Raw genomic sequence first — 72,089 nt, forward strand, 5'->3', positions numbered from 1 at the left:
AGGGAGCAGCCTTTGTTTTCTCCTGCCCCGACCCATTAGGAGCTGCTATTTTCCCTCCACCGCCCTCTATTGCCCCAGAGCTTGAGGCGGGCCTAGAACCTCCAGCCCATCAGGCACCCTGTCGGGGATCCTCACCCTGCTTGTCCATTTTAGTGGACCACAGGGCTGCACCAAGGGCCACGCTGGGGAACAACTGGGAAACCATAACCCCACCCCCCCATGAGCTGCGAGGAGAGCTGCGGAAGTTTTTAGAGGATGTCCATGGCTCCCGCAACAAGGTACAACTTGATCTCCATCAACGGGGGGACTTATCTCAAATCCTCCAGGACACCAGGTCCCTCATGGGGGAAGGTAAAGAGACAGGGAAGCAGGATGCTGCGGCCTACTGGCGGGTCTGCATCTTCAGTGAACAATTACTCACCTATGGGATGGGTCACGGACTGCTGTGCGGCCCGCTGGGGGATGCAAGCGTCCCTGCCAGTGAGGACCCCCCCGACTCTCCCCATGACACCTCTCACCATTGCAACGTTGAACACCCAGGGTTGTAGGATGGCTTTCCACAGGTCCCAGGTGCTGTACTTCCTTCTGGAGGGAGGGTACTCTGTGGTTTTCCTGCAAGAGACCCATATGGACCCAACCACCGAAAACAGTTGACAGCTGGAGTGGGGGGACAGGGTCTACTTTAGCCATGCCACGGTTCGACTGGCTGGAGTGGCGATCCTGTTCTCCCCCGACCTACGGCCCAAGGTGCTAGGGGTCGCCGAGGCTGTGCCGGGTCGCCTGCTGCATCTCTGAGTCTGTAAGGAGGGGCTCATGGTTAACCTCGTTAACGTCTATGCCCAGACATCGGGCCCGGAGTGGCTGCAATTCTACCAGTGGGTGTCCACCTTCCTTGGCACCTTAGATTCTCATGAGTGCCTGGTCCTGGGAGGGGACTGTAATACCACCCTCGAGGAACAGGGCCGCTCAGGGACAGAGCAGAGCCCGGCTGCAGTGGACACCCTCTGGGAGATAGTTGAACATCACTCCCTAGTGGACATCTGGCGCGACCACCATCCGGATGACACTTCCACCTTCACCTTTGTCCAGCTGGAAGCCCATCAGTCGAGCCACTCCCGGTTGGACCATATTTATTTATCACGCTTCCATCTCTCACGAGCTCACTCCTCCAGCATTCGGCTGGCCCCATTTTCTGACCATCATCTAGCCACCGTGACAGCCTCCCTCTGTGCAGAGAGGCCGGGACCCAGCCTGTTGGCATTTTAACAACAGCCTGTTGGAGGATGAGGGCTTCGTGACATCCTTCTGGGAATTCTGGCTGGCCTGGTGAGGGCAGCGGCGTGCCTTTCCCTCGGCGCGGCGATGGTGGGACCTGGGGAAGGTGCGCGCCCAGCTTTTCTGCCGCGACTACACCCGGGGCACCAGCCGATGGAGAAATGCGGCGATAGAGCAGTTGGAATGGGAGGTCTTAGAGCTGGAGAAGCGTCTGGCTGCCAGCCCCGAGGACCAGCTCCTCTTCGGACCGTGCCAGGAGAAGCAGGAGGAACTCCGGGCCCTCGAGAACCATCGGGCCCGGGGCGCCTTTGTTCAATCCCACATCCGCCTCCTTCGGGAGATGGATCGTGGCTCCCGCTTCTTCTATGCCCTGGAGAAAATGAGAGGGGGGCAAGAAACACGTCACCTGCCTCCTGGCAGAAGACAGCAGCCCCCTCACGGAACCGGTGGAGATGTGCGGAAGGGCACGAGCCTTCTACGCAAGTCTTTTCTCCCCGGATCCGACTGACCCTGGCGCTTGCAGAGTGCTCTGGGAGGAGCTCCCTACGGTCAGCGCAAGCAACCGAGACTGGCTAGAGTTGCCTCTCACTCTGGCCGAGTTGTTGGAAGCCCTCCATTATATGCCCACTAATAAGTCTCCAGGCATGGACGGGCTGACTGTGGAGTTCTACCTCATGTTTTGGGACATCCTCGGCCCAGACCTAGTCACCGTCTGGGCCAAGTCTCTGCAGAGCGGGGTCCTCTCTCTTTCGTGCAGGCGAGCTGTGCTTGCCTTACTGCCGAAGAAGGGGGACCTCCGCGATTTATGAAATTGGTGTCCCGTCTCGCTCCTCAGCACGGACTACAAAATCGTAGCGAAAGCAATCTTGCTGCGGCTAGGGTCTGTGCTGGAGGACGTGATCCACCCAGACCAGACCTAAACCATCCCGGACCGCAGTATTTTTGATAACCTATTTCTGGTTCGGGACCTTTTGGAACTCGGACATACAGATGGTCTGTCGTTCACCCTCCTGTCCCTAGATCAGGAGGAGTCTTTTGATAGGGTGGACCACGGGTACCTCCTGAGCACTCTGCGGGCGTTTGGCTTCAGATCCGAGTTTGTGGGTTTTCTCCGGGTGCTGTACACTTCCACAGAGTGTCTGGTTAAGCTCAACTGGACCCTGACCAAACCGGTCAACTTCGGGTGAGGAGTACAGCAGGGGTGCCCCCTCTCGGGCCAGCTGTATGCTCTGGCGATTGAGCCCTTCCTCTGTCTCCTCCGCAGGAGGTTGACAGGGTTGGTGCTGTGGGAGCCAGAGCTGCGGCTTGTCCTGTCGGCGTACGCCGATGACGTTCTCCTCGTGGTCCAGGACCCAGGCGACTTGGTGCGGGTGGAGGCTTGCCAGGCCATCTATTCGGCAGCCTCCTCTGCCCAGGTCAACTGGGTCAAGAGCTCTGGCTTGGCGATAGGAGACTGGAGGCAGGCGAGCTCCCTCCCACCCGCGCTTCAGACGGTCTGGTGGAGCGCAGGTCCACTGCTCTACCTCGGCGTTTACCTTTCTGCCACGCATCCGTCTCCTCTGGAGAACTGGGAAAACTTAGAGGGTGGGATGATACAGCGGCTCCAGAAATGGACGGGACTACTCCGATGTCTCTCCCTCCGAGGGAGAGCGCTGGTGCTTAACCAACTAGTCCTGTCCATGCTCTGGTACCGGCTCAACACCCTGGTCCCAGCCCTGGGTTTCCTGACCAACCTCCGGACATCAATTCTGGGGTTCTTTTGGTCAGGAATGCACTGGGCCCCTGTAGGAGTTCTTCATCTACCCCTAAAAGAAGGACAGGGCCTGAAGTGTCTGCACACTCAGGTCCGCGTCTTCCGCCTCCAGGCCCTACAGAGGCTCCTTTATGGTGCAGGCAGTTCGGCGTGGAGCATACTGGCGCATGCCATCCTGCATCGCATCCGAGGGCTCTGATATGACCGACAGCTCTTTTATCTCTGTCCAGGCGGTCTTCCGCGAGACCTTTCCGGGCTGCCGGTCTTCTACCAGGACCTCCTCCGGACTTGGACATTGTTTTTAACGACCAGGTCCATGGCGGCCACCGAGGGGACAGATCTCCTCGTGGAGCCCCTGCTACACAACCCCCAGCTCTGTGTGCAGGTGGCGGAGTCCCGCTCGGTGTGCCAGAGCTTGTTCCTGGAAGAAGTCACGAGAGTCGGAGACCTCCTGGACTATGACCGGGGAGGCTGGCTGGATCCCCTGATGCTCGCTCGGCGCATGGGGCTCTCCAGACCTCGTACCCCCCAACGCGTACTTCAGGAGGTGAAGGCCACTTTGCTGCCCGCTGCTCGAGCTTACCTTGATCGGGTCCTGCTTGAGGGCACGCCCCGCCCACCCTCTACCCCAGGCCCGCCGGACCTTTTAATTGGACCCCTGCCCCGTAGACCCAATTGACCCTCTCATCCCTTTACGGCAAGCCGGCTGCATGAACATGCTTCCAAACCGCACCAAGGAAACATCTATACACACTCGTGTTCCACACCCTTCACCCCCTCACCCTAGTGTCCTGGCCCGACACAAAATAACGAGACTTTCTGCCACCTTTGGAGGGTGAGCAGCCCCAGTGGACCAGCCTATATTCCACCTTGGTTCCGAGGCCCGTTGGGGACATTAGTTGGTGACTCCTTCACAGAGCTGTGAGCACAGGCATGTACTTGGTGCGGTTCACCCCCATCTTAGATACTTGTCCCTTTTGCAATGTGAGGGAAACCCTGGTGTACGTATATTTGGAGTGCGCCAGACTGCAGCCCCTATTCCGGCTCCTCACAAATCTTTTATTACGTTTTTGATTGCATTTTTCCCCTCACCTTTTTATTTATGCACTCCCCATCCGTGGCCTCACAAAGTCGCAGGATCTCCTAGTTAACCTCCTCCTGGCCCTGGCTAAAATGGCCATCTATAAAACCAGAGAGAAGAGGTTGGCTGATGGAGTTTCCTGTGACTGTGGGGCCGTTTTCCGATCCTCGGTCCGTTTACGTATCTGGGCGGAGTTCCTCTGGGCGGCGTCCACTGACTCCCTTGATGCTTTTGAGGAGTGGTGGGCACTGTCCGAGGTTCTCTGCTTGGTGTCCCCGTCCAGCTCCCTTTGTTTCAACCCTTTGATTGGGGGAGAGAGTAAGGGACCCCAGCTCCAGCCATTGCTGCTGCAGACACCACCACCTTAAAGGAGTCCTTTCACACATGGGTGCACGTGCTCCCCCCTCCGGGTTATCCACCCCACAGCCTGCCCCTTTGTTGCGTGCTTTCAGAGGAAGGAATTGTTGGTGACACTCGGGCGTGGTGCCAGGTAGCTCGAGGGGGTGGCAGACCTTGAGAGTCGATGAAGCCCCCTCGCTCTGGGCTACCAGGTAACTCAGAAGGGTGGAAGACCACGAGAGTCGAAGAAGCCCCCCACTCTGGGTCCAGGCAAGCTTGAACACTTCTCTCCCCTGAAGCTAATGAGAAAACAATTGTGATTGGTTGCTGTGTTACACATTGCATATGCTGTTGTTTTGTTTTGTAAGTGTGTTATGCAAATAAAAATACCTTTTTTGCTTAAAAAAAAATTACTCTCCTATAGCCATCTGGCCTGACCCTGTCACATCATGTTAAAACACAGCTTTAAATATTTTGTTAAATGTATAGCAATAAAAGTAATGGTCATCTGCTGCCCAGGAGTTAGTGTTTTCCATTCGGACCTTCTGTCTTCAGTCAATGTTTTCTGAAAATTTCATCTTCTAGTCATGACACTTTCCATGTGTGGTCCCTGTATGAAGGTGAATATTTGTTTGTCTGTTGAAATTGTGAGCAAAAACAGTATGGAGTATGAAAAGGCTTGAGAAATATATATTTCTCATCTATAAAAGGTACTGTGCTCTATCTTTGAACAGAGGCTCAAAACAGCTAGGTGTAGGAAACTCTTAACCATGGATGATTAATATTTTCTCAACAGGTTTTTAAAATATACATTTTTAACATTAGTCTAAATCTTGTCCTATTGAAAACTATTCATACTAGTTGACACATTTGGTGTTTTGCTCCATAAATTTGTTACGCTATTATAGGGGATGGGGAACAGACCCAACCCCCCCTCCCCCCTCAAAAAAAACCCAAACAAAAACAAAAAACAAAGAAAAAAAAACCCTCTGAGATCTTGCAATGCACACGAAACTTAAGAATGGCAAATATGCCATGTCAAAAACGTAACTGAAAAATGAAACACTAGTGAAATCAATGTATTGCTTCTAAGTCACTGAAAGCTTTTCTGGTGACAGCAATAACAAAACCAGACCTTTGTAATAGATCTTGTAATGATAGAAATAGAGATGAAAAAAAAATTCAGACAAGCTAGCAGAGCTTCAAAGATCCCTGGTTCATCATAGGATTGCTAGTACATTGCCACTGTTAGTCTTCATTACTGATCCATCATTTATACTGCTAGAGTAATCGCACCCTCAGAGCACATTGATGGCTGTATCTCAGATACGACATGAGAAATGTTACAAAAGCTGTAATTTAAAGTAAAAAGGATACAGAAGGGTAGGATGCTTTCTGGAGCACTGTCAGTCCCGCAGAACACAATACATTCAAGCACAGGAAGGAGCGGGGGACACCATCTTGGTAAATAGTGTGTGGCATTTGTAGTTGATTCACCAGTGCATTGACCCAGAGTTATATTGGTGTAAGTCGACTGAAAATGTTACACTGATGTAAAAGTGGAGGAAGACTGGTGAATCAGGACACACGTATTATACAGAAAAATGCATAAAAAGAAATTTGATCAGCTAATTAAAGCAAACAAGCTGTAATACTTATGCTACATGTGGTGGTGTATTATGAATATTATAACATGTCCCAGATCACAGAAACAATATCAAATATGAGTTCTTGTTTATTATGACAGAGGAGTAATCAGCTTGTAATCAAAACTAAATATAAAGTGGTGTGAGGTCTGACAGATTAGACTAAAGCTATTATAAATAATTTGGCACATTAACTTTTTGTGTGTTGTTACAAAAGATTTCAGCATTCTTGGCACTAGGGATGATGCTGGTGTAATTCAATTGACCTCAGTAGACTTATGGAGTTATATGTGTGTAAAAGTGTAACAGAGGGGAGAATCAGGAGCGAGTAATGTAAACTCAAAGTGCTAGATTCTGCTCTCAATTATACCAATGTAAACTTGGAGTAGTTGCACTAAAATAAATTCTTACTCCAGATTAACACTTGTGTTACTGAAAGCAAACCTGACTGAAAAACTCTTCTGTATAGCTGATGAGCAAAAGGTTGTGATTTTAGTTTCTGAAATTCAAAATGAAAATCAGTGTTTATTTTGGTCTGGGCTCATATTATCCAAACCCCACTGCCCAGCATTAATTCTGGGTAATTCAGCTTTCCAGTGACATGATACTGATCTTTTTAGCTACACTACTACACTGAACACAATAACTGCTGATCAGTCACCCCACAACAACCAGTTTCAACATGTTGCTGCCATTCATTTTTCTGGTTAGAAACTGATGCATTATTGTAATGCCTGTAGTTTGTAGTAGTGTTTTCTGGAATCTTACAGCAGTTATTGGGAGAACAGAGTGTGTTTAGACACTTTCTGGAGGAAATGGAACTGCTCACGATAAATGTGAATACTCACAAGCTGCAAAGGTGCTCTCTCCTCCTTGATGCCTTCTTAAAGGCTGTTTCAAAACTGTTGTCTCATTTTTCAAATCAAAGCATCTGAAACAATACCACTTAGTCTGCTTTGTTTGAGTCAAACAGCTTAGTCTGCTTTGTTGAGTTAGATGCTTTGGAAGTTCTTAAAGCCTGAACCCAAGTACTCTTTGGATGTGGTGGGGTGTTTGTTTGTTCCCCCCCCCCCCCCCCCGCTTTACCCATATAAAACAGGCAGCATCTATTCTACTAAAAGAAAAATCTGGACCTCTTTTGCACTGCTGCCTGTGGAGGAAGACATAGGAAGTCTTTCTTCTCAGCATCAGATTAACACCAGAGCAGAATTGCAGTTCAGCATTCAAGAGAGACAGATGGGAGACTATCTACTTACATAACAAAGCTGCTATTAAAATGCCAGTTTTTATCTACACTTACCAGGCAGTGACATCTGAGAAACTAGAATTGCACAGAAAGGGAGTGACTTCTCAGGTCACATTGGGTAGCTATGCAACTACTGATTAGTAAGAGTGACTACTATGTTTTTCATCCACAGTATAAGCATGTGTACTATGTGTGGATTACAAAATGCAATAGATCTTTCCAGAGGGAGACAGTCAGTTCTCTGTTCTTTTCTTTGGTTTTGCAACTGGCTTCAAACTTTGAGCATGCTGCCAGGATTTTCTATTGCTCCAGTTATTTGGGGAATGTTTTAGTGAAGTGAAGTCTTTCCCAGAATGTGTAGTGAGTGTTAGATTCATCCTTGTGTAGTCCCTTCCCAGAGGTGTGGTTTCCTTGCTGGTGCTTGCTGTTTGGAGTGGCTTCTCCCTTCTCCTCACATGGGTTCGGTCCTGGGTTCTTTTTTGTGACACCTCATACCTCTATCCTCACTGTGTCTGAGACTCAAGGGGTGATGTCCCTTGGGAAAATGAATAATGTTACTACTGCTGGAAAGGAGCATACAACCCAGTACGCACAAGAAACAAGTAAGTACATCAATACAAATCCCAGAAGAGAAATGACACCCACCCAAAATAACAATAAAACCAGGGAAATTATTGAAAGAAGGAAAACAGGTTGTGGGGAAGGAAAGGGTTAAGGTTAACTAATAGAAAATGTCCAACACATTTCCCACTTCCCACAACTCTTCCCAATCCCTCTCCCTTCCCAGGCAGATGGTAAGTAGAGGGCAAGTCCCTAGATGAGTGCTGCAGTGTTGTCCTCTTATAGTGTCTTCACTCCTGGGTGAGTAAGGGTGCCTCAGTTCTCTCTGGTCTGGAGTCCTGTGAAGGTCTCAGCTGGCTCTCAGCAGGCAGCACTGGGTTGAACCTCTACCACTACGGATGCTGGTCTCTGCAGGGCTGGAACTGCCTGACCGATCCTCTAGATCTCACAGTAGTTTAAAGACTCCTTTTATCAGAAAGTCCCTGACTGATCTGATTCTCTCTCATCTTCCAAACACAAAGCTCAAAAGTAAAATTAAAACTAGACTCTTCTCAATCTTCCCCAGGACTGAGAGGTTGGAGATGATCAAATGATAGTGAGCTGTAAAAGAAGTTGTCCAGCATTGAGCATTGATTTTAAAAGAGACTGGGTTATAGCTTATTTTAAGGTATTTGATGAAACCCTCTTTGTGAGGGAGGCAGTGGCTTCTTCCATTTTTTGGGGATGTAATCAGGATGGCACCCTGCATGTGTGTATGCGTGTATGCTGCTCTCAACAGCAGGACAACTTACTTTCATGTCCTCTGCCATGCCTTCCTCAAGTCCACCCAGGCCTCTTGGAGCCAGCCTCTTGTACAGTAGCAGAGGGGAGATAATGTCACCTACGCTGTCCACACCCTTCGCTATTCACCCAACCTTACTCAGCTACTAGTGGGGGAGGAAGCATTTTTCCCAAATTGTTTCGTGTAATCTTTCAGGCTAGCTAAAGAGGAGTATGTGGATGACTGTATAATGATTTGTAGTGTATTTTAATGTGTTACAAATCTTTTACTTCCATATCATGTCATTGTTCATCAGAAACTTCAGCAAGAATATAGGCATTACTTCTACTGCATGAGTAATTTTATCTCTCACCTTTACATACATTGAGCAGCATTCGTGTAAGTCACTCAATCTATAATGATACTTTGAACATCTCCAACCCCTATGATTTGTTATTTTTAACTTCTAATCAGTTTTACTTAGTGCATATAAAAATGCTTTGATTACTTGATCACATACACTGAGATTTTTCTAAGGATCAAAATTTGATCAAATCAAAGCCTTACTTCACTAGCATACAAAGAAATACTTCTCAGTGAGCAGTATATTTACCCTCCAAAAATCAGGAAATAAAGTTAAGGTCCAAATACAATTATAATTCTGTCCCTTTGTGCATATGCATTCTTTAATTACATGATCAGGTACAATTTGTGAAATGCAATATAAAATTATATTTTTTCTACTACCTTAGATAATGTGTAGGTTCTTATATTTATTTGATTCTTGTATACTGACCCTAGATTTAGTGTCATAATGGTTAAATATTACTTGATTGGATTAGACTCTTTTCATAAATTCTTTTCTCTCTAAGCTGTGTATTTTAATAGGGCTCTGTGACAGTCTATACCAAGCATTTGATGCCCCCTTGCTGGAGCTCCTCCTCACCCCTGACAGGTTGGCACACCCATCCATACGAAGGTGCCCTGCTGGAAGGGAAGAATGGGTGTTGCCTAGAGATGCCTCCCATGATCAGTGCAGGCAGAATTGACAAGAGTTGGTCTTCTGGGACCTAGAACAGCCTGGAGCATGCAAAGGCCAATCAGACCTAGGTAAAAAGCGCTGGCTACTTCTATTGGGGGCCAGTTCTGAGTGAAGTCTGAGCAGGTAGGGAAGGTTCTCCTTGTCCTAACCCAAGTCAGGGGTCTCACCTAGCCAATACTTGCCTTGAAGATATATGAAGGACCAGTGTTTATATTCTGGACTTCAAATCTGAATTTAAAATAGCCTCCTAAATATTATTTTTTCTGTTAACCCTGGAAAACAATTGGGACCGAGAGCTGACATGGCCATAGGACTAAGCCACGGAGGCAGCAGATTATTGTTTAACCAGGACACAAGGGGGTGCTAGAGAGGAATAGTCATTTCACCAGATCTCAACAGAAGGGGTGCTCTGGTAGTGAGTGCATACTCTCACAGCTTCAATTCAGAAGAGCTTCCCTGTTCAGAAAAGCACTTAAACATAAGTACTCTTCTTAATAGGCTGGGGATGCATGTGTGCTTAAATAGTTTTCTGAATTGGGGTCTTACTCAGCAGCCATGTACTACCAATTTTAAATTCAGCAGTTGCATGTGCAACCATAATTTAGTTATTTTGTGACTTAATTCTTACATGTGCTGCCTTACCAGTCTTTCCAATTAGTTTTTTGACAGATTTTTTTAAGTGGATTTTGATTTTAAGTATGAAACTTTTACCAGGCTAAACAACAGAATGCCCCATCTAGGCCTTATTTCTTATGAGGGCCACAGAACATAGCTTCTTTCCTTCAAACCTACACCGGTAGTTATGCATTTTGTATTTTAAAAGGTACACAGAAAATGAAGGAAGTGGTCCTGTGTAGCCCTAACACACTCATTGCACACAGTTACTAAATTTAAGACTATGTAGCTAATTTAGCCAAGCACCCACATGCAGCACAGCTTGTTTTCCCCTCTGACGGTTGCTTAAAAATGCTAAAGAATCACCATAATTGTGATGCAGGTGTGCAAACTATAATCTGAGTGCTCAGAAGTTGGTCACATCTAAAATGAGATTTGCCACAACACGTATGTAATTTAGTCTTCTTAAATCAGGAAAAGCTTTAATTCTTTTGCTACAGTTTTATCATAGTTCCTGCCAACACATCTTTCATTCTATATTAAGTCCTAGTTCTAAACACTTCTAGTGGGGTAAATCTGCCTCCTTTTATTGTGTCTACAACAGTTGCCCTTTCCTCTCTCTTTACAGCAAAACTTTCTTCCACAGTCTCTTTTAATTTCTTGACTAGACTGCTGTAAACTCTTCTCAAGAACTGGGGAGATACCAATCCCTGCAGCCTGTCCAAAAAAAATTCCACCACTTCATCTTCCACTCACACTGTTTTAACTATCATGCCTTCCTTTTTGAATCTCTTCACAGATCTCAATTTTTTTTGCATAGAAATGTCCAGCTTAATTGTCTCTTACATTCAGAGATCTCCTCCAAGACATGGCAACTCAGCTTCTGACTCATGTTTGCAGCTTGAGTTCAAGCCTATAGGGCAGTCTGGGGTTGAACTTGATCTACTAACCTGACTGAAAAGCCAATTTGCCATGCTTTCACTGCTATTTTAACTTGAATTAGCTAACCTGAGTTAAGAATACACCTTCTTTAGCCGTGTAGACATCCTTACTCATGTAAGTAGTCCTTACTCCCACAAGCAAGCCCACTGATTTCAAACAGTGTATTCGTAAGTCCAAGAACAACTTCATATGATTAAGAGTTTACATAATACGGCCCTTAGTTTATAATTTACTTGGGGAAAGTTTGCCTGTTACAAAATGCTGTAAGGCACTATATTTGTAATGACAATACAGCAGGAACTCACTAATTCACACTGATGTTATGGAGACCCATTTGACATTGCTAACTCATGCAAACTGGTAAGTGAATAAACATGGCAAAAAAAATCAAGCTACTGCAGCATAAACTGTTCTGTAGTCATTTATACTGACAAAAGTACTTCACTGGTAGACTGTGATGTAACATAATTAAAATTAAATTACTATTTTTTTTAAAGTAATGACACATTAGTAATATAGACATGTTAAATTGTTGAATCTTTCCTGTGAAATGGGGTGAGAAGGCAAATGATTTCATGAGATTTACTTGGTTTGCAGTTCAGTGGAAGACTTAGTGTGGTTCTATTATACAGTAATATTTGTGCTAGTCATGTATACTATACTACCAATAAAAGTGCACCTGAATTGTCAGGAACCTAAGGATAAAAATATCCATACATTTAACAATATGGGGACAAATTCTCTGTGAGGAAAATTTGTTCCACATTCTTTAGGGTCTTGCATCTTCTATTTAAATATCAAAGAGGAAATGTGACATGAGAAACAATGGATAAGACACTGAAGTGAGAAGAGGGAATAATGTTTGGTTATAGATTAACTAATTGCATGCAGTTGAAGGAAATGCAACAGATCTAATCTACCTGGATTTCAGTAAGGGATGTGATACAGTTCCACATGGGAATTTTTTAGTTCAGTTGGAGACAATGGGGATTAATATGAGAATTGAAAGGTGGATAAGGAACTGGTTAAAGGGGAGACTACTACGGGTCGTACTGAAAGGTGAACTGTCAGGCTGGAAGAAGGTTACTAGTGGAGTTCCTCAGGGATTGGTTTTGGAACCAATCTTCATTAACATTTTTATTACTGATCTTGGCACAAAAAGTGTACGAATAAAATTTGTGGATGACAAAAATTTGGGAGGTATTGCCAATATGAAGGAGGATCAGCATATCAGAGAAGAAGATGTGGAAGACCTTCAAAACTGGAGTAATAGAAATGGGATGAAATTTAAAAGTGCGAAATGGAAGGTCATGCATTTAGGGATTAACAACTTTTTTTCCCCCCATAAACTGGGGATTTATCAGTTGGAAATGACAGAGGTTGAGAAAGACCTGGGTGTATTGGTTGATCACAGGGAGACCGAGCCCCCAATGTGATGCAGCAGTGAAAAAAGGCTAATGTAGCCCTAAGATGCATCAGACAAATCATTTCCAGGAGAGATAGGGAAGTATTAGTACTATTATACAAGACACTGCTGGGACCCCCATCTGGAATATTGTGTGCAATTCTGGCTTCCCATGGCTAAGAAAGGTGAATTCTAACTGGAACTGCAGAAAAGGGCTACTAGGATGATCTGAAGAATGGAAAATCTACCTTATGATAGGAAATTCAAAGAGTTTAGCTTATTTAGCCTAACCAAAGGAAGGCTGAGGGGAGATATGATTGCTCTCTCTAAGTACATCAGAGAGATAAATACCAGAGAGGGATGGGAATTATTTAAGTTAAGTGCCAATGTGGACACAAGAACAAATGGATATAAACTGGCCATCAATAGGTTTAGTCCTGAAATTAGATGAATGTTTCTACTGATAAGAGGAGTGAAGTTCTGCAGCTGTCTTCCAAGGGGAGCAGTGGGGCAAAAAACCTAACTGGCTTCAAGACAGGACTTGATGATTTAATGGGGGGCATGGTATGATGAAACTGCCTACAATGGTGCTACTGCTAGTAGCAAATATGCCCAACATGGTGATGGAACAGTAGATGGGGATGGCTCTGTGTTACTACAGTTAATTCTTTCCTAGAAAGAATTTTCCTGGCTGGTGAGCTTGCCTAAACACCCAGGGTCCAATTGATCACCATATATGGGGTGGGAAAGAAATTTTCACCTGGGTCAGATTGGCAGGGACCTTGGCTTTGGAAGAGGAGGGCTGCCTTCCCCTCCAGCATAGGGCAAAGTCACTTACAGATTTAAACTAGTGTAAGTGATGGAGTCTCTGTAATTTGAAGTCCTCAAATCAGGGTTTAAAGATTTCTTCAGTAACTTGGCCAGCTGTTATGGTTCAATTACAGGAGTGGGTGGGTCAGGTTCTGTGGCCTGCAATGTGCAGGTGGTCAGACTAGATGATCATGATGGTCTCTTCTGGCCTTGAAGTCTGAGTCTATAAGTCTGTGGAAGCCCCTGTGCTGCCTGTGTACTATTGATTTGCACTTTAACCCCGAACAACCTTCACACGACACGATAATAGGTGTTTTTCATGTTCTTTATTCTCACTGTGTTCATCTTGGGCCTCATTCTTGGAGCAGTACAGGTAAAAGTTTCAAAATTAGGAATGTTTTCATGATTTATTTTAAGGAAATTTGAGCAACTAAATACTTTCTCTCACACAGGGTTCTTCAGTGAAGGGGGAAAAAATTGTTGCCTGCAGAGATACAGATGCTTTTAGAGTAAATGTACAATGGCAGTTAAGAACAGCAATGTTTGCAAAGGTTCCAGCTGCCTTCTCGATTTCCAGTAAATTATACAATCTTCTCTTGAATCTACATATTTATTATTATGAAAGTGTTCTTCTACTATTATAAATGCATTGCCTATGTCCTCATAGTGCCATTACACTCCCAGCAGGTGAGGCTGAAGCAATGCATTTGAACAATACCCCGTGGACCAAATTTATTCCTCATACAGTTCTATGTAGCTATGCCAGGGATTAATATGCTCTCATATATAACCAAAGAGGGGTTTCTGCTAAGGGAGTTATGGCACTGAGGAGCTGAAGAAATCCTGTCTAAATCCAAGATTCAGCATTAAGAGCCTTCTACCCTACAATTTAAATAATGCTCTACCTGAGGTTAGTAAACTTCATCTGTCTGCTGGTGGCATAAGAGCTAGGGTGCCAATATAAATGACTAGCTGAGCTCACTTCATATTATTTGGAAGTCCGCAAAAGCAGCTTGTGGAGTTAATCTCCATTTTAAAGTAAAATAAAATGTGTCAACTGAAATACATCTGCATTAATCAATTTCCGATTGGATGATTATCTATGAATGCTAGTAACATGTTGTGTTGATGTAGAGCAGGGATCAGCAATCTTTGGCACTCGGCCCATCATGGAAATCCGCTGGTGGGCCGGGACAGTTTGTTTACCTGTAGTGTTTACAGGTTTGGTCAATCACAGCTCCCACTGGCCTTGGTTCACAGTTCCAGGCCATTGGAGGCTGCGGGATGTGATGGCTAACACATCCCTCAGCCCGCGCTGCTTCCCGCAGCCCCCATTGGCCTGGAACAGCAAACCGCGGCCAGTGGGAGCTGTGATTGGCCGAACCTGCGGACGCTGCAGGTAAACAAACCGTCCCAGCCCGCCAGCTGATTTCCCTGATGGGCCACATGCCAAAGGCTGCCGATCCCTGATATAGAGGATTGTTAGTATTAGGGTTTTTTTTTCTATATGTTGTATACATTTTTATATATTTTGATGTATGATCACATGATAAACCCCACAGTGGCCTTGCAAGGGTTAATGGACTCAGTCAGCCTCACCCCAATACACCTGTACTTGCTGTCAGGCTTGGAAGGGGTGAATAAAAGGGGAGTGGACTGATGGCTGGGAAGGAGAGCAGACCTCTTATTCTTTCTCCATGTGAGAAGGCAGGACTAGACCTGGATGCATCCAGAGACTGCTGATTACTAGAGCTTCCTGAGAGAAGGTAGGCCTGGCATGTATTATTATGGTTGCTTTTCTGCATGAGATTACTTGCTTTTCTACCTGGGTCCTTCGTCTGGTCCAGATAAGACTGCTTGCAGGTGGTGTGCATGTGTGGAGGAGTGGTCACCCTCAGTAAGCATCTGTGGATTTTGCATGCTATTGCAATGCACACTAATTTGATCAAGTTCCCCAGTTACAGATTACTATCCTGCATATCTATTTATAGTTTTACATGACATGTATTTAGCTGAGAAAGTTTGTCTTAAGAAGAATATCTGTTAAGATACACTGGAGATGGTAGATACAATCAAGCTGTGTCCCAGCAGAGACTTATAGTGATTATTTCGACTGTGCTATAGGTTTCGATAACACTTCATGGATTCATAAGGCAAAATCCCTACCCTGAAAAGTTCAAAATCTGGTTGAATAAGGCCTTATGAAGGGGTGACATTAGATAAGGGAAGGATGTTTGATTTTGTTTAATTCAATTGTGAGTCATTAATGACTCAACAGATAAATCTGTGAGCTTTTCAGGCAAAGTTGTATTTCTCTATATTAACAGGTTTCAGAGTAACAGCCGTGTTAGTCTGTATTCGCAAAAAGAAAAGGAGTACTTGTGGCACCTTAGAGACTAACCAATTTATTTGAGCATGAGCATCTGATGAAGTGAGCTGTAGCTCACGAAAGCTCATGCTCAAATAAATTGGTTAGTCTCTAAGGTGCCACAAGTCCTCCTGTTCTTTGCTCTATATTGTACCATCAGTTTTCAAAGCAAAAAATTCCCATTAGATCAACTAAATTACAGATAAATATCACTGGCATAATATGGCTCTTCATTAGAAAAAAAATCATAGGACTGGAAGGGATCCCAAGAAATCATCTAATCCAATCCCCTGCACTCATGGCAGAACTAAGTATTATCTAGACCATCCCTGAAAGGGTGTTGTCTAACCTGCTCTTAAAAAGTCTCCAGTGATGGAGATTCCACAACCTCCCTAAGCAATTTATCCCAGTGCTTAACCACCCTGACAGGAAGTTTTTTCCGAATGTCCAACCTAAACCACCCTTACTGCAATTTAAGCCCATTACTTCTTGTCCTATTCTTGGAAGTTAAGAAGAACAATTCTTCTCCCTCCTCCTTATAACAAACTTTTATGTATTTAAAAACTGTTATCATGTCCCCTCTCAGTCTGCTGTTCTCCATACTAAACAAATGCATTTTTTTCAGTCTTCCCTGATAGGTATGTTTTCTAGACCTTTAATAATTTTAGTTCCTCTTCTCTGGACTTTCTCCATTTTTTTCCACATCTTTCCTGAAATGTGGTTCTTAGAACTGGAAACAATACTCTTGTTGAGGCCTAATCAGTGCAGAATAGAGCAGAATTTCTTCTTGTGTCTTGCTTAAAATACTCCTGCTAATACATCCCAGAATGGTATTTGCTTTTTTGCAACGTTGTTACACTGTTCATGCATATTTAGCTTGTGATCCACTATGACCCCCAGAACCCTTTCCACAGTGCTCCTTCCTAGTCATTTCCTATTTTGTTTGTGTGCAACTGCTTGTTCCTTCCTACGTGAAGTACTTTGCATTTGTCCTTATGTAATTTCATGCTATTTACTTGAGACCATTTCTCCAGTTTTTCCATATTTTGAATTTGAATCCTATCCTCCAAAGCACTTGCAACGCCTCCCAGCATCACTCTAAGAGAAATGGAGAATATTCTATACTCCAACAACTGAGCTGCATTTGTGAATGTCATAACTCTGAATTTAGGTTAGTGTAAAGAACTGCAGAATTTGGCCCATGTCTCTTCTGGGGCTATTTATTCTTAACATTTTCCTTTGTATATGTATGATCCTGCCTGTAAAAGATTTACCTGAGTAAGGACTGCAGGATTGAGTGTATAAATTGTACATGGACAATTTATTATGGCAATGCCTGCTTGGAGGTATGAAACAAGATGCTGATTTTCACTTAAAGGAGGTAGGAGATGGAAGTTAGTTGAATCACTATAGTTAAGGATCTGTTAACATTTCTGTTATAAATGTGTATTTAACATTTTGTATCCTATCAATAACTCTGGGCTAAAACCTGACACAAATCTTGGCCTAGAACAGTGGTTCCCAAACTTGTTCCATCGCTTGTGCAGGGAAAGCCCCTGGCAGCCTGGGCCAGTTTGTTTACCTGCTGCATCCGCAGGTTCGGCCGATCACGGCTCCCAGTGGCTGTGGTTCGCTGCTCCAGGCCAATGGGAGCTGCTAAAAGTGGCGGCCAGTACGTCCCTCGGCCCGCGCCACTTCCAGCAGCTCCCATTGGCCTGGAGCAGCGAACCATGGCCACTGGGAGCTGCGATTGGCTGAACCTGCGGAAGCGGCAGGTAAACAAACTGGCTCAGCCCAGCAGGGGCTTTCCCAGCACAAACGGCAGAATAAGATTGGGAATGACTGGCCTAGAATGAAACATTTTTAAGTGATTTGATTTTTATTTATTTAGGAAGAAAAAACTTGTATTGAGAGGATTCATGGCCAGAGAAACTGATACTCTCTGTCAATAATAGCATAGGCAACTTCAGTGCCTCACCCACGTATTTCAACCATATAATTGAAAATTCAATAGTAGACAGGAAAGGGTAACTTTTTCCATCCTTGGATCACCTGCTGATGATTTCAACTTGTTCCAGTTTTGATGATGGTTACTTCCACGTGCATAACTCTTTGCTAGTAGGCCACCAACTCCGTTCACACAGATAGACAATGAGCAGATTGTGTACTCAGGCCTTTTGGAATTGAATGGGAGATATCTGGAGGTGAAAGTCTCTGTTACTAATCTTCAGAATTATCTAGTCAATGAAGGAATTATCCATGTTTAAAAACTTACTACAACCTTAACTATGACTTCAGTACCACTCTGCCATCATGTTAAAGGTTGGATACAAAACCACAGTTTAAGCATTTGAGAGCATGAGTCTGCTAAACTTAATTTACACAAGTAATTTCCACCCTCAAGTACTCCCTTTGAAATTTAATGAAGTTGAAGTGTTAGGCAGCATGCTACCAAAATCTTGGCACAATGAAGAGAAAATAAGATTCCTAGATAATGTTCCTTCTTGACTGAGGTGTGTTTTTGTGGCATCAGTCCTGAATACACTTACATGTGTAAAGTTACTTATGGATGTAACTAGTCAGGTTGTTGCTCAGTTGGATTCCTTGTGTCTATCAAGTTACTCAAGGACATTATTGTAAGATCTTAGCCTTAAATTGTAACCTCCTCAGGCTGCTGTTGATGATAATGATGATATACTTATGTGTGTTTTGGCACTGCAGAAACAGACAAAGCAGGGACAGTTGCACTGTGGGGAGTAGGGAAATGGGACCTACCTGGGGCCAAACACCCCCCAGCACCTCTCTGTACTGAGATCTGTTAAGTAGAAATGCCCTTCCCCTCCACCCCCCATACTGTGGAGGGACTAGGAATCAGGTGGTGCCTTCAATCCTCCTCTCCCCACATATGTGTCCTAAAACAGGAGGGAGTTGTCTGGACTGTCCCTGCCCTAAGATAACTGGCTGTTTTCTCCAGCCCTCCCCTTCCTTCATTCCCCTCTGTAGTCTGTCATTTTGCTATAGATATATTGGCACATGCTAAATAAGGTACAGGTATTGATTAAGGCAGTATAAGCCTCAAGCCTATAGAATAGCAATGTAGCCAAACTAAGGCCTAAAAGAATTGACATATTCAACTAACCAGTAAGTGACCCTATATAACAAGATGTCACAAGACAAAGTGCTGTTATAAGCAAGTATTGCTAAACTGCTGACTAGTAGCCACAAGATACCAGTTTATACTATCTTTAGATATTTAAAGTTCAGAAGATCAGCAGATGTCCAGCCACAAGATTACCATGATAACTTCTTGATGTAAAAAGGCTTAGTAACCTATGAGAGAAAGGCACCCCAATATTAGTAGGGTGAGGAAATATAGATAAGGAAAAGGGGCTGAAACCCCTCTGAATATGTGTAAGCATTGTCAGGATGAGCTCCACCCTGACATCTGGTGGTGAGGTGTGGCAAGTTGTGGAAAAGAACTTCAGGGGCTGATCTTATTTGCATAGGCACACCCACCCCACCTAGAATGAGGCCATAACTGCCCAAATGGTCACTTTGGCTGCTGTGGGATCCCCAGTGTCTCTGTTATTGGGGCAGGAAGAATAAATTGTTATTACCCTGATTATGGGAATCAAAGACAGTGGAACTGTACTTGGCCTTTTGTTATGATGGAGGGACTCGCCATCAACTAAGTAGCACTCGTTAGGCAAGGGACATGGGTTCCAAAACTCTGTGAATTGAGAGAAGCTGGGGATAGGTATTAATACTTGGTGGTATGGGCCTCCCTGGTGAGGGTCTTACATGCTAATTGTACTTCCTCCTCTCTCCACTGTGGAATATCAGAGCTAATTTTGATTCTATTAGGAGTCTAGTTACAGGCTGCTGAGCTGAATTCACTTTGGGCTAATGGTGCACCCAGCACTGAGGCTCCCCTACTACAAGCTGAAATCACAAAAGAGCTAAACTTACTTAGAGCTGAAATCACTGAGTGTTGTGTTAAGTAGTGGGGGAGCCTGAAGATATATGGTGGAGCGGTTTGTGGGACGGCGAGCAGAGCGGCTTGTGGAGCAGAGCAGTTTGTCGGATGCCTAGATCAGCTCATGGGGTGGCTGGCATAGCGGAGCCCCATGGAGAGGTGGGGCCATCAGCTTTGGACCACGTAAGATGCCCCTTAAACCACGCCCCCATCTCCACCCAGGTTCGGAGTTAAAACTCTGCAGATAAACTTTCGAACTCTGGGGCTGCCCTGACCAGGGACAGAGACTTTTGGGGCATTGGACTTTTGGGACTTTGGGTTGCTGGACTCAAGAACCAAAGGGAAAGGACACGCCCCAATTTGCTTGGGGTGGGTTTTTTTGCTCATGGGTTGTGTTATGAATCCTGTTGGTGGTGTTTCCCCAACATAATGCCACATTGTTTCTCTCTGTTATTAAAAGGCTTTTTGCTACATTCAGACTATGTGCCTGCGAGAGGGGAAGTATTGCCTCTTGGAGGCGCCCAGCAGGGGTGGTATATATTTGTCCCAAGTCACTGGGTGGGGGCTCAAGCCAGTTTTGCATTGTGTTATTGGAACGGAACCCCTAGATACTGAATCCGGCCCTTGTTGCTGCCAACACTGACAGGCAGAAGGGTTATATATGCATTAGGCATAGTAGGTATTGGCATATAAAAGATGGGCCCAGACACTCCAGGGAGACTTCCTGGAACATGCCCTGGGTCATCTTACCTACAATGGGGCCTCACAAAGGGTGGTGTCAGTATGCAAGTTGTAGATGTTTTGTATTATCTCTGTCTACTTTGCTACATTGTAGTTTTTGGGACATTGCTGATTGTGCTATCAAAACTATTTGAAATTGAGAAGTTCTCCCCTAAGTGTAAGTGTTCCCATCTTCCACCACGTACACTGGGGTCCTCACTTTCAGACTAACAGTAATTCTGTGTCCTATCTAGAGGCACCTGAATTCTGTCAAACCATTTCATGTTAAATGAGGATCTCTAAACAATACCTAACCAATAGATAAGGCAACACCCCCATCAGTCTCTTCACCTGAGATTTACTCCACCTGTTTCCCCCTTCTGTATGCCTTTCTTTTCAATGTCACCTCTCCCATCTCTTTTCTTTCCATTTAGTCTATTTCCTGCTAACTATTGCCCCTCCCACCCACCCCAAAAAGAGAAAACTACACTTGTGGAATTATCATGCTATTTGCTGCCATCACATTGTTCAGTCTGCTTGTGTGTTCTACCCTGTGTCTGTCTTGCCTAGTTAGACCAGGGCTGGGCAAACTACACCCAGGGAACCACATCCAGCCCTTCAGACATTTTAATCTGGCCCTTGAACTCCTGACGGGGAGTGGGGTCTGGGGCTTGCCCTGCTCGTCACATGCTGTGGCTCCCAGAAGCAGCGGCATGTCCCCCCTTTGGCTCCTATGCATAGGGGCAGCCAGGGGACTCTGCACAATACCCCTGCCCCAAGTGATGCCCCCACAGCTCCCATTGCTGGGGAACTATGAGCATTCATGGCCCACCATACAATTTCCATACCCAAATGTGGCCCTCGGGCCAAAAAGTTTGCCCACCCCTGAATTAGTCTGTAAACTCGTCGGGCATGGGACGGTTCACTACTGTCTTTTGTAGTGTTGGTCCTCAGGCATTACTGTAATAAACATGATCAATAACATATTAGAGCATAAAGGTTCACTGGCATGAATTTCAGACGACCACATTATTCATGAGTATCAAGTAAGTCATTAGGTTATCTCAAATGAATGCCAATTACATGATGTAGGGTTTTTTGTTTGCTCTGTCAACATTTGCCAGCATTGACCACATTTGAAGTTAACGCTGTCCCCTTTATTAAGAATAGGAGATAACTATGGTGATTATTAATTTTTGGCAAATATGTCTTTTTATTGACTTCTTCTGTATGACATGTTACCAGTTTAAAAAATAACTATTGGAGAAATGCATAAGGGAGTTTTGAAAATTATATTTGTGTAAGCCCTCTGCCTATTAAGCCAGACCACCTTATTTGCTATGATTCCACTCTACAAGCTTTTGAGCAAGAGTAAAATTATAACTAAAACCTTTAGCTAATTTTTAAAATATCTTGTGTCAATCATATGACCAGTTAGTCTGTTGTCTTATGATGTAAATGGACTAGAAACAAAGGTGTATCCCTTTGGAAAGTGGGGATTCTTGGTTTTGTAATGGTTCAAAGCTCCTCTTTCTAGCCCTCATTCTTCATAAGATATTGAACTTTTGAACAAGTTACAGGTCAAAGACTGAAAATGGCTTGTTCAGGACCTCTAATTGGTGTCATTTTGGAGGTTTGGGGAATGTTTCCTGAAATTCCGTAATCACTTTGCCTCAGTTGTTGGTTATTTTAATGGCAGCAGTTCACATGTTTGAAATGGATTCTTGGTCAGAGTGCATGAGAGATGGTCAGAGATGCTCAATAAGGGGCTAGATCCTACCAACGGCACACCAGGTAATGCTACCACATGGATGGGATCTGAAACCGCATCAAACATGGTGTTATGATCCTGCTGGTATCGATCCTTAACTCTACCTAGTACAGAGCACTATGCGTATGTGGCTACCACAGGAGGTGACCACTCGTTCCCAACTTTCCAGGAATGAGTGAAGTCATGCATGATCACACTCCCTGTGATCCTGAAGGGAAATTGCCATCTGCCTACTTCATCTGCAAGCACAGGACACTCCACACAGACGGGGAACCAATATCTGGATTATGAGTATCCTGGTACCAAACACAGGCAGCCCTTCTGGAGATGGAGCATGTCTGAAAGCTGGCCAGCCCATGGAGTCTCACCTCAGTGATCCAGAAAGCTGACCCAACAAAGCTGACAGCCAGACAATAGACCGCAGCCCCTCCTTGCACTGTTGAAGAGCTATGTGCTGCTCTGTACAAGGGCCTACCACATAGATCACTTGCCGCAACACAGGGTGCCCAGCTGACAGGAGTCAGTATGCTCAGTAGTACCTTGAGAGATCCACATGGGACCAAGACCAAGCTCTAGATTCAAATATATCATGTAATTAATCATTAATCTCCATACTATATGCATAGTTATCACCAGCACATGAGTTATGTGAGGTAACCCATTGATAAGTGTATTAGAAGTCCTCCTCTCTGTGCTGATTCACATATAAGTTATTACAGCCCCCAGCTCCCAAGCCTTGGCTTTCTAGCTCAAGCTGTTGTAGCTTATGCCTTTTAGATCTGGAAGTGCCCAGTGTGTTACTGGAAGATTTCTATTCAATTATATTAAGCCAATGATGTTTGTTTACAAATGCTGCTTTTAATTCAAAATCTTTTATTATTAATTCATCTATTTGGAAATGGATAGGGATCTCTTTAATAGTTTTAACGAAGTAAATGCTAATGGGAATATTGTGATCATGGGAGACTTTAACTTCCCAGATATAGACTGGAGACAAGCGCTAGTAATAATAATAGAGCTCAGATTTTCCTGGATGCGACAGCTGATGGATTCCTTCACCAACTAGTAGCTGAACCAACTAGAGGGGATGCCATTTTAGATTTGGTTTTTGTGAGTAGTGAGGACCTCATAGAAGAAATGGTTGTAGGGGACAACCTTGGTTCGAGCGATCATGAGCTAATTCAGTTCAAAGGTTTTTTGATTTCAAAAGGGCTAACTTTAAAAATTTAAGGAAATTAGTTAGGGAAGTGGATTGGACTAAAGAACTTGTGGATCCAAAGGAGGAGGAGGCCTGGAATTACTTCAAGTAAGGGTTGCAGAAACTATCAGAAGCCTGCATCCCAAGAAAGGGGAAAAAAACTCATAGGCAGGAGTTGTAGACCTAGCTGGATGAGCAAGCATTTCAGAGAGGTGATTAAGAAAAAGCAGAAAGTCTACAAGGAGTGGAAGATTGGAGGGATCAGCAAGGAAAACTACATTTTTGAGGTTAGAACATGTAGGGATAAAGTGAGAAAGGCTAAAAAGTCAAGTAGAGGTGGACTTTGCAAAGGGAATTAAAACCAATAGTAAAAGGTTCTATAGCCATATAAATAAGAAGAAAACAAAGAAAGAAGAAGTGGGACCGCTAAACGCTGAGGATGAAGTGGAGGTTAAGGATAATTTAGGCATAGCCCAATATCTAAACAAATACTTTACCTCAGTCTTTAATGAGGCTAATGAGGAGCTGAGGGATAATGGTAGAATGACAAATGGGAATGAGGATATCGAGGTAGATATTACCACACCCGAGGTAGAAGCCAAACTCTAACAGCTTAATGTGACTAAATCAGGGGGCCCAGACAATCTTCATCCAAGAATATTAAAGGAACTGGCACATGAAATTGCAAGCCCATTAGCAAGATTTTTTAATGAATCTGTAAACTCAGGGGTTGTACAGTATGACTGGAGAATTGCTAACATAGTTCCTATTTTTAAGAAAGGGATAAAATGTGATCTGGGTAACTACAGGCCTGTTAGTTTGACATCTGTAGGATGCAAGGTCTTGGAAAAAAGTTTGAAGGAGGAAGTAGTTAAGGACATTGAGGTCAATGGTATTTGGGACAAAATACAACATGGTTTTACAAAATGTAGATTGTGCCAAACCAACCTGATCTCCTTCTTTGAGAAGGTAACAGAATTTTTAGACAAAGGAAAGGAAGTGAATCTAATTTACCTCGATTTCAGTAAGGCATTTGATATGTTTCCACATGGGGAATTATTAGCTAAATTGGAAAATATGGGGATCAATATGAAAATTGAAAGGTGGATAAGGAACTGGTTAAAGGGTAGACTACAATGGATCATACTGAAAGGTGAACTGTCAGGTTGGAAGGGGGTTACTATTGGAGTTCCTCAAGGATTGGTTTTGGGACCAATCTTATTTAATCTTTTTATTACTAACCTTGGCACAAAAAGCAGGAACATGCTATAAAGTTGGCAGATGACAAAAAAGCTGGGAGGTATTGGCAATACAGAGAAGGACTGAGATATCATACAGGAAGATCTGGATGACCTTGTAAACTGGAGTAATAGTAATAGGATGAAATATAATGAAAAGTGCAAGGTCATGCATTTATGGATTAATAACAAGAATTTTTGTTATAAACTGGGGATGCATCACTTGGAATTAACAGAGGAGGAGAAGGACCTCTGAGTATTGGTTGATCACAGGATGACTGTGAGCTGCCAATGTGATATGGCTGTGAAAAAAGTTAATGCAGTCTTGGGATGCATCAGGCGAGGTATTTCCAGTAGAGATAAGGAGGTGTTAGTACCGTTATACACAGCAATGGTGAAACCTCATCTCAAATATTGTGTGCAGTTCTGGTCTCCCATGTTTAAGAAGGATGAATTCAAACTGGGATGATCTGAGGAATGGAAAACCTGTCTTTATGAAAGGAGACTCAAAGAGCTTGGCTTGCTTAGCCTAACCAAAAGAAGGCTGAGGGGAGATATGATTGCTCTCTATAAATATATCAGGGGGATAAATACCAGGGAGAGAGATGAATTATTTAAGCTCAGTATCAATGTGGACTCAAGAACAAGTGGATATAAATTGGCCATCAGGAAGTTTACACTTGAAATTAGATGAAGGTTTCTAACCATCAGAGGAGTGAAGTTCTGGAATAGCCCTCCAAGGGAAGCAATGGAGGCAAACGACATACCTTGCTTCAAGACTAAGCTTGATAAGTTTATGGAGGAGATGGTATGATGGGAAAGCCTAATTTTGGCAATTAATTGATCTTTGACTATTAGCGGTAAATATGCCCAATGGCCTGTGATGGGACGCTAGATAGGGTGGGATCTGAGTTACTACAAAGAATTTTTTCCTGGCTGTCTGGCTGGTGAGTCTTGCCCACATGCTCAGGGTTTAGTTGATCTCCATATTTGGGGTCAGGAAGGAATTTTCCTCCAGGGCAGATTGGCAGAGGCCCTCAAGGTTTTTCGCCTTGCTCTGTAGCATGGGGCACGGGTCACTTGCTGGAGGATTCTCTGCACCTTGAAGTCTTTAAACCACAATTTGAGGACTTCAGTAGCTCAGACATAGGTCAGGAGTTTGTTACAGGAGTGGGTGGGTGATATTCTGTGGCCTGTGTTGTCCAGGAGGTCAGACTAGATGATCATAATGGTCCCTTCTGACTTTAAAATCTATGATTCTATGATTCTGGTAATTAAGGTTGTGGCCTCTCTAAAGGAATTTCCAGGAAAAGCCACAATTAGCTAGCTTCCCTTGAAAGGACATGGATACAGACCTCCAATCAAGATCAGGGAAAACAAGCAGTAAATTCTTTGAAACTAACATATTTATTTAGAAGTGAATACAGTAAAAGTAGAGATAAAAGTTATAATTAAAAAGGGAATGAAGTGGCACAGCAAATAAAGACACACTATACCATGTAACTCTATAACAATATAATCATTCACTTAATACTTTATAACTTATAACAATATATCAATAAGACTTAACTATTTACAATAACATGCAACGAATGCTGACCAGGCAATTATTGAATGGGTAGTGGAAGATCTCACTCAGACCGTAGACACCCAGTTTTATTTACAAGCGAAATCCATACACTCTTGGATGGTAAATAAAGGAAGGTTTAAACTTACAGAGGCTTTAAAATTCCTTCTGAACCTTCTGCTATGTCTGGGGTTGGAGTACGATGGCCGTCAATGGAGATCTCACTGTGTCTGCAGCTGCTGGTGTGGAGTGGCTGCCTGCTACTGTTGAGGTAAAACGACTTCTCAGGTAGAAGAGATGGAAGCCCGCTTGGGAGTGGCTGCATTGGCTTCCTGCTGGCTGGGTATCAGAAGCAGCCATTGCCTGGGACAGCCTCAGAACTCTGGGTGGGCTGCTGCAATAGCTGCTTTTCAGGCAGTTCTCAGCTTTGCAGAGTTCCAATGCTGCTTTTTAACTAGCTTCTTCTGTATAGGCATCTGCCTAGAGGTGTCTGGTAGTGTTCCGCTCTCTTGCTCTTCCCTGTGCCCTACAGAGCTTTAGCCTGCCAGCTGTCGTCCTTATATACAATTTGCTCTCCCAAGTTCAGCCGATGATCTTTCTGTAGCTACGTCCATTCCATACAGTTCTATGGGGCAAGGTAATTTAAACAGCTAAAGCAAAAATCTCTCACTACAAATTCAGTCCTAAGTTGTGCTGGCCAAGATGGTGGCTGTCACCTGTATGGAGATTTAAGCCTTTATTCTGCTAACATTAACATGTGCTTAACTTTATACATGTGAGCAGGCTCACCAAAGTAATTAAGTTTCTCTGTGCTTAACTTTACACCCTGATAGATGGGAGCCTTAATCATTTAACTGTGATTTTTATGTATCGGGCTTGTATAAAACCAGTAAGAATTTAACATGGTTTTGATATGAGCGTGAAAGTTGAACAGGGATGGTAAGCAATGATCGTAAAGGGGAAAAGGAAATTGTTTCCATTACAAATGACTAAATCTGAGCTCACTGATTTTGATTTTTTTTTTTAGTATACTTGATAAATCAGAATTCTCCACCACAACTTGTGATTAAAAGCTTTTCATATACTCTTTGATCTTTTTGTGTGTTTTCTTTGATGCTGTGACGTCTTGGGGTACAATCCAAACTGGGGGAGGCTATCACCACTTCCCTGCAACCTGGGGTTCCTTACAGTGCCTTGCTGAAGTAACTCCCACCTTGGTTGCTCAAAACAGCCTTCCAGACTACCAGCTACACCCCAATTGTCTGTGTGTAATTGCAAACTTCCAGCCACACTTGGGTTACACTCTAGCTCAGAGAGGGGCAACCTTTGGCATGTGTCCTGTCAGGGTAAGCCCCCTGGTGGGCCAGGCCAGTTTGTTTACCTGCCGCGTCTGCAGGTTCGGCCAATTGCAGCTTCCACTGGCCACAGTTTGCTGTTCCAGGCCAATGGGAGCTGAGGGAAGCAGCACAGACCGAGGGATGTGCTGGCTGCCGCTTCCCGCAGCCCCCATTGTCCTGTGATTGGCCGAACCTGCAGATGCGGCAGGTAAACAAACCACCCCAGCCCGCTAGGAGGCTTACCCTGGCGGGTTGCGTGCCAAACGTTGCCAATCCCTGCTCTAGCTTTTACAAGCCTTGGTTACTTCTGCAGGGTGACCCCAAAACACTTCAAGTCCCAGAATTTCCTCCAGAAATGGATGTCCTGTACTGCCCAGCCCTCTCTTGGACAGGTCAAATATATTATAAATATAATATTCCTTTAAGGGAATAAAACATGACAAGTTGCCACCCTACATTGAGTTATCCAGATGCTTTAATTTAAAAATATTTGATATAACAAAAAAGTTTATTAACCACAAAGACACATTTTAAGTTAGTACAAGCACTGTGGTTTAAGAATCAGAAATTTTTACAAGGAAAATAAAGATAAAGTGTTCTAGTACCTAATATAATAAACTATTTTGAATTTAAGGCAAAGTTGCTCACCACATTCTTCCAACAGCATAACTGACCAAACTCTTCAGGTTAAGACCTGCCTCCCCTCCCATCCAATGGTTGCTTCATTGTCTTCTCAGGTGCAAACAGTGATTTGGATAGGGAATATGAGTGGTGTCTTAGGGTGTCTGCCCCTTGTTTTTAAAGTTTGCTCTCTCTTGAAAAGCACTTCCAGCTGAGAACCAGGAGACAGTCTGTGTGGAAGGATGTTCCCTCCTGACTTTTTTTTTTTCACCTGTTTGAACTTGCTTTTTTTTCCCCCCTTCCCCCTTTCTGCTTGATGAGACTGTTTACTTCTTAAATGCAAATTAAGACAAGAATACACTCTTGTTCAAGACAGTTCTGTTTGACCAATGTGGTGCTATGTGAGTCTGAATATGTATTTTTAACATGATACAGAGGAAATATATAACTTTAGGCATAAAGCTGCAACACACACTTTAGCATGATATTACTGATCAGCAAGTTATGAGTTTCCAAAGGATACCTCACAAGGCATATCTTGAACAAAGATTATTAAAATAGTGTATCGGGTATGCGTACAGATTCTGTCACAGATGCATCATGCATTTCAGTTTTATGAAAGATATTTTAGAGTTTAAGGCCAGAAGAGACTACCGGACCTCCTGTACAACACAGGCCATCAACAAAATTAGACCAAGGTATTACTGAACTCAAAATTAGACCAAAGTATTACAGCCCACAGGAGACTAAACTGCTATGTGACACTGGCAGGGAATTCCTTAAGTGAGATATACTCAGGTAATCCTGGCAAGTGACCTTCACCACATCCTGCAGAGGAAGGTGAAAAACCTTTAAGGTAACCATCAATTTGACCTGGGCAAAAATTCCTTTGACACCACATATGGTTAGACTTTTAGCATGTGAACAAGAACCAGCCAGCTAAGCACAAAAGAGAGAATGATCAGTGCTGCCTCAGAGAAGTGACCACATTCAGTGGCCTGTCTTCAACCATGTCCATCCTTGATGCTTCAGAGAAAGGAGATGACCAAAAAAAAAAAATCTTTCTACTCCTGTAGGTTGTTGGCTGAAACCGTGAAGTGTGAGCTTTTAAGAACATAAGACATAAACTAGCATTGAGTCCTAGGGCTTCTGAGCCCTACCCCCTATTATCACAAGCAACCCTATTACTAGGGCCATACCACAGTCACAGCCATGAAAAACTCATCGTGGACTGAATCTGGTCTTTTGTGTGCTTTTACCCTATACTATACACATTTCATGGGGGAGACCAGCATTTCTCAACTGGTGGTCCTGACCCAAAAGGGGATTGCAGGGAGCTCACAAAGTTATTTTAGGGGGGTTGTGGTATTGCCACACTTACTTCTGTGATGCCTCCAGAGCTGGATGGCCAGAGAGCAGCGGCTGTTGGCAAGGGGCCTAGCTCTGAAAGCCGCGCCCTGCCAGCAGCGGCACAGAAGTAATGGTGGCAATACCATACCATGCCATCCTTACTTCTGTTGCTGTTGGCAGTGACTCTGCCTTCAGAGCTGTGCTCCCAGTCAGCAGCCTTTGCTCTCCAGCTGCCTTGCTTGGAAGGCAGCGCTGCCGTCAGCAGCAGCATGGAAGTAAGCATAGCAGTACTGCAACCTCCCCCTACAATAACCTTGCGACCCCCACAACTCCTTTTTGCGTCAGGACCCCTACAATTACAACACTGTGAAATTTCAGATTTAAATAGCTGAAATCATGAAATTTACAATTTTTAAAATCCTATGACTGTGTCCTTTAGCTTACCCTTTTTACCCTTCCTGGTATTTACCCCAATGTATCTAGAGAGAGCAGTCATATTACCCCTCAGCCTTCTTTTTGCTAGGCTAAACAAGCCAATCTCTCCCAGTCTCCTCTCATAAGACAGGGTCTCCATTCGACTGATCATCCTAGTAGTTCTTTGTTGTACCTGTTCCGATCTGAATTAATCTTTCTTGAACACTGGTGGACAGAATTCGATTCAGTATTCTAAGTGAGGTCTTACCAGTGCCTTGTATAATGGCATCAATACTTTTCTATCTCTATTGGAAACCCCTCGCCTGGTTCATCCTGGGATTGTATTTGCCTCATTCACAGCCACATCACATTAGTAGCTCATAATCATCCTTTGATTGACCAGCTCACCCAGGTCTTTTTCCTCCTATGTTGCTTCCTATTTATGAGACCCCAGATTATAGCAGAAATTACTATTAGACCCTAAGTGACTCAGCTCTTCCTATGTAATAATCTGATCCTCTTCTGTGTTGACTATGCCCCCAAATTTGTATAATCAGCTAATTTCATTACAACACTCCTACCAAGGTCATTAATAAAAAAAAGGAATTAGATTGGTCTGAAAACCATTCTTTGAAGAATTCTACTAGTTACCTTCCACCAATAGTTCACCTTTCAGCATAACCTATTGCCTTCTCTCCTTTAGCCAGTTCCTTATCCACCTTATAATTCTTCCACTAATCACCATCTTCTCTACTTTAATAATTCCCCATGTGGTATCATGTCAAATGCTTTACAGAAGTCCAAGTATATTGGATTTGCTGAATTTCCCTTATTTAGAAAAATCATCTGTTGCCTCAAAGAAAGGAATCAAGTCGTTCTGGCACAGTCTACCTTTTGGTAAACCTATTCTGCAATATATCCATGTAACCCTTCTGCCAGGCCAAGTTGATAGCAGCAAGGGCCGGGTTCAGTACACAGGGGTTCCCTCTCATTAAAGCAAATGCAAAACTGGCTCGAGCCCCCACCCAGTGACCTGGGAAAATCTTACACACCCCCTGGGCGCCTCAAGGAGGCAATACTTCCCCTCTCGCAAGCACAGAGTCTTGGTGTAGTAGAGAATCTTTAATAACATGAGGCAAACAACATCAGCATTAAATTGGGGAAACACCACAACTAGTGTTCATTAACCAAACCATGAACACTGACCCACCCCAGAAAAATTGGGCCACATCCTTTCCCTCAGGCTCTTGAGTCCCAGAACCCAAACGTCTCTTGAGTCCAGCAATCCACAAATCACCCAAAGTCCAAAAAAAAAGTCCAGCCCCGGAGTTCAAAAGTTCACCTGCAAAGTGTTATTCCCCAATCTGGCTAAAATGTGCCTGAGTGTGGGGGAAAGAGGTAAGGGGCACCTTACGTGTCCTGAAGCTGACTGCCCCACAGGGCTTTGCTCCGCTCCACCACGACCGGCTCCGCTCTGCACAGCTCACCGTCTCACGACCGGCTCCGCTCAGCTCGCCGTCTCACGAACACACTGCTGTCTCACGACCGGCTCCGCTCAGCTCTCAGTGATTTCAGCTCTCAGTGATTTCAGCTCATAGTAGTGGTAGCCTTAGTGCTGGTGCACTATAAGGCTGAAGTGAATTCAGCACAGTACCTGTAACAAAACTCTTAATAGACCCAAAATTAGCTCTGACATTCCACAGTGGAGAGAGACAGAGGTGCAATTGGTGCTTCAGGCCCTCACAAAGGGGCCTACACCACCAGGCACTAATACCTGTCTCAAGTCTCTCTCAATTCACAGAGTTTTGGAACCCGTGTCCCTTGCCTAGTGAGTGCTACTCAGTTGATGGTGAGTCCTCCATCATAACAAAAAGGCCAAGTACAGTTCCAAGCACAGTTCCCATAATCAGGGTACTAACAATTTATTCTTCCCGCCCCAATAACAGAGACACTGGGGATCCCACAGCAGCCAAAGTGACGATTTGGGCAGTTATGGTCTCATTCTAGGCGGGGTGGGTGTGCCTATGCAAATGAGATCAGCCCCTGAAGTTCTTTTCCACAACTTGCCACACCTCACCACCCTGTCTCTGCTTACATCCACATTTTCTTTTAGATCACAGGGTTAGAAGGGACTGCAAGGGTCATCTAGTCTAAACTCCTGCCAAAATTCAGGATTTGTTGTGTCTAAACCACCCAAGACAGATGGCTATCCAGCTTCCTTTTTAAAACCTCAAGTGAAGAAGCTTCCACAACCTCCTGAGGCAGTCTGTTCCATTGTCCTACTGTTCTTACAGTTAGGAGGTTTTTTCCTGAGATTTACTCTAAATCTGCTAAGCTGTAGTTAGAACACATTGCCTCTTGTCCTGTCCTTCTCTTCATGTTTATTTATGGCAGCCTTTCAAGTATCTGAAGACCACTATCCTATTTCCTATCCCCTCCCCCCAAATCTCCTCCTTTTCAAACTAAACATACCCAGTTCTTTCACCCTTTGCTCCTACGGCTTGTGTTCTATCCCTTTGATCATCTAGGTCACTCATTTCTTGAGCCCTTTCAGTTTCTCTACATCCTTTTCTTTCTCTAAACTGGTGACCAAAATTAGACACAGTACTCCAACTGAGGCCTAACCTGAGGCGAGTAGAGTGGTGCTATAACCTCCCGTGACTTGCGTGTTATGCCTCTGTTTGATGCAACTTAATATTACATTTGCTTTCTTTGCAATGGCATCACATTGCTAACTCATGTTGCGGTTGTGGTCCACCACAAATCCCAGATCCTTCTCAGCAGTGCTGCTACCAAGCCAGTTATTCCCTATTCTGTATTTGTGCATTTGGTTTTTCTTTACTACGTGTAGCACCTTACATTTGTCATTGTTGAATTTCATTTTGTTGTCTATAGCCCAGTTCTCCAATTCATCAATGTTTCTCTGAATTGTAGCTCTATCCTCCAAACTGTTGGCAACTCCCCTAGCTTTGTATCATCTGCAAATTTGACAGGATGATCTCTATACCTACATCCAGGTTATTAATAAAGATGTTAAACAGCACTGGACCCAGAACAGATCTCTGTGGAACCCCACTTCAGAACTTAATTATTCTTTCCTTCTCAAGTTGTTCTAAAGCTGCACATACTACTGAGGTCAGACTAACAGTTCTGTAATTTCTCAGATCACTTTTGAACAGAAAGGAAAATATGAAAATACACTGGGAAAAGTGGTGAGGAAAAGGCACCGGAGAAACTTTTTTTTCCCAGAAATTCAGGTGATGATAGAGGAAAGGTTAGAATGGGCTGCTGCTTGTATCATTGATCAGAAATTGTACTCTTCAGTGAAAAGAATAAAAAAAAAATCAGATTATTTCTTTTGGCTAAAAGTGTGTGTAGTGTTGTTTTTTTCATCCTCTGTAAAGAAGAGTGAACATGAACTTGAATGTGAATGTCACATCCCTTCTCTGCTTTGATCATGGAATATCTATTGTTTGGCAAAGAGACTCAGTGTTGAAAGTCTGGGCAAAGGCTTTCTGCAGTAAGAGGAGCTGTATGCTCCTCTGTGAGGCAAACAGAAGGGCTTTTGTGCACAGTCGCATAAGCATTAAAATGGCAGATGCCTTAACGTTCAGCAGCTTAAAGTGATCAGTCTGAAACAGCATTCAGCAGCAGACATACAAGGCAGACTTCTAGATGTCAAAAGAAGAGATGTTTAGAATGATTAGTGTTCTGGGGTTCATGAAAAGCAGTCTCCATCTCATACTATGTAATCGTCCCTTTTCCTTCGTGTAGTGAAAGTTACCTCATTGCTTTCAATAACAGAAAAAATAAAGCTTTTGATTATAACATATGTCTTTCAGCCATTGACCAAACAATCTGAAAACTTAAATAAATGGAAATTAAAAAGGTGCTACTGAGTTAAATAGCATAAATCTGTCAACAGCCTGACCTTTTCTTTTTTTCAATTTAAAAGAATCTGAGGGAATAAAACAGTTTAAACATAATGGTTCACGTTTTTCCCTTGCATATATCCATTGAAACCACCAGGATTACACAAGGGATGAATTTGGCCAACAGATATTTCTATTTTTGTGTAGGAAATGTAGGGTTAGTGCCAATGTTATTAAAAATAGCCTCTGATTTGGATGCCTCAATTTTTGGCTATCCAATTTAAGGTGTCCCAGTTTGGGTATCATAGGCCACTGTTGAAAATTTTATTCCTTGTCTGTACTGAATTTTGTTTCACATTCAGCACACCCTCCCCTGACATTCTGATGTTCAAATTTGTCCAAATAATTATTTCAAATACTCATTATAAAGTGAAGAGTATCTCTCTAATATCAACATGACTATAACACTGCAAACAAGAAATTTTGTGGGAGTTTTAGTGAAATCTATATCAGCATTTGTTTTGAAATTGTTATCCAATTTTTTTGTTCATCAGAAATCTGGTTTAAATAAAAAAATGTATTAAACATGTACTAAAGATAAAAATCTTTTCTCTTCCCCCAAAATTATCCATTTTTAATGCTGTGAAATATAAACAACTTTGAAATGTTTTATGATTGGTCCAACTTCTACTTACACATTCTGATTTGATAGTATCTCCCCCCTCCTTTCTCTCCCCTAAGGTATAAATGACTCCATCATATTACACCTTCTGCAGAATTAGGTCCATTGGCCATGAGTCACCATTGACTTGCATCTTGGGTAGTTATTAACAAAGCGGACATAAAACTCTACCCTCTGATCTGGTATACTCCCTTTTCATATCAGGCACAGAGGGAATTGAATCTGCTTTCAAGTGAGTACTCTAAGCACTGGACTAAAAGTGACAAGGAGGCTGTCTTCTGCCTCTGTCCATTTTTGTGGTGGGATTGTTATATATACTTTGAGCGTGTCTACCAGATTGGGCCCCGAAAGCAAGGTAGATATGGGGATGCCTCGTTTGTGAATTCTGCTAGGTCTTAGGCATAAGTTAGGCAATGAGCTGCTGGGCAATATCAGAACTTATGTGACTGTATGTGTGCCCACCACTGAAGTTTGGGGATCTTGGGGACTTTAACTGTGGAAACGTAGGTGCCCAGAGACTTTAGGAGTGGGATTCACAAAGGTACTTAGGCTTCTATTGCCCACTGAAACTCTAGATGCTTACAGAGTTAAGTATCAGCTGAGCTCGGATTTTGAAAATGCCAATGTCATCTAAATGTTGACTTTAGGTGCCTAACTGCCTCTTTAGGCTTCTAAGTCCTTCTTCTGAATCTCTTCCAGAGACCCTATTGTAACTTATTCCCCAAATCAGAGATAAGTCAATGGAGAATACAAATGGAGAAAGAAATTGTAAAAACTAGACTTGCAGTGGGACAAATTAGACTGCTGTTGGCTTTAGGACTTCTATATATCTAAGAGATGTCAAGAAAAATTAACCAATAAATCTTTTATATTTGTCCCTTAAGGGAAACCATGATTAGCATACTTTAAGAAAATATTATGCATGAGCAATAATTATAAAGCCATAACCCTGCACACCCACACAGCACTGGGCTATCTTCGAAAAAACATTTGTAATTTAAACTAATTTTAATAAACAATTTTCAGTGGGCTTCTATGATTTCAATCAGGATTTAATTCAAATGTTCAAAGTAACTGAATCATTACCCAGGCAGCATTTTGCCCCTTGCAGAAGAGGTGGATTCATATAATTTAGACCTTGAGTCTCTAAATAATTATGTCACATAGTGGCCTAAAGAGACAAAAGGGCCTTAGGTCTGATTTTCAAACAGAACTCCCCATTACAGTTAATGGGAAAGATCTGCTTAAAAACTGATGGTGCAGCATGGCACAAAGTTAGCTGTTGAATACGACTTGGATCTGAAAAAAGAGTAGAAGATATAACACAGAGGCAAGAAATCTGTGGAATATAATCCTGATGACGGTCCTAAGTGTTGTGACATACCACTGTTTAGGTACGATGGTATCTTAAATCATGAGAATGTAGGACTTTCAAGATGGGGGTGGGGGATTTATATGGCTGATCAAGATTCCAATATCACATTAAAGAACTTGGCTCAAACCAAGAATTCAAGGTAAGGGAGAATAATTTTTGTCAACTATCTGGAGTGTTTACTTTGCCTTCAGGGTCTATTTTAGCTCTGAAGTTCAGTACTTCTTTTTATACACTTTCATAAGGTAAGCATGCAAAGAATATCCTGTGAAGTAGGATATATAATAGAGAGTTTAAAGTATGAGTATTGTCCTGGTTGTAGCTGAGTTATAGAAATCAATTGTGCATTCTCCTGTTTGGTGTAAGTACATTATATTACGTCTTTAATAAAGTATCTTAACTCTCCTGTGACGTAGGTTTCGTAACAGCCATTTTTCAAAGGGTTACTGTGAGGAACGTAGAAGTTCAGTGACTTGCCCAAGGTATCAGTGGGTCAATGGCAGACTTAGGAACAGAAGCTAGGAGACATTACTCATTCGCTCATCTGTTCTACTTGCCAAAACACACTGCCCTCCTGCAATATGCCAGAGGCAAATATGTTGGGCTTCACACTGGTTTTATGTACTGTAATTTCATTGACTTTAATGGTGTTATTCTACATTCACACCAATGTGAGGGCAGAATTGTTGCTTATGTAATTGCTGACCTATTATTTTCTTTGGGGAATATATTTTTAATTAAAAAAAAATCCCAAAAGACACAGCTGCTTTTTTTCTGTGCCAGAGAAGCAATCCCAATTGTTCTTATCATAAGAGCAGATGTGTTCCAAACATATAGCTCATGGAACTCACAGGCTTAGCCATGGTCTGGATGTTAGAAAGTTATGCTTATTAGTTGTGAGTCTTATGATAGAGGGTCTGTAAATACCTGCAGTCGTGGTGCAGACAGACAAGCTAATTTCCTATGGTTTTCATTGTAAAGTTGATCTGTTGTGGTGGAATTGTCTGTCAGACTGTAAGAGTCCATCTTCTCTATGTCAATGACAGTTCACTCAGTAAGCACGCTCCAATTCCATCCAACATAAACAGGGGATGAGAGCCATGTGCATGTGGGGAGTCCTGGCTTTGGTTTCACAGAAGGCAGAGGGATGCTGCCTGAGCCTGAAAATCTGTTCCACCAGGGTAAAATGCTACTTCAGGTTAATTTAACCAAAAAATAATCTGAATTTGTGCTCTGTGAATATTTCAACAAGTTGAGGATTGCTAGGAGGAAAAAAATATATTGCAAAACTTTGAAAGACAAATCAAAGCAAGGGAGGAAACTAGGGAGGGAGACTGATGTATTTGTTTCTTAACCTCCAAGAAATCTTTTAAAAAAATCACATTCTGGTCACATACCACAATGCTAATTTCAATATACTTTTGGCCAAAGATCCTTTTCTGTTTGTACATTAATGGATTTAAGGGTCAAGACTTGAGATGGGAGAATCTGAAATAATTCAGAAATTGGGATTGTTTCAGATAAACATCCCAAAGTTTGGATGCTTATTCAAGTATATCTGTATTATCAAAACAATCTCCAGCATTTCCTTATCAGCACAAAAACTGTGTGAACTTTCCTCATAAATCCACACACAACAAACCCTTATGTTCTGCTGCAAACCTTAGAAGGAGGTCCTGTGGCTGCTATCCTTTCTAGTACACAGCCTTCTCTCCAGGGGTGAGACCGTCATTTCCCTTACCAGTTGTGCTCAAGGAAATGCCTTCCATCTAGTCTCTTTTCTAGGGTAATTAGCTTTTGCTTCACTAGATTTTGTGGCTAATTGGTAGACCTGCTTCCCTACATCCTGAGATCTTTGAAGTGTGGCCAGTCAGCTAACTAGACCCCTTCAACACCATCACAGGTCTCGCCCCCATGCAGGAAGCTCAGAGTATTTTATTTAGCTGGCCACACTATTGGCAAAGTTATTTGATATGAAAAGGGCTGAAATAGGAGAACCCAGGAGAGTGCTTCCATATTCTTTTCTGTTCGTAGATTAATGGATTTGAGGGTCAAGACTTGGGCTGGAATAGGAGAACCCAGCAGGGTGCTTCCATATGCTGTTGCTATCAGACAACTAAAACAAAATCTTACTCTTACTGCAGAAGTACAGTTTCTGCTGAAGGGACACCAAAAAAGGCAGTGTTTACCTCATAGACTTTTGGCCTGTGTCAAGGTTCCTTCCCCACTCTGAACGCTAGGGTACAGATGTGGGGACCTGCATGAAAAACCTCCTAAGCTAATCTTTACCAGCTTAGGTCAAAATTTCCCCAAGGTACAAAATATTCCACCCTTTGTCCTTCGATTGGCTGCTACCACCACCAAACAAATACTGGTTACTGGGGAAGAGCTGTTTGGAAACGTCTTTCCCCCCAAAATACTTCCCAAAACCTTGCACCCCACTTCCTGGACAAGGTTTGGTAAAAAGCCTCACCAATTTGCCTAGGTGACTACAGACCCAGAACCTTGGATCTTAAGAACAATGACCAATCCTCCCAACACTTGCATGCCCCCCTTTCCTGGGAAATGTTGGATAAAAAGCCTCACCAATTTGCATAGGTGACCACAGACCCAAACCCTTGGATCTGAGAACAATGAAAAAGCATTCAGTTTTCTTACAAGAAGACTTTTAATAGAAATAGAAGTAAAGAAATCACCTCTGTAAAATCAGGATGGTAGATACCTTACAGGGTAATTAGATTCAAAACATAGAGAATCCCTCTACGCAAAACCTTAAGTTACAAAAAAGATACACAGACAGAAATAGTTATTCTATTCAGCACAATTCTTTTCTCAGCCATCTAAAGAAATCATAATCTAACACGTACCTAGCTAGATTACTTCCTAAAAGTTCTAAGACTCCATTCCTGGTCTATCCCCGGCAGAAACAGCATATAGACAGACACACAGACCCTTTGTTTCTCTCCCTCCTCCCAGCTTTTGAAAGTATCTTGTCTCCTCATTGGTCATTTTGGTCAGGTGCCAGGAAGGTTACCTTTAGCTTCTTAACCCTTTACAGGTGAGAGGAGCTTTCCCCTGGCCAGGAGGGATTTCAAAGGGGTTTACCCTTCCCTTTATATTTATGACAGTCTGAATGATAAAAGAAAAGAAAATTGGTAAACTGGATTAGTAATACTTTCCCTATTTTTTCTTTGATTATGTGTCTTTTTTCTACATTTTGGAGTGTTTAGATGAGCAAACCAGCATATAACTTGAGATTGGTTTGTGCTCAAATCGGAAAATCAGCAATTTAGTTGCTAAGTATTAGAAAACTATAGCACCTTCCCCATTCAACTTGTGTTTTAGTGTTCTGTCCCTCAGAATGCTTGTATATTTGTGACAAGTAGAACGGCCAATCTTTGATTTGGTGATATGGCTGGGTAAAACTTAATTCTGAGATCTGGGTGAGATTTAATTCTGAGATCCTGACCAAATTTGGTTTCCTGAGAACTCCTTTGTAAAAGTAGAGATGTAAATTCCAGTGTCCAGACCTTCCAATGTGTGCAATAACATTCTGAATATTATAAAGAGAACTGGAAAAAGGGGATCTGTGTAGTTTCATGTGGACAAGTTATGCAATGCAAGTAGCTTGATTTCTGTTTAAAAAAGGAGACATTGACTCAGCTGCTGTGAAAATAAGAGTCTAGGTTTAACTATGTATGGAGTTGTCTTAATTAGGCGTATACCCCTTCCTATTTTCTGGTTAGAGTGAATAAATACAGCATATCACTGTAGTATCTGAATGCATTTATTTATCACAACACTCCTGCAAAGTGTTGGGAAGTATCATTCCCATTTTACAGATGGGGAATGGAGGCACAGAGAGGCTAAAGTCACACAGGAACTCTGTGGTGGAAGCAAGAAATTAAACCAAGGTCTCCAAAGGCTTTGGCTAGTGTCCTAGCCCTTGGACCAGCCTTCTTCTTCTCCATAAGCTATTTTTTATCAGTAACAATCATTGGGAACAATCTTAATGTAAGCATTTTGTCACTGCCAATTAGCAGTATAATTGGGAACCAGGGTTTTACCTAGTACATTTTCACTTTTTTTAAGGTATGAAATTCCACTTGAGGCATATTGCAAGACTTGTATTATCTAACCTTTTTTAAAACAAGGAACTGTTTGCATTAACGTAGAGAATGCTTGTTACCATGCAGATCTGTATTAAAAGAAAAGTGAGGATACTACAGGAACCACACTGTACATTTTGCTGTAAATGATCCGATAATGTGCTCTGTTACTATGTCTGCATTTCATTAAATTAGATTTTTAATTGGCATGTCTGCACCAGCAAATTTGATAACTTTTCTCAGCTTGAAAAATAAAAACACAGATCTGCAACATGAAGGACAGTTGGGAACACTACTCCAACCTTCTAGATGTTTCGGCTGCATGTCTGTCTTCCCCAGAAGTAAGAAATAGTACCTGGTGGCCTTTCAAAACGGAGAATGCTCTTGCAGTTAAGGTCAGAGCCAGCGTTCAATGGAAACAAACTCATTTCTCGTGGTCCTGCAGCATAAGAACACTGCTTAGCCTTTCACAATGTAAACTTTTGCAAAATAGGTTCCTGTTAGCAACTTATTGTCACCCCACAAACATGCTTCTGAACTGTTACCATATCTGTCATCCTCCTATGCTTTTAATGTGAACAGTGATTATGCATCTGATGAAGTGAGCTGTAGCTCCCGAAAGCTTATGCTCAAATAAATTGGTTAGTCTCCAGGGTGCCACAAGTCCTCCTTTTCTTTTTGCGGATACAGGCTAACATGGCTGCTCCTCTGAAACCAGTGATCTAACAATTATTGAGGATCAGAAGAAAGAAAATATCGCTGACATCACTTGCTGTTTGACAATGGAGATATCATTCTTCATTTACAAGATTCTCCTGTATTCCAAACCAGCCAAGTGCTAGTTAAGATACTTTGGGTGTTTTGTAACATTTTTTTTTTATTCACTGGTTGTACTTGGTGCCCCATCCTGCATCTATTCTGTGTTTGAAAATCCTATTGACTTCAATGGAAGTTCTGTGAGTGATGCAGATGTGCAACTGGGAACTTAATTATTTAGTCAGGTACTTAAAGAGGAGAAGCCTCATTAGACGTTTATATTGGCCCTGGGCAAAACATCCCCTCTGTGGAGGTGGAAATATCTGTACATTAAGATGTGTTGAATCGTGATGGCAGCCTCAGTCTGATTAATGTTAGACAGGGATTTACAAATGGCCATAAAAGTTGGCACCACTGGCATTCACGTTGGAAGCCTCAGCGCTGAGGCTAAGGGCTGGGACAGGTGTGAAGATTAATCTACCCCAGGTATGGTGGGTCTGTTTCTTCTCTCATGTAAACTTGTACATGGGTGTAACTCCCTTGATTACTGTTTTACACCTGTTTTACGTTGATGTGAGAGTAGAATCAAACCCTTTGACTGTTGGCGTGGTTGGAGGCTCACTGGTCAATTGGTGCCTCGCTGTTGTTGCCCATTGCAAGTCTGAATCTTCACTGCCCTGCATCTTGTTCACTCATTTACCACAGTACAAAGTGGGTGAAAATGGTTACTTTTCAGGTATGGGAACATTTAACACCACTTTGCACAGCGTGTTCAAGGACTACACCAGGTGAAAGGCAGTGAGGAATCAGGCTCTCTGTATCAGTTCTCTAAATAAATGGGACTGTCAGTGTCCACAACTGTACATAATGAACCATTCAGGAACATTAAATTCACATTACACATTGTGAAATGCTGTGTCTCACCCCTATCAGGAGCAGCATTGTCACTTTGACTGATTAAGAGCCTCACACATAGAATAGCCTTCCCTGCTCATTTACTGTAGTTACAGTTTTAAAACTGACAGCGAGTTCCATAGTGATGATAATCATAAATTCTCCTCAGATTCTGTTTGTTCAGAAAAGTCTTTCAGACTCACTGAGGAATTTACTACATTCACCTATCAAGAACAAGAATGAAAAGTAAGCTGAGGAGGGCTCTCAAAGTGAACTGAATATGCATCTCATAAACTTTCTTTTATTTCAAGGAAGAAAATTGACTCAGAAGTCTAAGCTTGGTGCAGGAAGTGGAAAAAATAATGATTTTAATGTGTATAACATACAAAGCATTTCTATTAGCTGTGCATTTAACAGTGTAGTTGATTTCAGCTTGCTGGTGGGTTTAATTTCTGTTAGCACAACTAATTATTGCTTGGAAAGTGCTTTAAGACCCTTAGGTGGAAGACATTTTTTTTATTAATGGCAACAAATGTGTATTTTGATTACTCTGCTAAGCAGGAAACTACCATTTTCATTACCCTCCCCACTACCTTGCTGACCTATCACCCTCCAGGTAGGGCATGTGGTGCATCCCCTACCCCTAACCAGTAGAGGATCAGAGGGAGAGGAAATTAGGAAAGACTCTGACTCACAATGTAACCTCTTTTTTGCGGGAAGGTATAAGCCATGGGACAAGCTGGGAGCAGAACAGGGAAGCTGACTAGTGAAGTTGCTGAGAAACTGCATGGGGTGCAGGTTGTGACTGGTAGATGTTGTAACTGAATTCTGGTGCATGCAGTATTTGTAGAGGAGCAGCAGGGACTGGGCAGGGGCCCTAGAGCCAAAGGACTGCGCAGAGGGTTCTGAAGGAAACTCTTAGGGAGGTGGAACCAGCTGTAGCTCAGGCTCGCAAAGGGACAGGAGCCTGAAGGCTGTTGCAGCCAAAGTGCTGTAGACCCTGGCGATTAATCTGGGAAGTTCTCAGAGTGCTCTGACAAGGTGTTGGGCCACAAGAAAGGGCTACTATCCTTGTATAGGACAACTATATAAAGCCAGGGGACATGGAAAGCCTTGAAGCCTAGACTAGTGGTTGGAGCAGTCCAATATCAGGAGCCATGTAGGAAATGCTGCTTCAGCAATGGGACAACAAAGCAGAGTCCCCCTCACCCCCCAATGACACATGCTACAGACTAATCTGACCAGGAAACCTGTGTGTCTGGTTAGTTCCAAATATCTTTTTACATTCATTCCCATGCTTCCTTCCTGTAACCATCCAAAGACCCCAGACCACCAACACCCTTGCTTACCAGATGTCAGATGCTATAGATTGTGCCTCCAATACTTACAGTGTGCAACTCTTGCCACACTCTCTCTCATAACTTAGGTGGATGTGGGAGGTGGGGTCATAAGGAGCTGTTCCATCTAGGCTCTGGGGACTGAAGCAAACAACCTCCTAGGTGTTCCTGGAACCTGAACCAATGGCAGCTCCTGCCACTCTCTGCCTACATGGAGTTATTACATTTCTCCTTATTGTATTACTGTACACAATAGTGTGACAGCTTCATTTGTTAGATGCTGTTCTGTATAGATTTACTCACCTAACTACTCAATGTTGTTGCTAATTTGACTTTGCTACCAGTAAAGTTTTTAAGTGCTTCTCCTCAGGTGCTTCAGCTCAAAAGCCAAATAAGTTTTGTTTTACTGCTTACACACAAAGCAGGGCCAGAAGTGCAAAGTATTGTTATTTATCTTTAAAGGAATGCATGTGAGCTAGTAGACTGAACACAGACTCAGGCACTCAGAGTTGAAGTTTGGGTGAGTGTTTTTTTATTTTTGTGTTTTAATCCTGGTTCTGAAATTGACACCCTCTGTTCTGGGCAAGTCAGATGATTAACCGCCCTGCCTCCTCTGAGAAATGAAGATAATCCATACCTAAGGGTATTATGAAGATCAACTATTTAACATTTCAAAGTGCTTCACCAGTGCTAAATATTATTACTTAAAAAAATGAGAACTCAGGCCATGGTATTTTTCTTAACTGTTTCTCAGTCTTTCTTGTTTTCACTTACAGCCCTGAGGATCTTCTGCTTTATATCTTCACAAACAGTCTCCACACCTCTGACTCACACTGCAAGCATTTTCTTTCCATCACAGCAGGACTAGGTAGGAGTTTTTCAGAGTTTGTCAATGCTGATCCTCCCTTGGGGGAGACAGTTTTAAAATAGATGAGACATTCCCTCCCCTCTGCACTATCTGAGCTGCACTGTCAGTTTTAGCCATTTTTAGGCTTTTGGAGAACTAATGCTGTGACTGAAAATTAAACCTCAGGTTTCTTGGATAGCAATGCAGTACATTTCAAGCAGGCAATAGAACAAGCTCTATTTCTTCATTCCGATGCACAGCCTTGGAAAGCAGTTTCAATTTTTCGAGAAAGTCATACAATACCTGAAACTCAGAATTATTCATCATTGTATCACTAATGTCCTGCATGGAAATATCATTTATTTCTAGAAATATTTCATCCCCAGAGATGATGCTTCTGGAACAAGTTTAATTGCAGCAAACCATATGATGTTGCTCTGTCAGTACATCCTCATCTGGTGTAAGTCAATGGAGGAGCTACACTGATTTACACCAACTGATGATCTGGGCTTGAAAAATACAGAGCATTTTTAAGGCAAGAAGACGATGGGACTTGCTGGAGTCAATGCGCCTGATCTCACACCATCTTTATGCTGGTATAACTTCATTGACTTCCCTAGATTTGATCCTTATTTACACAGTGTGAGAGAGACCAGAAACAAGGCCAATGTTTTATGTGTGTTTCACTGTGTAAACTCAAAACATCAGAGACTGCCAATCCTTTACCTCAAGCTAATTCTACATTTCAGCAGTTTCCATAATAAACATTGGGCTGGTTAGTAATGTTCCTGCCTGAGCATGCAAGTTGGATGATGCAACCTTTCCTGATTTATTTTCAGTTCTATTAAAAAAAACCTAACAGTTGTTTTCATTTCTATGCTGTGCATTATTTGCCTAAATTGCAAACAAAATATTCTTGACTTATCATTTATTACAACAAAGTCTTTCCAAGGCAATGCCAGACAGCATCTGTCACAGGTAATGTTCTGTTTTGTAAGGTCTACCTGCTCTTTATAATAGTAAGAGCTAGGCAAATACTGCAAAATATTTTTTCCACTGAAATTTGTTAGAATTTTTTACAGAATTTATTTCAGCTGAGTTCAGGTTCCTTTTCTGTTCATTCTCCTCAGAAGTTCCAGAGAACTAGTTTACTGGCAGAAAAGTTAATTGAATCAGCAAATAAGCACAAATCCATCCTCTGTGCTTGATGCAAATGGCCAGGTCACATGATGTGGAGATGTACAAGGAGGAGGAATCCTCTCCCAACCACAGAGCATCTGTAATAACATACATGGGGTCTTTGTACACACCTGCCTCTGGGTTGAGGACAGGAGGATCTGTGCATCAATGTCCTTCCCCTGGTCTGCCAATGCCCCACCCCATGCACTGCCATACATTTCATTCCCCACCCAACATGGACCCCTCTATATCCAGGAGCAGAACTAAATATGTTCCGCTGTACTGCTACCCAGTGAAATTCTGGCAGAAGGTTTTGGATTTGCCCCATATTGCAAGTTTCTGCAAAAAAAAAAAAAAATCAGAAATAAGGTTCTTATTTATTGTTATGGTGGAAGGTATTACTGACTGCCACCAATTGAGGCTTTGATCAAGAAATCAACCACACACCCAGTTAATCAATGGATGTAATAGCCTCCCTTTATTCAATCTGAATGGAAGAAGCAATTACTCTTTTTTTATGGAGTAAGATATCTGGAGGCAAGCAAGTTACCACCCCCTGCACGAGGGTGCATGCAAAACCAATTGGAAGCTAAACTGTGTGGATCAAAAGGTTTCTAAGGGATTGATTGTGAATGAAAGAGCTAATGGTTTGATTGATTGCAGCTGTGTGTGTGTCAGAAAGGCAGCTGAAAAAGCACAGAGAAACCCAGAGTAGCCATGGTGAGCGTGGCTCTGGGAGGAAGTTTAAGAGATGGAGCTTCTTTTGGTCACAACAATTGCTCGGAAGGTTGACTTGTCTAAAAATCCAAGTAAATTGCCTGCAATTATTTGTCCTTAAGGTTTTAGGGAAACAGTATGATGTATCTTCTTTGGGCAGGGAGTAAGGGGGACAAAAAAGAAAGAAACAAAAACACACAACTACACCAAAGAAATACTTAACTCATATAATCAATTTCTCCTCCTAATAGAAACAACCCAGAAAGGCCTCAGATATTGGCTAATTGCTCCAGTGAAGGGGGCAACATTAAGTTTCTATAATTAGGGAAGAGAAAGATGCCATGTGACCTATGTGCCCTGTCAAACCAAAATTCTGACTATTGAGTGACTATATTGTAGAATCTTTACCCCCTGTACCTCTGTTTCTAATCTTTGCGATTTTGAAATACTAAATTCTTTGGGTAATTTTTGGCAATTCTGGTGGAAAGTGCTTGGCATACTGTGGGCACTACTGAAAATAAATAATAAAAATAATTTTGAATAATAAATTCAAGACAATCCATGATGCATTTGAAGACTGTTTGCAAGCACAAAGAGGTGATATTCACTAATACGTTATTCATTGCAGTAATTTGCCCAGATCTAAAAATAATTACACACAATGAGTTTTCTTTCTGTTTTTTACCTTTACTGTGCCTCTTGTTCTAATGGCTACTTTTTGCTGGGGTCTTAACTGGTTAAGGGTGAACAAAGAGCCACTTGAATGTCAGGAAGCTTCAAAGTCATGAATGGTGAGAATGCTGACAAGATGTGCTCTAGTTGTGTCCACTGATGAGTAATTCTATAGTCCCATTCCAAATTCCTGCCAATAAAACTTTCTCCATCTCTGCAGCATCTGGTATTTACATACATTTTGTTAATTATTTTAGATACATTCTTCAGAAACCAAAAATGGCTTCAGAGGTAACATCTTTCTTGTTATTTCCCACAGTGGAGGTTACAATAAGCTGGTTCACTATTGCTATTAGTTCTTTAGGTTGATCAGGAGCTGCTGAATATTCTCTAGAAGGCCCTTTTCTCTGGAACTTACTCTCTGTGAAATGCCACCAAAGCCCATTTTAGGTGAACTTGAGGAAACAGTACACCCTTAGCTGTTTGGCCAGGCCTCTATTTAGCAGATTAAATCACTGCTGCATTAGGGTACAAGGATTTTAATTTATGTGAATGATATTAGGTGCTATAAGGTGCACAAGTTCTAAGGCAACGAACAATACTTATACTTTTGAAAACAGTCCTTGACACAACGATCTTTTGTACAGTTTCATTTGTACTATGTTCTGGTGCTTGGATTTCTTTTATTTTGTTGCCTGATTTATTGATTTAGTTTGCCCAGTTAGTACTCTGTAATTTCGTATGTTCTTGTCCCAAGATCAGGCACAGTATTATCAGGCTTCCTGCTTTGGGAAGCCCAGGGGACACAGTAGTGACAACACTGATGCTCAAGGAAGACCTTTTGTAACTGTAAAAGTTCTATTATAATGATTAGTCCAATAAGTAAAACAATCCAAAAAAGTAAAGTGACATAATAAACATTGTAAGAGCAAAGGACACCATTACAGGTGTATATACTTACTCTATCCTTGGGCAGAGCTGTAGAAGTTGAGACAGATCCTAGTCCAACTCTGGAATGCTGATGAACTCAGTCTGTACCTGAGACCAGATGTTTTATAGGTCTTGATGGACTCGTATGGTAAAGGAGGGAAGAGCTGTGCATACATATCTTAACTTCCTCACCCATATAACACTGACATAACATATTCTATATGTTAGTATATTTATTAGGTTAAGCTCATTAACATATACATCAATTGGATTACTACTTCTAACTGTCGTTAGGCATCTGCTGTTGCTCCAAAAATATTCTAAACTGGTACAAATTGTCTTCTTGCAGTTACCTACCAGCAGTTTGCAACACTTGTGATTATTACAAAATAAAGCCTTGTGTCATCTTGTGAATTAAGGTCAATGTTAGTTTACTTACGTATGCTAATTTGTGGACCAACTACTCCTACTCAATCTAAAAGGCCTTATACTTGTGCTAACTACTTAAACTGTTCTTGTATACCTAGGCCTATAGGCAGAAACACAAGAGATCATCAATCCCTTACCCTTTTATTTTATTACTACTAAATGGGCTATAATTTGCTTGTTTTTTATTGATGTATCACAAGATGAAAGTCAACTGGGCAGTGAACATTAAGTAAAGAAGCTCTCACCTGTGTTTGGTGCTCATATGTTAACAGCAGGATTGGACCCTTTTTCTCAAGCCCTTTTCATGATGTTTTGTACACAATGTGCTAGAGTAGTCAGTGTGCTGAAATTGTAATGATTTCTTGGCATCTGTAGGGATTCCCCCCCCCTCCCCCCTTAGACTTTACTTGCAGTGTTTGATTAGGCTGCCTCATTGTCACAGCATCAAGGAATAGAAATCATATGCTCTTCCATGTTTCAAGAGTTTGCTGTGAAATGCAATCTTTACATTATTCCCATCATAGAGATATTTAGCAAGTTAATGAAGAAAACACCACCAGCTGTTGTACATAATGCTTCCCTTTTACTGTCCAAATGGGGGGGGGGGGGGAAAGGAAAGGAATCTTTATTTGGATACTGTATATGATAAACCCTTACTCCAGGATTATTGTAATTGGCTGGGGGAAAAAAAAACACATCACTGCAGGCTTAAATTTAGAGTCAGTTTTGGTTTGCAAAATTAAAAACAAACACACTGTGCCAAGAATGTATGTACTAATGAATGCCAGAGTCTGAAGTCAGTCCACAGACAATTGTACGGCATAGAAGCCCTTTGGGGTATTGTTTTCTTTAGATTAGCTCCCCTTGCTGCTCAGTTATATTCCATGTGCTGGTGGCCAAGTGAAATTTACAAGATTCCTGATCTCTAAAATATTAGCTCTTTGAATGTCAGAAATTTTGGAAATTTTCACTTTTGCTCATCAAACAGAGAGCAGAACACATTGGAACAGAGAGCATCAGGATAGAGAGACATGCAGCAAAGATCAAAATGGAGTAGCTGGGAGACCAAGCAAAAACAGCAGGAGGACCTGGTGAAGAAGCAACAGTGAATAGAGGGAGTAGGGATAGCTTAGTTGATCATTAGAAGTATGCAACTGGTCTACTGTCTGGAATTTCTCTATTTTTCTGTTTACAGTTTTCATGAGTTACATTAGAGGCTTCAAGGATCAGGGGGTAGCCTTTTTAGTCTGTATCCACAAAAACAACAAGGAGTCCGGTGGCATCTTAAAGACTAACAGAATTATTAGGGCATAAGCTTTCGTGGGTAAAAAAAACACTTCTTCAGATCAAGTGGTTTTAGATGAATATGCAAAAGAGATTGTCTGTGTATTCATTCAACTTCTTTACACAATATTTGACATTCTGGGCAGGATAATTCTGAAGGTGACCCTTAGTTTCATCTCACTCAATAAGAGCTAGGGTTGGCAGGCGACCAGTTTTTGACTGGAACGTCCGCTCGAAAGGGACCTGGTGGCTTCGTTCAGTGGCACAGCGAGGGGCCAGGATTAAGGCAGGCTCGCTGCCTGCTATGTCTCTGCATGGATCCAAGAAGCAGCCACCAGGTCTCTGCAGCCCTGAGTACTGGCTCCACAGCTCCCATTGGCCAGGAACCGCAACCAATGGGAGCTGTGGGGCGGCGCCTGCAGGCACGAGGGCAGCGCATGGAGCTTCACTGGCTGCCCATGCACCTAGGGACCTGGTGGCCACTTCCTGGGAGCCACAGTAAGTGCCCCTGGGATCCCGCGCCCCCTCCTGCACTGCAACCCTCTGCCCCAGACTGGAGTCCCCTCCCACATGCAAACTTCCTCCTGGAGCCCACACTTCCTCCCACACTCCAACTTCTGCACCAGCCCTCAGCCCTCTTCTTCACTCCAAATGCCTCATCCCTGGCTCCACCCCACACCCCCAGCCAGAGCCCTCCCCCTCCCGATCCCCCACACCCCTGCCCCAGCCCAGTGAAAGTGAGTGTTTGTGAAGGAGACCGAGAAACAGAGGGAGAGGGGATGGAGTGAGACGGGCTGGGGGCCTGAGAAGGGATGGAGAAGGTGCAGGGCCTCAGGGGAGAGACAGGGGCAGGGGTGTTTGGTTTTGTGCAATTAGAAAGTTGGCAAACCTAATGAGAGCTCAGACATATGTAAATAGTGTCAGGATGAGCTCCACCTTGACATCTGGTGGTGAGGTGTGGCAAGTTGTGGAAAAGAACTTCAGGGGCTGATCTCATTTGCATAGGCACACCCACCCCGCCTAGAATGAGGCCATATCTGCCCAAATGGTCACTTTGGCTGCTGTGGGATCTCCAGTGTCTCTGTTATTGGGGCAGGAAGAATAAATTGTTATTACCCTGATTATGGGAACTGTGCTTGGCCTTTTGTTATGATGGAGGGACTCGCCATCAACTAAGTAGCACTCGCTAGGCAAGGGTCATAAGTTCCAAAACTCTGTGAATTGAGAGAGGCTGGGGACAAGTATTAATACTTGGTGGCATAGGCCCCCTGGTGAGGGCCTTACATGCTAATTGCACTTCCTCCTCTCTCCACTGTGGAATATCAGAGCTAATTTTGATTCCATTAGGAGTCTAGTTACAGGCTGTTGAGCTGAATTCACTTTGGGCTAATGGTGCACCAGCACTGAGGCTCCCCTACTACAAGCTGAATTCACCAAAGAGCTGAACTGACTAAAAGCTGAAATCACTGAGCGTTGTGTTAAGTGGTGGGGGAGCCTGAAGATATATTGTGGAGCAGTTTGTGGGACGGCTGGAGTGCCTTGTAGACAGGCTGGTGGAGCAGTTCATAGGACAGCGGGAGCTGCTTGCGGGACGTGGAGCGGAGCAGTTTGTGGACCGGCTGGTGGAGCAGCGGAGCTAAGCGAAGCAGTTCGTGGGGCGGCTGGCGGAGCGAAGGCCTATGGAGCTGTGGGGCGGTCAGCTTCAGATCATGTAAGGTGCCCGTTACCTCTCTCCGCCCCCGCATCTCCACCCAGGTTGGGAGGTAAAGCTCTGCAGATAAACTTTCGAACTCTGGGGCTGCCCTGACCAGAGTCAGAGACTTTTGGGTCACTGGACTTTTGGGACTTTGGGTGATTTGGGGTTGCTGGACTCAAGAACCAAAGGGAAAGGACATGCCCCAATTTGCTTGGGGTGGGTTTTTTTGCTCAGGGGTTGTGTTATGAATCCTGTTGGTGGTGTTTCCTCAACATAATGCCACATTGTTTCTCTCTGTTATTAAAAGACTTTTTGCTACATTCAGACTATGTGCTTGCGAGAGGGGAAGTATTGCCTCTTGGAGGCGCCCAGCGGGGGTGGTATATATTTGTCCCAAGTCACTGGGTGGGGGCTCGAGCCGGTTTGCATTGTGTTATTGGAATGAATCCCCTAGATATTGAACCCGGCCCTTGTTGCTGCCAACTCTGACGGGCAGAAGGATTACACATACAAATAAACAAGAAAGTGAATGGTGATCTGAGCTGCAATACAAGGTAATTAAAAGTGAATCAACTTGATCTTGCCTGTATCTAAATTACTTTTATAATGGCAGAGATCAACTTTCTAAATAAAAAAAGAAACAACAACCTGTCAATGTTATACTCAGGCTTAATTAATTTTATTTTAAACTATTTTAAAATTGTTAAAATTCCTCAGTTATTTTCCATTACGAACTTTTTTTCTGAATTCTGTTTCTGACTTGTTTGCATGAACAAACAAGCTCTTGTTCACCAATTTTTAGTATGCAAAGTAAGGTAACAAAACACACAACGGTCTTTATTTGGTAAAAGTGTAAATGTTTTTTCTCTAAATCCCATTTATGCAATACTATATACAGCAATTAAATTTGGTGGAGAACAGGTCTAACATTTTTCACTGCAAAAAACTGAAGTATTATGTCAACCACTGATCCATTTATGACAGTAGTGTTGCATGTTCAATGCTTTCAACTCAAAAGCACTTGTAAAAGAATTGTGTAATAGCTACTTTACTGGGAAAAGGGGACAATTACATTGGCCTATTGGTGTAAAGTATCCTATCACATGACCATCCTGTACCAGGGGAAGTTATTTGATACCACTGTATTGTGTTAGGAATTTAATAGCTGCTCTACTTAATATATTAGCTTGTGCTCCAAGATTATATATCTTTGATTATGAAGGATTTTGTTCTGTAACACTATGGTTTTCACAAATTCATTATCTTCCCTTCCATTTGAGAGAACAAAGTTTGTTTGATTAAGAATGCTGCAGCAAAACTATGCTAGGATAATTTACATAGATTTAGTTTTCCAGTTTGTTCTGACTAATTTAATTATGAAGTTGTGTCAAGCACGGCACAGAAAACTTGTGATCATAAGTATTCCAATTCTTCCTCCCCAAAATGGCAAATGGCATCCATAAAGATGGATTTGGGGAGCCATGTCTAAGTTTGGGGAACAGGGCTTCAGTCATGTTTTCCTTTTATAACGACAAAGCAAATGCCACTCTAGATTTTGGTTCTGATTTATAAGAATAAGTATTATTTTATGCTTTCCAGGTTTCCCCTGCTTATTTGCGGTGGATTCAAGTTAATATAATCTGTTTCTTCCCTCTGCATGCACTTCAAATAATTCTTTCCTGGCTTCTAAGACCATGATGGGAATAAAAAATAAATAAAAATACATGCAGTCTACCCTCAATATTTACACGCTCTTATGTGTATTTTGGTAATCTCACTCCTCATAATCCCAGAATACTACACACAGGAGTGTGCAGGAAAAGACCTTTCTTACATGCTGTCAATTTTGGTGGCAGACAACAGGTCTGCTTCCTACTTTTGGTGCCTTCTGGTGTTATCTCCCTTCCCTCTCCTCCTGAGGGATACAGCCGGGGTCTCTCTTCTCATGCCCCTGCATACACAGTGCGGAATGGGGAGCAGAGATCTGTAGTTGGGGAACCTGGCCCCTAGAGAAGAAAAGGGAAAGCCTTTGGACTGGAAGACTGAACCCTGTCATGCAGGTGGAAAAGTGGATACCTTAAGTGTGGAGTTCAAGAAGAGAGATTTTGGGGTAAGGGTGCAAGAGGTCTTTGGACAGAAGGTGGATTCCCATGCAGCAAAACCATTTCCATAGTAGGGAGGCTATCCCCAACTTGAGAATCTTACTGCAGATCCACAATGGGAGCATTGCAATAACTAACATTTATGTACCTAGAAAATCACTGGAACAACAATAGGATCCACAAACACTCAGATAGGTGCTTAGGCTTCTCATATAATGCTTGTGCATAAGAATGTGATTCCCCAAAAACCAGCATGGTAGGTGGGAATTGCCAAAGATAGCCAATGGGAGATGCCAATGAGAGAGGTGTGTCCTAAACCCTTTTATGGAGATCAGTGCTTAGGTGCTTCCCTGCAGCCTGGACTTACCTCTGATTGCCGTTTTCTGATTACAGTCCATAGCTTGGAACCTCTTTTCTTGATGGTACCATCACCCACCTTATACTTTAGTCCAAAGGTTATGGCGCTCACCCAGGATGTAGGAGACCTAGATTCAAGTCCCTCCTCTGCCTGAGAAGGAGACAGGATTTGAATAGGGGTCTCCCACTACTCAAAGGCTCTAACTACTGAGCTAAAAGTTATCCTAATGGGGGTCTCCTTCAATCTCTCCTGCTGAAGCTATTCCACTATGTAGGAAGAGCTGTGTGTAATCCCTACTGTTTGTCTCTTTCACCAACAGAAGTTGGATCAATAAAATATATTCCTTTACCTACCTTATCTCTGTAAAAATAAGTAGTCATTGGAGCAGAGGAACTGGACCCTAGGTTTCCCACCTCCCAGATGGATGCCTTCACTACCAGCCTATAAAGTAAATTCTCTCTCTCTCTATTCCGTCTCCCTCAAAAACTGTTTAAATGGTGATGGGGTGGATTTGAGGACACACAATGGTGTTCGTGGACCTATGATTTAGCATGACTGGGATAAATTTAGCACAGAGGAGCTGAGAATGAGAGAGTTGGGAAGCAGGAAACAAGAGATTTGGAAAGTTGGCTGTAGTGATGTGGTTTGAAGTAACTGGGAGTTTGTTGAACAGGGTCTGGGTGGGGGAAGGTCTAAGTCAGAGGCTAGGAAGAGTCAGGGTGGCTGGAAGAGCCAAGCCTGAAAGGAAATATGAGAGTCCCCTCACACACACAGCCTGCAGAAAACAGAAGAGTGGCTTGGAAGGTATTGCGGGGACAGTTGTTACACACTTATCTTTTTCTTTTGGGATGTAGAGGGCTCAAGTGAGATCTCTCCAGAAAGTGAAACATCGCTTTTTTCACTTTCTGCTGTGGGAGTCTTAGGGACTTGATAAGGATCAGGCAACTAGCTCTGTTGTACTATGTCTGCATTTACCTTTTTACATTGACCTTTTATATTCTATAGCTTTTGGTATAAAACTCTTGCAGTGAAGTTAATGTCATGCAGAGGCATATACAAATATTTTAATAGAAAAGTATATTTCTAATCCTCTTAAGCCCATATGATTGTAATCATTGGACACACTAAGAGCTTTATATGGGAGATACATAAATCATGTCATATTCAGCAGAAAATATAATCCAATGGGAATTTCTGATCCTGACCCAAGGTTTCCTCCCGTCAGGCTCAGAAACAGTTATTCGTTTTTTCCCATCAATTAACTTCAGATCAGTAAATGTATATGCATTGTCTCTTGTGAGAAAGTTTTGTAGATTTTGATGATAATATAAACACCTAAAATTAGATCGGGATGTTTTGGTATCTGAGAGCCAAACCGAAGCTGGAATTTAACGTTAACAGTTGTTTCTGAATTGGATATTTTATTTTTAATATTCCTGAGACACACACACTCAAATTGCTCTACTCTCCTACCACATCCATCCTCCTTGAAAGAGAAAAGGGGGGAGGGGAACAGGAACATGTTACGCACAAACACTTCCCCAAACCTTTGTGAGACCCATGTAGGTTTACATCACTCCCAAGTTGTCTTCTTAAAAAAAAAGACACTTCTCAGGAACTGACAGACTGTTAGCCATATGTCCTTTTCTGTGCTGCTGTCTGGGCTGTAAATTCTATGCTCAAAGGAGATGAAAATGACAACAGCCAATAATTTGAAACTCAGGAGGTCTGGAACTTTAAAATATTAAATTTACCTCCACATGTAGATTGCTCCAAACGTTTCTGAAACTCTTCATTCTGGTCAGTTACTTAAGGTTTAAATAATTGACTTGTCTTGACAAAGATAACAGCTCAGGAAGTGGGCATGGTAGTTACTCTCCAGAATAGTTGCAGAGGAGCAGGAAGCACTTAATGTCTCAGACAACGTACACTTTACATAGAATCTTTTGTTTGAATCAAAGAACCCAAACAAAACACCTAGTTCCGTTGCCATTTGACTTGGATACTTATTACCTCCTGTGTCACAAAAGGAACTTTATTTACATGTGGATTATTTATTTTTAGTATAATAGTCTGTTATTTATATTATATTTAGCTAAATGTTTTAGCATCCTAGTCCAAACAGGAACAACAAAGAGTGAGAGCATTTGGGTGCATACATTTTAGCATAGAACATGATTCATGATGCTAGGCACAGCCATCACAAACAATGTGACTTCAACCTTGACAATACATTAATCAAGTTGTAAAAAAAATAAAAAATAAAAAATGCAGGAGTTCTGACTGGACAAGGAGAAACTAACCACAGAAACCTCTTTCAATCACATTATTTAGTTTCTGTGTCTGTTGTTAAAAGCAACAGAAAGGAATATATGAGATTTAATATTCTCCAACTCATAAAAGAGGAGGGGAGGCCATAAGGAAGTTAAATGGGTATTTCAGTGCTGTCCAGGTCACCTTGATAGTTTCATAATATCACTATATAGAAATAAATGTGAAATGGTTTTTATTTTCTCAACTAGTGTGTGTGCTCAAATGGTATGTAATGTTAATGCAGTTGACTCTATAGGGACAAAAACAATGAAAGAGAGAGTACTCCTGATAACTTTATCAGCACAGTGATAGTGAAATGTTGCTGCATTGGTACTCTGCTGTTCTTAAATGTCTCTGTCAAAGGCTAATATATTCCTCTGCTTTATGTCCATGCAGGTTACTGGAGAAAACACAAACAGCACACTGCAGTGTGTCATATTTCATATTAGCTGTCTGTGGACTAGACAGTGGTTGGATCTAATGCAGCAACAGAAAGGCTCACGCTCTATCTTGTGTGGCCACGTTATACTTGTCTCTGGACACATGTGATTGGGAAAAAGGAAAGGACTTTTTGCCCAACGCTAACCCCTGTGAGCAAGCAGGCAAGTAGTCATGACTCTGCCTCCCAAATTGTCAGCAGTTGGAGATGTTTGCTTATAATTAGTGAGTGTGTTGTACCCTCTTTATAGATGTAGCCAATTACTAAGTATATCCCCCTTTTCCTACTTTCACCATTCCACTTTCTTTGACACTCTTAGATTTGAAAACTATTCTTTTGCTCCTCCACTCATTACCAGGTGTACTATTTTTTAAAGACTGTATGCAATCTTGTTACTAGAACAAAAAAAACATACTTTGACAAGCATTTAAGATTCAATTCTATGCAGAAAAGTAACTGTGAACATATTTTTGGGGATGGGGAGGGTTCATGTCTGTCTCAGTGGTTCCATTTTAAATTCGCTCAATTTACATAGAAAAAATAGTTTCCACCCCCCGTCCTTCATACTCAATCTGGCTCAGAGAATCAAACATTGGGTTCTCATCATGACTGACATTGATTCTGCAGCCCAAATGCCAATGACTATCTGCTGTGGCTGTCCTCCTTCCACCCCCATACCCCCGAATCCCTTTTTCATCTCCATTAATGGCCTGATTTAATACCCAGTGAAGCCAAAAATAATGGAAAGACTCCTATTGATTTCCAGTGGCCTTTGGCCTGAAGTGCCTGCTCTTCATTCTTATCTTCTAGTTCCTGCACAGATTCCTTCTCATATCTCTGTTCTAAGTTCTTCCCTCTATTTGTAATCCCTTAACTTCTCCAGTGTCTCCTTCCTAACTTTGTGCCTTCTATGGCCTTCACCTTTTCTTACTTTCAGAACATTTTCCATACCAGTGAACAACTCAATTCAAGTTCCTCCTTAAAATATAGTTCCATGAAGCCTGTCAAGAAAGACCTCTGAATTCCCCACACCACCTCAAACTCTTTCTTGTGTTCATGATTTAGGAACCTGTGTTGGAATGGTTAGGGATGAGGATGAGGAAGGATGGATGAGGAAGGCACCAATGTTCAGGACAAGTCCTACTTCTCTGGCCCTGTCAATCATGGATGGTAGGCAGGAGGCCTTTAAAAAATTGGAAACTACAGTCAGCTAGAGAAAAGAGACCATCCTAAGCAGGAAATGGCTAGAGTGACTGCTGAAGCTTCAGGGGGATCTCCCATCCAGGAGTTCTTCAACCTTATGGGGGAGTATTGCAAACTTCAACGGTAAGCCTGCAAGAGTGAACCAGATTCAACTACCTAGCCAGAAAGATTCCTAGAAAACCACTACACAGGCAGCCCCAGAGTAAGAAGGTACTGCATGCCTTTTCCCCTTTGAGTTGGCTCTGGGAAGAAGGTGCACTGGAATACTTATTTTCCTTTTCATTCCCCTCATTGATAGAGACATAAAAAGGCCTGCAAAGTGTGCAGTCCCCCTTGCAAGGAATAAGAACCTGGGGCCTGAATATAAGCTACCCAGTGTGGATAACTGGCATGGCCAGGGTCTCCCACCATCTGGGAGAAAAATCTAGGAGGGATTTTTTATGAAACCATTCCATTTTTGTGCCAGACGTGTTAGCACCTTATGTGAAGAATCATAATATATATGTACAGCACTGATAACACAGTTGAAACTCAGTAAATAATAGCAAATGGTTAAATATGTGGGTGAGACATAAAATGGTTTCAGGACTGGTTATTACCATTTTATCCTACAATATTTCAGGATATGCTAAAATGGCAAACAAGTTAAAATGAACAATGTAGTAGTGACAAAGATATTTGTTTAAGCTCTATAGAAGTTTATTTACCTTAGACATTTTGGTCAGCCCTCCCAACATCACTGGAGCACTAATTTTATCCAAAGAGGTTAACTGGAGATCAAAGTTCAAACTTAAAAAGCACCATGTGGAATGATTTTAAATACACTTGAAGCACTGTCTTGGGGGTATCAAGCTAATTTGTTATTAATCAAGATGGCTGATTTGCTGTGCTTATTTTCTCTACAAAGAAATGCAGATCATAAACATTATCCAAATCTAACTAGTGGAGCATAGTTTGAAGGATTTAGGTTCTTCCTGCTGCATATAGAAAAGTCACATTTCATGTTCCAAAAGGAATGTGAGTTACCAACTGTCATAAATATAAAGGGAAGGGTAAACCCCTTTGAAATCCCTCCTGGCCAGGGGAAAGCTCCTCTCACCTGTAAAGGGTTAAGAAGCTAAAGGTAACCTCGCTGGCACCTGACCAAAATGACCAATGAGGAGACAAGATACTTTCAAAAGCTGGGAGGAGGGAGAGAAACAAAGGGCCTGTGTCTGTCTATATGCTGGTTTCTACCGGGGATAGACCAGGAATGGAGTCTTAGAACTTTTAGTAAGTAATCTAGCTAGGTATGTGTTAGATTATGATTTCTTTAAATGGCTGAGAAAAGGATTGTGCTGAATAGAATAACTATTTCTGTCTGTGTATCTTAAGGTTTTGCCTAGAGGGGTTCTCTATGTTTTTGAATCTAATTACCCTGTAAGGTATCTACCATCCTGATTTTATAGGGGGGATTTCTTCATTTCTATTTACTTCTATTTTTATTAAAAATCTTTTAAGAAACTGAATGCTTTTTCATTGTTCTCAGATCCAAGGGTTTGGGTCTGTGGTCACCTATGCAAATTGGTGAGGCTTTTTATCCAACATTTCCCAGGAAAGTGGGGGTGCAAGTGTTGGGAGGATTATTCATTGTTCTTAAGATCCAAGGGTCTGGGTCTGTAGTCACCTAGGCAAATTGGTGAGGCTTTTTACCAAACCTTGTCCAGGAAGTGGGGTGCAAGGTTTTGGGAAGTATTTTGGGGGGAAGGACGCGTCCAAACAGCTCTTCCCCAGTAACCAGTATTAGTTTGGTGGTGGTAGTGGCCAGTCCAAGGACAACGGGTGGAATATTTTGTACCTTGGGGAAGTTTTGACCTAAGCTGGTAAAGATAAGCTTAGGAGGTTTTTCATGCAGGTCCCTACATCTGTACCCTAGAGTTCAGAGTGGGGGAGGAACCTTGACACCAACATGTACTAATTGCCCTTTGTTACTGTGTTCAATAGTGAGTTCATTTGACCAACCAAATGTATTTTATTGATTTGGATTTTTACTCTCCTACTGTAAAAGCATTCAATTCTGTAGGTACTATTGACTATCTTTATAAAGTATACAGTAATAAATATACAGATCAGTCATTAACCAGAAATAACCCAGCAATAACATAAATATAACTAATTAACCTCGCTACCAATACTCCTCAGCCCTACCCAGATGATGGGAGTGCCACTCTAAGAACAAGGAGCAGGGTGGGTTGGATAGGGGGTGCTGTCCCAGGAGGGAGTGGGGGGTCCTGGGAGGGGGTGGACAGGGAGCAGGGGTGGGTTGGATAGGGGGTGGGGTCCTGGGGGGGCAGATAGGGATGAGGGTCCCAGGAGGGGGCAGTCAGGGGACAATGAGTATGTGGGGGTTTGGTGGTTTGGGGGTTCCTGGGGGGTCTGCCAGGGGGTGGGGATGTGGATAGGGGTCAGGGCAGTCAGGGGACAGGGAGTGGGGGGGCTGGAGGGGAGTTGGGTCCTGGGGGGGCAGTTAGGGGGCAGGAAGTGGGAGAGGGCAGATAGGGGTCGGGGGCCAGGCTATTTGCAGAGGCACAGCCTTCCCTACCTGGCCCTCCATACAGTTTTGCAACCCTGATGTGACCCTCAGGCAAAAAGTTTGCCCACCCTTGTCCTAGATGCAGTATAGAAATAGGTTGCTAGGAGCCACTAAGCCTGTTGATTATGAACCTGTGTTGTCTGAGAACCTGGGTCATCCTGGATATATAGCTGATCAGAGGGGTTTTTTTCTGCTTGATTTAAGGGCTGTGTAAATATGTCCGCTACATTATAATACATGCCTCACTTGAACAAGACAGGGAAATTCAGAAATAAGACATTATTGCCTTATATGAAACCATCTGTTATGTCTAGGTATATTACAGTAACAGTTTAGCTTATGTACCATGTGGTACACATCTCCATATAACAAGGAACTTGCAGGTCAAGGATGAATTCCCTTTTAATTCCTTATTTTCATATTGAAAAATGCAGTAAGATTGATGTGAAATAGTACAATTTCAGTTAATTCTGAATATCCTTGCTTACTTCTTTGTCTGGTTTGTTACATCACTAATATTTGTGACTATTGATTGATCCCATAAATCTTCTCTTTATTACTCAATGTGTTAAATGATCATTAGTACGCAGTAAATTCTTTATTATTATATTATTATGATTATTATTTCAGAGAAGCCCTAAAGAAGCTATTACCCTTCTTTTATCACATGGAATGTTTATCCTCAACAATGCTTATTATTCAAACACAAGGATCAAAATCACATATTCATGCTGACATGCTCTAGACGTACCAAATAATAACAAAAAAAGATCTGACAATAAAATCCCCTCCTGTGTTACTTCAAAAGAGACTGGTGGCCTAATTTTTTGCACAGCATGCTCTTATGCTCTTTTCCAGAAAAGGAAGAAAATCTTGGAGAGATGAGAATGGTAGATAGGTGCTTTTGTCAGCAACACTTAGCAAAGCAAAACTAGGGAATCCTAACAAGCACAAAGAGAAAGAAAAAGCACAATGTTATAATCCTTATAAAGGCATAAAGCTTAGAAGTAATGGCTGACATTTTATTGTCTTTTTCTTTACAGCACCAAGGTTTTCTTTATTGTCTTTTGCAATGAGTTTTCATCATATTTAAACTTTGGCAAATCTATATGCACATACTTTATCTTTTCAACATGCCACAAAGTTTATCCTCTCCTTTGTAATAAACCAGTTATAATTTCCATTGGGATTACAAATGAAGTATTGTACTGAAGTACTGAAATATTTTTATTTCCTCTGTTCTGATGATTTTCCCTAACTAATCCTTTCTTGTTTTGTTTGCTTGCTTGCTTAAGGTTGCCCTTCTCTAAATAGAACATATTTAATGTATTATTCAGTGTATGTCCCTGTAAACATTATTCCATGTTGCTCATTTGAAATATACCAGTTACCTTTCCACTATTTCTAGTGATAGCCACCCGTCAAAAAAAAAACAAAACATGCACAGTGACATTTAATTTTGCTTTTGTCTTTCAGATGAAAGGTAGAAAAACTACACTTAACAAAAACAGAAGTCTTTAGGTTTACAGATGTTGGCATACTCAGATCTCACACAGAGAGCTTTTGCTGTCTGATGTTTCTAAAGCTATATTATGTCTGTATATCAAACATATAATACATTCATATTTTTTTAAAAAAGCTTCTCTCCTTTAGTTGCCCCAGCATGTACTGATGTGCCTCTGAGTTGGCTACAGAATATAAACAGCATGTTCCTGATGACTTATTTTAATCTAAAATTATAGTATATTAGTAAAACCTTCCTAGGAACTCTCTCTAGGATTCTGCTGACATTTTTAAATGGGCTTTGTTGCTTGTGTAAAAAGTAAAACCAGTATTGTTGGGTTTTTCTTCTGCTAAATATCCTTCTAATCCATTTGAAAATAGTTTAACCCATATTGCAGTCCTGAGGGGGGCAGAAGACAGGAAAGCAGTTAGGTGCAGAAGAGTTTGCATATTACTTGCACCAGAGGTGAACGGCTGAATAGTACCCAGCTCTTGCTGGTGTCAGAGATTGCTAATAATTATTCAGTTACTGTATGTACTGCTGATATTTGAGATGCAGTGGCATATCAATGAATGAAAGCAGTTTCTGGAGGGAAAAGGAATACCATGAAGTGTTGGAAAGATAAACGCAAGCCACATCAGTATGATTGAGTTAGCACCTTCACATATATTAGAGACTTGGATAGTGTTGAAAAAAGAAAGAAAGATCTAGTCATCACACAGAGGTATTTCAAACTCTTTTTTGATGTTTTTACGAGCCTAATGGTCTTAGTGACACCACATAAGACTTACATGGAAATATTTTTAAAATACATATCAGATCTGTATGCAAAAATGTGCATGCAACTGTGCATCTATTGTTGTGTACTCCGTTATGACTTTACAGAAATCAGATAGTTGCATGCACACACTGTTAACTACTTATTACTCAAGTAGATCAGTAGCCATCTGGGTCTCCAGATGACTCTGGACACTGAGGTTGGGGGCCACCCGAGTGATGTCAGGCTGAAAAACTTTCCCTCTCCTGTACTTGTTGGCATTTAGAGACCAGATTGGAATTGTTCAAGAATCTCAAAGGTCAAGGCAGGTAGAGCTCATTAGGCAACATCTCCCCACAGCTTGATGTATTAAACAGGAATGAGAACTGACTGGCAGGAAGAGGGACTGACTTTGTTATTGAGAAAACAACAAGGAGTCCGTGGCACCTTAAAGATTGACAGATTTATTTGGGCATAAGCTTTCATGGGCTAGACCCCACTTCATCGGATGCACTGGGTTCTAGCCCACGAAAGCTTATGCCGAAATCAATCTGTTAGACTTTAAGGTGCCACCAGACTCCTTGTTGTTTTTGTGGATACAGACTAACACACTACCCCCTGATACTTGTTTCTGAGAAGGCAGTCTGAGAGGACCATTGTGTGGGCTTGAAAAAGCCCATGCTCTGACCCTATATGTTAGCTCATGCCAACACTGTAATAGCATGTGGATCTTGGGAATTTGTTTATTGTGTTTGTAATTTGGCCCAAAGTTCACATAGCAACCTACAATTTTATTGAAGGTAGGGTTTCTAGTCTCAGTGATCACCAGGGTCTTAGTACTGAGCAGTAGAATCATAGTAAAAGAGAAAGGGTGGCCTTATGCTTAAGGCCCTAGTCTAGATTTCAGAAGATCTGGCTTCAAGTATTGTCTCTGCCACAGACTTCCTCTATGAGCTTGTGCAAGCCCCTTAAACTCTCTGCCTCAGTCCCTCCCCCCCAAGATGGGGATGATACTTGCTTTCTAGTCCTCCTCCACTTTATTTGCCTTGCCCATTCTGTAAACTGTTCTTGCCAAAGACTGTCGTTTACTGCATGTTTGTACAGTACCTAATACAATGGAGCCTCAATTCCACTTGGGCCCTTTAGGTGCTATTGTCCAACAAATAGAATCAAGTTAAATGCTCATATTCTTTTATAGATGTTGAGAAATACAAGGTTATCATTGACCCTGGGAGTAGAGATTAGACTAATTAAAGCCAATGACAACGTTTACAGAGAAATATCCATTAACCATTTTTAAATGGTTTAAAAATGAGTGAACCCTGTAATGGCAACCCATTCATACAGAGCTAAGGGAAAGAGAAGGTTCTCTGAGATTTTCAGATCACTAAAGGTAACATGTCATATTTGACTCACTCAATACAAGGGCCTTATAGAAACAAGAAAGGCAGCTTTGAACAAGACAGTCTTAACGGAAGTACAAAGCTTTCCCAACCTCACCACACCACAAAAACAAATAAAATTAACAGCTCTAAAAGGATTTTCCCTGAAGAACTTAATCTGGGGCAGCTGCAATAATTTGTCATACCCTGACAAGTGAAGCTTTATACTTGTAGACTCAATGTCAGTAACATCAGAGTTACTAATTTATAATCTGATCTGGCAATCTGATCCACCCAGCCAGATTCCTGAGCCTGCGCAGAGCCCCATTCACCAGCTTGTGGCACTGGGATCTTAGAGTAGCTATGGCTATATAAAGGGGAGGAGAATTTGCTTTACCACATTCAACTACTCCATGCACACAAGGTGAATATGTAATGTCATTGTCTATCTAAAGTGAGCATTTTACTATATTGGGTATAGTATCTGTTAGGGGGCTTATTCCTTCACCCACTTACTTTCCTGGTCCTTCTCGCATGAACAGGACTAGGAAAAGTTTCTCTCTCGTCTACCTTCTAGCTTTCTTCTCCCCTCGCTGCCGTTTCTTTTGTTCTCATTCTACTGACTTTCTCTTCTTTCCCCAATTTCCTTACCCAAATGTCTAGACCCTACACAAGGCTACAGCAGCACTCAAGCCCTGTGATGCACCTCTGTCCTGAAGGGGTGATATCTGGAGCATGTTAGACGATAAGTATAGAGGTCTCTATACCCTTGTGCATTGTAAGGCTCTGCACCAGTGCTGAATAGGTGACAGGGCTGTTAAGAGTAGGTTGTGGTTATTGAATTCATGTTTTTTGAGATCCAGTGGCCCTAAGTTCTTGTCTAAGGTTGTGCAGAAAGCACTACTCCAGCTCCTTTGAGCGGGGACCTTATATTTTTGTGTTACTCCAGTACCTAGAAGAATGGGGTTTTGATCCTCATTGCAGCATCTGTGTATTACTGCAACACAAATAGCAAATAGTCATGCAATTTATTCCAGTCCTCTCAGCCAGTCTTTGCTATAAGAACATCATTCCTCCACCATTGCCCCTCTCCTCTGGTGATGTCCCTCAGCCAGCTAGTGTGACAACCCCCATCTTTGCTAACACATCAGTATTTGAAATAGGGACTTCCGGAACTGAAAGCATATGTCTCTACAGCTTGAGCTAATGAGTCAATCAGCTAAAAAGCTAGAAAAGACCCATAGCCTTGGTGGGTCAGGCATTGAAGGGGACATATGGCACACACTGACCAGCAGGTGACACAAGAACAACTGTCAGTTAGTTCCCCATTCATATTCACTTTTTCACTTCTGGCCTCTTTCCACTGCTTGCTACTCCTGCTCCCCTATCACTGTCTGCCTGTCTATCTTCTTGGCTCTCTCCTATTCACCTTTGCTCTCCAGATCCACAGTTTCCCATTATTTCCCTCCTAGTCTCCACTACTCAGGAATTCCCCTTCAAGCAAACATCATTCCTGCCTCTGTGCAATCTACTGCCCAGCTGTTGCTACTACCCTGAATTCTGATTTTTTTTAAAAAAGAAAACAGGAAGGAGTGGTTTAAAAATGAGTGAACCCTGTAATGGCAACCTATCTTGCGTACCTTTCCATACCTCATTTCCAATGTAACTTTAAGGAAAACTTCACTTAGTCTTAAGAAACCTTAAAAACAAAGTTTGTCCTTGTGATTTCCATCTGATACTATGACAATTAAAAGACTATCACAGCCAAAAGGAAATTTTGAATAATGAGAAGGCTGAGTGTGCCATTAGTGAGAGCTATTTTATTTACTCTTTGTGTAATTGGAAAACCTCATCCTTCTGTAAAATGAAATAGTTTATGTATTTACTCTTATGATTTGATCAAATCATTTTTAGTGACCTAAATTAATCTAACTTGTCTGATGTCTTTAAAAATTAAGCATTTCAACTGTGCATGAACATTTTTCAAGCTGTGATTGGTGGAAATGTTAAACAAGTGTGCCTTTTTTGTTACCATTTTTTTTTCTTGATTAGAAGCAATCAGCTTCCTGATGTTTGTCTGAAGAACATAGAAAATAATTTGTAAATAAGACCACATGATCCAACATAGCAAGGAAAACAGGACCTTGTGCAATTTAATTGTAAACTTGTTGCAAACTATTTTAAAACGTCCACTATGTACGGAATCTGTGTTTAAATCTTAATTTGGGTCAAAAAAGCTACTGGATAGTCTTTCAATCACTTTTTGCCTCAAGCACAACAACTACTTTGTTCTCATTTTTTCCCAAAACAACAAAACAATCCCCACTAGTAATTTACATACAATTTATAGTAAAATGTTCTTTCCTGTGCTCTCAAAAATTTCAGCTCTTTGAAATGGGATATCATTTTCCTCATAAATCAAAAGAAAAAAAGAAATAACTAATTTAATTCTCAGAAAAATCTTTCTGATGGAGAGTAAATAAAAACTGCATTAGCTACTCTGAAATAACTGTAAAATGAATGCACCCCAAATAATGTTACTCACAGAGAGAGAGAGGAAAAGATCAAACCACAGAACTGTTGAACTAGAACAAAACATCAAACTGATCCAAATGAAGAGAAACCATAGGCTACTGAGACAACGGAGGGATTGAAAACAAGATTGCTGTGTGGTGATCTCACCATGAGGATGATTTAGGCCTTATCAAACCTGGATTTGTGCTAGAAATGGCCCAACTTGATTATCATACACATTGTAAGGAGAATGATCACTTTAGATAAGCTATTACCAGCAAGAGAGTGGGGTGGGAGGAGGTATTTTTTCATGCTTTGTGTGTATATAAAAAGATCTTCTACACTTTCCACAGTATGCATCCGATGAAGTGAGCTGTAGCTCACGAAAGCTTATGCTCAAATAAATTTGTTAGTCTCTAAGGTGCCACAAGTACTCCTTTTCTTTTTGCGAATACAGACTAACACGACTGTTACTCTGAAACCTGTACTCTATCAGGGTAAGTCGACCTAAGTTACACTACTCCAGCTATGTGAATAATATAACTGGTGTCAACGTAGCTTTGGTTGACTTATTACTGTGTCTACACCACTCTGTGTCAGTGGGAGATGCTCTCCCATTGACTTACTTTACTCCTCTCGTTCCAGTGGAGTATTGTAGAGAGAGTGTTCTGCGGTCGATTTACCGGGTTGACCCCCCACTGCATCATCGATCCCCGGTAACTGTAGACATGACCTTAGTGTATTATTTGGTCTATTATGTAGTGTATTATTTGTATTATTTGTGCAAGTCTTGCCCTTGCCTCCGTGGTAGCAGAGAATCCCAAGCAGAAGAAAGGGGACATTCTGCTGATCCATAGGGACAACAATTGGGATAGGCTACATGCATCATCCTTTTATGTTAGCATGAATGGGATGGTTGAGGGGAAAAGCATATGTAACCCACTGGCAATTGTGTATTACATATTTTCTCACTGATCAATCCCCAAAGGTAGGAATTTGTTACAGCCCCCGGCTACAGAGGCTGTTTCTTTGGCTCAAATTGTAAAAGTTTCTCCACTTAGCTCTGGAGGTATGTGGTTCAGGCTCTAGTGTGTCAGCCAAGATAGCCAGTGTCACACATTAACCAGCTAGGCAGGGACTGAGATGCAGAACAGCTCTGCAGACACAACACAGCCTGATGCACAGGGTTTCCCCACCACCATCCCCCTTCACACACACACACCTGGCCCAGCTGGGTACTGGCAAGTTTAAGCTTTGGTTATAAGAATAAATACAACAATCCTCTTGCCAGTACAGACTGTGGTCCCCAAATGCTATAACAGATGAAAGATTGTTCTCAGTCCCATCTATACTATAGAGCCAGGTACTTGATAACTTGTGTGAAGGACGCATAACAGGAACTCAATGCCAAAATTTAGACTAGTACAAAAGTTAACTGCATTTCAAATGAGAGATAAGAGGCACTGGTGTATAGAAGTAGTCACTCCAATCTTATCTTGTTTTCTCCCAGTTGAGTGGTTTGAAACAAGGCTAAATAGTTCTTGACATTAGTGTTCAGGGTGATTCTGCCTGTACAACTGAATAATTCTACAGTTCATCTGTTCATTGCCTGACAGGGCAACAAGGCAAATAAACAGCTACAGTTTTCCCTTAGCTCATTCTAAAGGGCATTTGCAGTCTCAGAGTTATTTATCTGTAATAGTTGGACAAAAGAGCTCTCCCCAGTGTAACGCAAAGTAAAACTATGATAGTCATTCTGATGCAATCTATCCTCATAACAGATTTTTTTTAAAAGAAGTTTGTTCAAAATCAACCAGAGGCTTCAGCCATATCAAATAATTGCCATCACATAAAATCTAAAATCTGCTTTTAAAGTCTAATCTTTAATTTACCCTTAACAATTTCTAAACTATCCATTAAAAAGTCTACAACATTCCTCGGGAGAAAAAATCCAATAAAACTGTTCTTGATTTTTCCTTTAAGTTACTTTTAGAGTTTTAATGGACATCCTCAGCGGACATAATTATTGAGAATTTTACATTAATAGACTTTAAATGGATATTCTGAACAGAGAGAATTATCAAGAATATTGCATTAATTAACATCAGCCTTTTTATGGTGTTTTAATGTATAGCTTCAGAGTGGTTGGTCAGAAACAATTTAAGGCCATTTCAGGCTTTTTTGTAGCAAATACATTCTCATTTCCTGTGCATTTCCTGTATATGGCTTAGAGCAAGCATAAAATATTCAGTCTTGTCTGTTTCAGAAACATAGGCACAGCTGTTGGCATGAGATGGGATATGAGTAGATGTGCAAAAGGCAGGAGTTTCCAGATATGGGCACAGGAGTTATTGATACAGATCTATGTATCAATGTGCAGCAGGGATTTAAGTCCTATGTGTGGTATGTAAAGTATTCCTTTACTATGACATGGAAAGAATTGTAGACAGTACTAGAAATGTCATTATGGATAAGTTTCAGAGTAGCAGCTGTATTAGTCTGTATCCACAAAAAGAAAAGGAGTACTTGTGGCACCTTAGCGACTAACTAATTTATTTGAGCATAAGTTTTTGTGAGCTACAGCATCCAATGAAGTGAGCTGTAGCTCACAAAAACTTATGCTCAAATAAATTGGTTAGTCTCTAAGGTGCCACAAGTACTCCTTTTCTTATTATGGATAAGTGTTTCTATCATGGGGGGGGGGCATGAAGAACAAGGCTTATTCTGTTCCACCACCCCAACTGGGAAAACTGTCACTGATGTGTTTTCTTATGTCAGGAGAGTGCTATTTGAAGCCAACTCCTCTCATTGGATTTCACAACATCTTGAGTGAACGGCGAGCAAGGATTACTGACAGGGCTAAATATCTGATGTGGCATCCACTGACTGGCAAAAGGGGACAATTCAGTCTCAGGTTCTTCAGATAATCAGAAAAGCCAAATGGAGACCGGGTGTGATATAAGTTGGTACTGCAATTTGGCATTTTTCTTCCCTAAAATATCCCAGTAGGGATGGGACAAAAGAAAAAAAGAGGAAATGGTGGAGGAATAAAGGAGACTATGTAGACCAGAGAAAGCCTAAGCAACACTATAATTGTTAAAGGAAGAGATAAGAACATGCATAATTACCAAAAGTATTAAAAATTGTATCTCTTCTGGTCATGCCCTGTGGGGCACTCCACTTATCACCTCCACCCAACTTGTTTTTGTTTTTGTTTTTTTCCTAAGGGATTGTATGTTTCTATACTTGTATAGTACCCAATGCAATGAAGCATAAGAACATAAGAATGGCTATACTGGGTCAGACCAAAAGTCCATCCAGCCCAGTATCCTGTCTGCCAACAGTGGCCAATACCAGGTGCCCCAGAGGGAGTGAACCTAACAGGTAATGATCTCTCTCCTGCCATCCATCTCCATACTCTGACAAACACTCTCACAGAGGCTAGGGACACCATTCCTTACCCATCCTGACTAATAAACTCATGGAGGTTAAATCCATTAATGGCTATCTAGTTCTCTTTTAAACCCTGTTATAGTCCTAGCCTTCACAACCTCCCCAGGCAAGGAGTTCCACAGGTTGACTGCGATGAGTGAAGAACTTCCTTTTATTTGTTTTAAACCTGCTACCCATTAATTCCATTTGGTGGCCCCTAGTTCTTATATTATGGGAACAAGTAAATAACTTTTTGTTATTCACTTTCTCCACACCACTCATGATTTTATATACCTCTATCATATATCTCCTTAGTCTCCTCTTTTCCAAGCTGAAAAGTCCTAGCCTCTTTAATCTCTCCTCATATGAATCATAGAATATAGGGTCAGAAGGGACCTCAGGAGGTCATCTAGTCCAACCCTCTGCTCAAAGCAGGACCAATCCCTAACTAAATCATCCAATTTTTTTTTCTTTTTGCCCCAGATCCCAAAATGGCCCCTCAAGGATTGAGCTCACAACCCTGGGTTTAGCAGGCCAATGCTCAAACCACTGAGCTATCCCTCCCCATAAATAAAAGCATTCAGAATTTTTGCTAAAAAAATGTCCTGTTAAAAAACACCTGGGTTAGAACATTCAACTAGCCCTAGAAGCTACATGAAGATCCCCAAAACATAAGGCTTCAGGGTACAAAACAGTCATTGGCTCCTAACCTTCATATTCCATGGAAGATTATTTTTAAATAATCATATTAGATTCTAACCTTTGCTCTTGCTTTGGTTAATGAAATGCCTTTGTCTCTACTGATGATCTATGAATGAGATTTGTACTTGCCGCAGAGCAGCATGTCCGCTGCATTAATGCGAGATAATGGTAGCCCAACGACTTGTTTTGTTTTCAGCTCTTTGTTTATTCATAATATTCAGAAGTCAGAGACTGGTGCAACCATCATTACCTGCTGAAATCCTGTGAAGATTTTACATTTGAACCAGCTACTGATGCTGACCTACAAAGAACCCTTTGTATTAAAAAGTTTTAAAAATGTAATTCAGAAGGTTATGTTACCAAAGGAAAGTTTGACAGAGTTATGCCTCTAAGATGTGCAATGGACTACATATTTTTCAGCAAGGCATAGTTATTTTATACATGTTTTGTGGAGCTGAGTTTGTCTGATTGATTTGTTTTTATTGCTGTTGGAGTGAAATTATTGAATGCGGTTGCTTTGATTTCTCCAAAGGAGTAAGTTCCAAAATATTTTTTTATTGCAAATAGAAAAAAAATAGTACAAGTATTGTTTTTTATTTCTGTTTTGAACAATTTTTGGGCTGACAGATTTGTTTGTTGGAAATGTGAATGCTGCTGAAAGAAATTAAATTGAATAAATTGGTTTTTTGACTGGAGTTAAATAATTGAAAAGTCTCCCCCTTTAGTTCCAAATATACATACAATTGAATTTTAGATGGATTTTAGACAGTGTAAAAACATAGCTTTAGCTGAAGCAAATGGAAGTGTTTTGTTTTTAGTTTTGGACTCAGATTTTAAAGCTATTTATGTAAAATTCATGACTGTACAATACGGCTATGTACAATTCTATATACCACTTACACACCATTTATAGGTCAATATCTGCAATCCTTACTCAGACAACAGTAGACGTAAATGGGAATGTTGCTTGATAAGAACTGCATGATTTGGCTTTACAGGATTAAACAGTATTTAAAGGGCTGTACACGCTCTCCTCTAGCACTGGAAAGTTATTCACATACTGTGACGATGAGAGCATAGGAATTGCCATATTGTGATGCTTTCCAGGGGTACCCAGTGTCATGAGGCACCTCTCTAACACATGCCTTTAGTGTGATCAGATATTATCTGTGCCTGCTGTGGATCAGCTCCATGACTCCACCAACATCTGGCAACACAAGCACTGCCTTCCAGCCCTCCACAGGTCTTGCTCTTGTATAGGTTAGTGAAAGACACACATACCAAACCCTCAGTCCTCCAGGTATCTCTCTAGAGTGCCCAGCCCCTGTTCCTCTGAACACTCGCAGAACTCTCCAATTTGCTACTTCAAAGGAAACAGTACACACCAGTTGCTTAGCACACAACACTTAGATATGTTTATAGTGAAAACAAGAAAATGCTTATTATCAAAAGAAGAAACTCAAAGCATAGTAAGTAAGAATATTGGAAACAAATGGTTACATAAAAACAAAATCATAACACACTTTTTATATCCTAAACTTAACTCACAAGGCATTCTCTGTTTTTTCAGTGTTAGCTTATCCCAAGTTCTTTCCCGAACATTTTCAACCAGGGTGGCTGAGATTCCCCCTTTCATAAGATCAAGTTTGCAGGCAGCTTGTCTTCACAGATTGGAGGATTTCAGGGCGTCTCTATACTCTCAGGGTATATCTACACAGGGATAAAAAATCTGCAGATGGCCCAAGTCAGCTGACTTGGGCTCAGGCTGCAGGGCTGAAAAAATTCCTGTGTAGATGTTCAGGCTTGAGCTCCAGCTCTGGGACCCTGCAAGGTCCCAGAGCTCGGGCTCCAACCTGACACTGAATGTCTGTACAGCAATGTTTTTTTTTTTTTTTAGCCCCGCAGTCCAAGTCCCATGAGTCCAAATCAGCTGACCTGGGTCAGCCTCAGCCACCACGTTGCGGGTCTTTTGTCCCGATGTAGACATACCCATTGATATA

The sequence above is a fragment of the Lepidochelys kempii genome, chromosome 1, assembly GCF_965140265.1.
Source record: "Lepidochelys kempii isolate rLepKem1 chromosome 1, rLepKem1.hap2, whole genome shotgun sequence".
Taxonomy (NCBI): Eukaryota; Metazoa; Chordata; order Testudines; family Cheloniidae; genus Lepidochelys; species Lepidochelys kempii.